The sequence below is a fragment of the Rattus norvegicus genome, chromosome 4 (genome assembly GCF_036323735.1).
Source record: "Rattus norvegicus strain BN/NHsdMcwi chromosome 4, GRCr8, whole genome shotgun sequence".
Taxonomy (NCBI): Eukaryota; Metazoa; Chordata; class Mammalia; order Rodentia; family Muridae; genus Rattus; species Rattus norvegicus.
In genome coordinates this window covers 29,428,760-29,500,848 of record NC_086022.1, presented here as the reverse complement: position 1 = coordinate 29,500,848, position 72,089 = coordinate 29,428,760, and the positions used below count along the sequence as shown (strand labels likewise).

General features: G+C 41.5%; 2 protein-coding genes across 4 annotated transcripts; both read right to left on the bottom strand.

Moving 5' to 3' along the window:
- Positions 1 to 12,383: 12,383 nt before the first annotated feature.
- Positions 12,384 to 23,381, bottom strand: Cldn12 (claudin 12). 3 transcript variants are annotated; one of them, XM_006236052.5, is made up of 4 exons: positions 23,216 to 23,381; positions 21,816 to 21,892; positions 18,487 to 18,539; positions 12,384 to 15,809 (listed from the first exon to the last, which is right to left on the bottom strand). In XM_006236052.5, exon 4 carries the CDS (start codon positions 15,778 to 15,780, stop codon positions 15,046 to 15,048), a length of 735 nt encoding a protein of 244 aa, XP_006236114.1. In that variant the 5' UTR covers positions 15,781 to 15,809; positions 18,487 to 18,539; positions 21,816 to 21,892; positions 23,216 to 23,381; the 3' UTR covers positions 12,384 to 15,045. The 3 variants fall into 3 exon arrangements, with proteins under 3 accessions (XP_006236114.1, XP_006236115.1, NP_001094283.1); XM_006236053.5 differs by having other exon boundaries at positions 23,080 to 23,338; NM_001100813.1 differs by lacking the exons at positions 21,816 to 21,892; positions 23,216 to 23,381.
- Positions 23,382 to 51,647: 28,266 nt separating this feature from the next.
- On the bottom strand, positions 51,648 to 69,166 carry Gtpbp10 (GTP binding protein 10). Its single transcript, NM_001100815.1, has 10 exons — positions 69,058 to 69,166; positions 67,004 to 67,197; positions 65,958 to 66,049; positions 65,173 to 65,317; positions 60,768 to 60,841; positions 59,204 to 59,256; positions 56,944 to 57,051; positions 56,183 to 56,260; positions 55,154 to 55,277; positions 51,648 to 52,323 (listed from the first exon to the last, which is right to left on the bottom strand). The coding sequence occupies exons 1-10, from the start codon at positions 69,088 to 69,090 to the stop codon at positions 52,115 to 52,117; spliced, it is 1,110 nt and encodes a 369-aa protein (NP_001094285.1). The 5' UTR covers positions 69,091 to 69,166; the 3' UTR covers positions 51,648 to 52,114.
- Between the last annotated feature and the right edge of the window lie 2,923 nt (positions 69,167 to 72,089).

Here is a 72,089-nt window from a genome sequence, read left to right as displayed (position 1 = left end):
CCTTCTTGGAGGAGGCGTAGGCTTATCAAGTCTGGCCAGTGAGATCCAGACCCTCTTCCTGGCTGCCTGTGGAAGACGTTTCTACTCCTAGTTGCCTTCAGATGAAGATGTAGAAGTCTCAGCCCTTCCAGCGCCATGCCTGCCTGGGTGCTGCCATGCTTCCTACCATGATGGCTAAGGACTGAACCTCTGAAACTGTAAGCCAGCCCCAATTAAATGTTTGCCTTTTCTGAGAGTTGCCTTGATCATGGTGTCTCTTTACAGCAATGAAACCCTAACTAAGACAATGGTCATGTCATAAAGACACTTCGTGAACTGAGCTGCAAGGCATGCTTTATTTTTATGACAATTCACTCTTTAGCTCTGGCTGGCCTGGAACTCACTCTGTAGACCAGGCTGCCCCAGAACTCACAGAGACCTATCTGCCTCTGTCTTCTGAAATCTGAGATTAAAGGCCTATAGTGTGCCAGGCTCAGTTTCAAGGTATGTCAGTTCCCTTTGTGTGTGTCTTCCTTGACTGCATTGATGCAAGAAAGGGCATCTTGATGGTCAGAAACACGTTTTGCAGACAGCCCCTCAGTTTAGTTTTAAGCCAAGGACAACATCAGATCACAGTAATGAACGGAACCAAGACAATCTTATTTTGGCAAAACCCAAGTAGAAGAACAGGCCTGGAGCCCAGCGGCTTTTCAGACACCTTAGGTTGTGCTTAGCTATAAATGGCAGTCAATTCTCAGTGCCTTCTAAATATATCCTTTTTGTCTGTTCTTTGCGAAGTTCACATCATACACCCCAATCCCACTCATCACCTCCTTTCAGACCTGCCCCCTACCCCTGCAACCTCCTTCTCAACACAGAAGAATAAATCTCCTTCTAGAAGCTATAGCGTGTCACAGGGTGTCCACAGTACATATTTGCTCATATTTCTCTGCTGGTGAATGTTCACTGCAATGACTGTTTGGTCTGGTACGAGGCCGCTGGCTTCTGCTACTCTATCAATCCTGGAACCTCATTGCTATGCCTCTCAGGTATCCTGCTGTTGTCCTGTGTCATGGACATCCTGCGGTTTTGGGTCTGTAGGACCGGCTCCTTTATGCACAGCAGAAGTTCATCCACTGGGTAGAGGGTGGGTCAATTCCAAGGCCAGAATCTGGGCATGAGCAGTATCTGAGCCTGCCGCTTCTCCTGCCCTCAAGGCTGGCTCACCAGAAACCCCTGCAAGCAGGGCCAGTTCTACCCTGCTGTCCAAGTGAGGTGCAGGCCCAGCCGGTGAAGAAAATGACTAGTTCTCCAGTTCTCGTGACCCAGGGGCCAGCTCTCCTGCCAGCCATAAATAGTGAGGGATGAAGGAGGGAGGGCAGGGCTGACCCTCCCGTTCTTATGACCTTTGTGGGGTCGGGGGGATGGGATTCTCCTGCCTGCCACCAGTGGCAAGGGCAAAAGGGAGGAGAGGGATCTCTTCCTCACTGGTACTACCACATAGCAAACAAGAGGTAGAGTGGGCTCTCCTACACCCATACCCTCAGGGCTGGCTTACTTGCAACCTCCAAATCAAGGATAAGCTCTACTGTGCTGTCCAAGTGAGGCACAGGGCCTGCTCTCCCAAGAGCTGCCACAGGGAGGGGCAGGGCCAGCTCTTCTTCTCTGATGACCTCAGGGCCAGCTCTCCTGCCTGCTGTAGGTGGTGGCAGAAGGGGTACGCCTTTCTTGCCCATGTCACCACGCACAGCAGAGAAGTGGCAGAGCCATCTCTCTCAGCTCACTGCCTCAGGCCAGCTCACCTGAGCCACTGCCCCAGGGTCAGCTCTACTGTGCTGCCCAGGAGAACTGCAGGGCCCACTCTCCTGAGTGTTACACCAGTGCTGCAGTTGGTAAGGGGTAGGAACAGTTTTCCTGCTCACACGACTCCAGAGCCACCTCTTCCGCAATGCCCACGTGAGAGGTGTGACCAGTTATGCACCGCCCTCAGATAGTGGTAAGAGACCCCCGTCGCTGCAGGGCCATGGACCCAGACGTGACCCCTGGTGGCAGCACAGGCCAAGACCCCACCCACCATGGTCCCAGATGGATTCACTGGCTAGTCACATCAGGCTGTCCCTTACTACCTCAGAGTCTCCAGTTCTGCCTCTCTTCACTGTACCCACTTCCTTCTGTTTATCTCTTCATTTCTCCACCACTTACGTGTTCCTCTTAGTAACACCCATCGACTCTGAGTGTATGAGGTCGTCTCAGCAGGACTATACCCAACCCACGTATTACGGCACCAGCCAGGGGTTATCTCAGGCATGGTCTGCCTCCTCCCAGGCCTCCTTGGTGTGGACTGTTAGCAGTATCAGACCAGCTCCCTGTCTGGTCCCCATGGCTCCAGTTTGGTGGTCAACTCAAGCTTGCTCCTCTCTAGGCCTGCCTGACAACCCATGTGAGGGTTGCCTGTTCAGGGTTCACACCCACCCATTGCCCATGGTCTCGGGTGTTCTAGTCTCAGGCCTGTTTCCGGTCCTGGGAGCCCACCTGGGCCTGCCTAGAACCGAACTGATGGTCATCTCAGGCTATGTTGTTTTTTTCAGGGGACAGTAGGCCACTAATCATCCGGATGTTTGTAAGTCATACACAGCCTCCTTCCTCTCTCTCACCTACATGTGACACAACAGACATACCCACAATGCCTCTAGGGGAAGAGCTTTTTTTTTTTTTAATTCAGATTTTTTTTTCTAGGTGTGTGGAAGTCAAAGGACGCTTCTCAGGGATCAGTTTGCTCTTTCCACAGTGAATTCTGGGGATCAAGCTCATGCTGTCGGGCTTGGTTGCAAGCACCTTTACCACCGAAGCCATCTTATTGGCCGAATGCCTTCTGTCAATAGACCATTATACAAACTTTCTAGTCAAGTTGTCATAACACAATTTTATTTTATCCTGGTGAATTAGTTTCCCGTCTTGGTACAAAATGTGGTAACAGCCTGTTATCCAATTTCTCTATGCATGGGTTCACTGAGCTAAATATTCTTTAGTGGTAGATACATAATAGAGACAACTGGAGGAAAAAAAATAACAAATGTCTACCTAGACAGAGAGCAACTGAGTCAGTACCCGGTCTCCCCTACTCCTTTTGGATCCAGAGTAGAACATTTATCCTTAGGATGTGCATGACCAGCAACCATGCTTCCTCTAGGACCATGGCTAACGTGTACATGGTGGACATTTCCTCCCTGAGAACTAGAATGGCTTGTCGGCTGTCTGAGGGTCTTTCTAAGGAGTCTCTGCTACTTACTGGGACCCCTCCATTACAGCGGCTTACTCTTCACTGCCCTTCCCCCTTAAACTGGGGCATCAGCATGCTAAGTGTTAGATCTCATTTCTCGATTTCCCTTTTAAAATTCTAGCTGACACTGGGTGTGGTAACTCCTATCTGTAATCCCAGGGATAAAGTGGCTGAGGCAGGAGGATTGAAAGTAGGGTCTATCTTGGCCTGTAGGGCAAGACTCTGCCTCAAAGATATTATAAAAGACTTAGTATGAATGGAGTTAGACCCTAAAGCCCACTGACTGGATTACTTTACATTCTTTAGGACAGCAAGTTTGGCTAGAAAATTCTTCAGTTGTGTTGTTCCATTAGATACATTTCGAGTAACTCATACTCATTTTTCAAATATATAATATAACATACAACACATATGTTATATTAGCATGGATTTCGTGTGCTCTCTCTGGGAGGAGCGGACTAGGTACAAAGGGAAATTTTAATGCTTTTACCCTTTAAATCCCAAGCCCAACATGAAATAACAATGAGAATTTCCAAATATCCATAGCCCTCCAGGAAGTGCATTAATTAGCAGAAGGAAGACAACTATTATTTGGTATTCCCAGGACACACGGACAGAGGTCAATCCAAAGCCACCCTGCCAGCAGGATGAAGGCTGGCACGAGAGGGCTCCCGACTCCATCTTCATATGCTCCCGGCTGGGTTTTCCTCAAAATACGAGAGATACGGTTCAGTGCTGTATACTCGTGCATTTATCTTTGAGATAAAATGTTCCTATATATCCCAAATTGGGCTCCAACTAGTAATCCTTTTGCCTCAGGCTCTCAAGTGTTGGGCTTACAGAAATAAGTTAATGTGTTACTATATTCAATTTAGATGTATCTTAAATGACACTGGGTTTTTTTTTTTTTTTTTTTTTTTTTTTTTTTTTTTTGGTTTGAGTCCACCAAAGGCCTAAAAAACATTGCCTCTTAACTTCTGTTCACACTTGATCATGGATGCAATATTTATGAATTAGCCTTCTTACAAAAATCTGTTTGTGGGGATTGGGGATTTAGCTCAGTGGTAAAGTGCTTGCCTAGCAAGTGCCTAGCCCTGGGTTCGGTCCCCAGCTCCAAAAAAAAAAAAAAAGAAAAAAAAATCTGTTTGTGACCTGAGTCATTACTCACTTTGCTTTAATGGCCACGCTAAGACATCTGCAGAGCTGAGAAACATTTGCGTGGGTGGAAACAATTGTTCCTAGTCAGTGAGTATGAAGGAATCTGCTCTCAACTGAGAACAAGCATCCTTTCTGTGGCCTGCTTACTGCTGTATTTCCATTCTCTCTCTCTCTCTCTCTCTCTCTCTCTCTCTCTCTCTCTCTCTCTGTGTGTGTGTGTGTGTGTGTGTGTGTGTGTGTGTGTGTGTGTGTGTCCCTGTCTCTGAGGATAATTTGGGATTGCTAAGCAGTGTTCACAAGCAGAAGAGCATGACGTGTCTATGGGGAAAATGACTGCAATAGATAACATTTCTCTCTTTCTTTCTCTCTTCCTTTCTTTCTTCCTTCCTTTCTTTCTTTCTTTCTTTCTTTCTTTCTTTCTTTCTTTATCTTTATTAACTTGGGTATTTCTTATTTACATTTTGATTGTTATTCCCTTTCTCGGTTTCCGGGCCAACATCCCCCTAACCCCTCCCCTCCCCCTTCTCTATGTGTGTTCCCCTCCCCATTCTCCCCCCATTACCGCCCTTCCCCCCCAACAATCACGTTCACTGGGGGTTCAGTCTTGGCATGACAAAGGGCTTCCCCTTCCACTGGTGCTCTTACTAGGATACTCATTGCTACCTATGAGGTTGGAGCCCAGGGTCAGTCCATGTATAGCCTTTGAGTAGTGGCTTTGTCCCTGGAAGCTCTGGTTGGTTGACATTGTTGTACATATGGGGTCTCGAGCCCCTTCAAGCTCTTTCAGTCCTTTCTCTGATTCCTTCAATGAGGGTCCTATTCTCAGTTCAGTGGTTTGCTGCTGGCATTCGCCTCTGTGTTTGCTGTATTCTGGGTGTGTCTCTCAGGAGAGATCTGCTTCTGGTTCCTGTCAGCCTGCACTTCTTTGCTTCATCCATCTTACCTAGTTTGGTGGCTGTATATGTATGGGCCACATGTTGGGGAGGCTCTGAATGGGTGTTCCTTCTGCCTCTGTTCTAAACTTTGCCTCCCTATTCCCTCCCAAGGGTATTCTTGTTCCCCTTTTAAAGAAGGAGTGAGGCATTCGCATTTTGGTCATCCTTCTTGAGTTTCATGTGTTCTGTGCATCTAGGGTAATTTGAGCATTTGGGTAATATCCACTTATGAATGAGTGCATACCATGTGTGTTTTTCTGTGATTGGGTTACCTCACTCAGGATGATATTTTCCAGTTCCATCCATTTGCCTATGAATTTCATAAAGTCATTGTTTTTGATAGCTGAGTAGTATTCCATTGTGTAGATGTACCACATTTTCTGTATCCATTCCTCTGTTGAAGGACATCTGGGTTCTTTCCAGCTTCTGGCTATTATAAATAAGGCTGCTATGAACATAGTGGAGCATTTGTCTTTGTTATATGTTGGGGCATCTTTTGGGTATATGCCCAAGAGAGGTATAGCTGGGTACTCAGGTAGTGGAATGTCCAGTTTTCTGAGGAACCTCCAGACTGATTTCCAGAATGGTTGTACCAGTCTGCAATCCCACCAACAATGGAGGAGTGTTCCTCTTTCTCCACATCCTCGCCAGCATCTGCTGTCACCTGAGTTTTTGATCTTAGCCATTCTCACTGGTGTGGATAACATTTCTTTCTTATTGAATCATACTGTTGTCGGACATGAGTTGTTAGTAAGACAACTGTGCTCATAAACATTTCCTTAAACAGAAGCGTACACAAAATAGTTATGAACTGACCAATTGATTGAAATGAAACCAGAGGTTCAGGATTTGCTAATTCAGTATCTGTGGTGAACACATTGACTGCCACAAAATAATGAAAATGGGCTATTTAGGCACAATCTTATGTATTGGCTTGCGGTACATGATCTCAGTCCTATGAAATGGTAGGGTCTGTACTCGTTCCTTGCCCTCTTCTCCTGTGGGAACTGCACAGCTGATCGGGGTAGTACTGAAGATCTGGTTTCTGTACTGGCTAGTTTGATGTCATCTTTAACTTAGCTAAAGACAACAGAACAGAAGGAACCTCAATTAAGATAATACCTTCATAAGATAGGGGCACATATTCTTAATTAGTGATTGATGAGGGACGGTCCAGTCCATTGTTGGTGGCACCATCTCTGGGCTGGTGTCCTATGATCTGTAAGAAAGCAGGCTGAGTGAGCCATGAGGAGCAAGCCAGAAAGCAGCACCCCTCCATGCCCTCCACACCTGCTTCTGTCTCCAGGCTCCTGCCCTGCTTGAGTTCCTGTCCTGACTTCTTTTGATGATGAGCTGTGCTGTGGAAGCACAAGTCGAATGAATCTTTCCTTCCCCAACTTGCTTTTTGGTCATGACCCTTCATTGCAGCAATAAAAACCCCAAGACAGTTTCTCTTTGTTAAGTTGGTGCTTCAATATCATCCTTTGAAAGTGGTGGGCAATAAGCTATATTTCTTTGGCTGCCAACATCTGGGGCGCGGCTGTGTGTGTGTGTGTGTGTGTGTGTGTGTGTGTGTGTGTGTGTGTGTCAGGTTTAAAATGAGAGGCTGCAACTTTGATAATGGGAACAGTGGGGAAATCTTCCATTGCAGACAACCAGAAAAGGGACGTGCACATAAAAGATACATCAACTCCCATGTTCTTTCTATTCACTTTATTTCCACGATTCACTTTATTTCCACACTTGTCTAATCGAATCATTAACAGTATGACTGCATCACAAGAAGTAGCTAACATCAAAAGGACTGTTAATTTTCTTCATCTCCGTTACAGCTGATACTGTGGTCATTAGAGGTTATGGAGATCCTGGAGTTAGTACTGACAATGTAAGTCCACTGCTCCCTGTAAAAGAAGAGATCTGTTCTCCTAAAGGCAAGCATTTTCTGTGAGCATCACTAACATCAATGGGGCTTAATATACAGACTTGCTTTTATTAGTAATAGCCATCGTTAAGGCTAACTCTCCCACATGTCTTTCCTGCATCCCCAGGATGTCTGATCTTCAGAATTACACCAGGAGGATCTGGGATTGTACTGGCTGCAGATGAGAGCAGCCTTTGCATTGCATGGTATGTATGGGAGGAAGTTTGAACAGAATCCCAAGTCTGCCTGTTCATAAGCTTCTATGTTGCCTTCCCCAGAATCTATTTACACGAACAGTCCGCCATAATGTGTGCATCCCTGGTCAAAATAAAAATTCATGACCTCTTCAGAAATAAAATTTTAAGTCAGTAATCATAGACAACTGCAACAAGAGCCTTTAGAATGGCTGGGGTCTGTGAATATATGGTTTTTTTTTAACTTTCTAAAGCTTTTTGATAACTTCATACATGTCTACTGTATATACACTCCTACTATCCTCCCTCTCTTCCCTGTTTGTTCCCTCCCCTCTCTCTCATTACCTCTTTTTTTATAGATAATAATAAAATAAAAGATAGAACAAAACCAATACATCAGAACTGGACAAGAAAAATAACATTAGAAAAAAGAGCCCAAGAGATGACACAAGAAAGGAGAACCTCTCATTTGAACACTCAGGAATCCAATAACATATATTCAAAGGACCTGCAGGGTAAACAGAGAGAATCTAAAATTATATGACAAATAAAGGAAAAACCTTCAACTGACATTGTGAGACAAGGATCCTCCAAAGATGTGATTGAGTTCATTTTCCATTGGCCATGTACAGCAGGGCACAATGCCTACCTGTAAGAGTAGTTCGTTTCCCTGGTGAGACTCCCTTGAAAGAAATGAGTTTTCACTTGCAAGATGTTATTAGTTGAAGACAGCTTCTGGGTTAGGGATGGGGGGATGTGTCCACTTCTTTCGGCTCTAGGACCCCAGCTGTGCAGATCCATGCAAGCCACTGGCATACGGTCTCAGTCTCCATGGGTTCAAGGGCGCATTGATCCTGCTGATTTAGAGGCCTTATTCCTTGGTGTCCTACATGCCTCTGGCTCTCACAGTCTCCCTGCCTCCTCTTCCAGGAGGTTCCCTGATCCCTGAGGGGGGTGATTTGAATAATCTTCTCTAATGATTACTGAGCGAGGTATTCATTTATCAGGAGTCAGTGAATTGCTATTCTTTTAAACAGTAGTGTTTGGGTTTACCTTAGGTCCCTGGGACATTTGGTCTCAGGTGTTCGGTCTCCCAAGCAATATTGTGCTTGAGTTCCATCTCATGGAGTAGACCTTAATTCAAGTCAGATTTTGGGTGACAAGTTTGTGACACCAGAATACTAGGATATCTTGCAGATACGACAGCACTGTAGATCAAAGTGTTTGTGGCTGGGCTGGCCTTTTATGTTTCTTTTTTGGTAGAGTGCAGAGTTCCTTCTTATAGCACAGATGTGTAGGAGTGAAGGTTCTGGTATACAAAAGGTGGACTTCTCCATGATCAAAGAGTTGTGTGCTATACCGATTACCACAGCGGCTGTACAAACTTGCACTCCCACTAACAAGGGAGGAGTGTTTCCCCTTATCCTTGGCAAAATGACTTGTCCCTGAACCCAGTCATTCTGATGGGTATTAAGATCAAATCTCCAAGTAGTTATGATTTGTAGGCATAATGTTTTTGTGTACTATGTAAAGATTATGCTTGTTTATTCTCTGCCCTCTTGTCTTGTTTCAATCCAGACACGGCATTGAAATACTTGTGTCAAGAACATCCTGTCTCAAGTTTGTGTAAACGATGCTTACCATTTATTCTCTGCCTTGTCAAAAAAGGTGATCACCCAATGGCTGGGCAGAAGAGAGAACAAGGCAGTACTTCCAACCCCCCCACCAGGGGAGGGAAAGAGAGAGAAGAGATTGAGCCACAAGGAGGAAGGAGGAGACAGGAGACATCATGGGAGTTCTGGAGCAAGGAAGACCCTAAATTCAAGTGTTATGGGGATTTTGACTGGAAGGTAGCCAGATTCACGTGGAGGATTGAGGTGAACCAATGACTATCAATGATTACAATAAAGCTTGACTAAATTCTTGGTTTAGTCTTTGTTGTTATTGGAGAATTAGCTAGGAAAAGTAAAAACAGCCACTGAATACCTTTCTACTAGAAATTTCTGTTCCAATGATTTGCATTTCCTTGATGACTAAGGATGTTGAACATTTAAGTGTTTCTCAGAGATACGTGCTTGGCAACGTTCATAGCTGATCTATTCACAACAGCTAGGAAATATAGACAACCTAAGCGTTCTTAAACTGTGACCACATAACAGCTCAGGAAGCTGGTCTGTCCTGGTGTCACAGAGACTGTGAAGACAGTTCCGGCAGTTAGGAAGTGTGCAGTAAGTAGTACTTGTATTTGGCATTGCTATTATTCACGCTGTGTCATTCATTGCTAATTTCTTTGGCAGTCTGGGTGCCTTTGCTTCGAAAATAGATTTCAGAGGCATCTGTCAAAACCAAAACAAATATTTCAGTGTAGAAACACAGGCTGCCAGGCTCTTGACACGTAACCCACAGGAGTGGAGCTTTCGCAAAAGCAAACAACAAAAACAAAAAACAAACAAAAAAAACCCAACAAAACAAAAGACAAAGGCAAGACAACTTTGTTCCTCGACATTTAAATTTTGATTCCTTAACATTTACTTGCTTTTTGTTCTCAGAATAAATCCATTTTTTTTTTTTTTTTTTTTTTTTTTTTTTTGGTGATACAGATCTCCTTTGAGCTGAGCTATACAGATAATCTCCCTTCCCACTGAGTGTTAAGATTTCCTTGATTTCTGGTCTGTTCTTTGTCTGAGCCAGCTTAATACCATGGGCACTGTGGTTCTTCCACTGCCTTACTCTCCCATCAAGGGGCTCTGTGTCCTCTCTGGACATGTGAAACTGTCTGATTTGGTGTTACGAAAACAACCAGATTAAATGTCCCATACTAAATCACAATGTGTTGGCTTCCTCCTCTATCTAAATCCTTTGCTCACTACTGGCACCACGAGCTTTTATGGTATTTCTTTTACCAGAGGAAAGCTTGCTACCTCTGTCTTAGAAAAAGTCATTTCCCTCTTCTGGATGTGGAAACAGCCATACTTACTTTCTTAAATGAGGGGCCCCCAGATACAGGTGATTATATTAGAAATAGGTGTTTTAAAGATAGAAATTGCTTTCTGCTCCTGTAACTGAATAGCGTACTTGACTGTAAACATGGCCTCAAGGGGATAGCTGCTTCAATGCTGACCAGCAGGGGCTGGTTACATTTTCTTAGATCATTCTGTTCCTTGTGTACATGAGGAGTCAGTTCCTAGTACAGATGGAGCTAGAGCAGTGGTGAGACGGGGACTCTTCAGGTGGTCCCTTCATCTGTTAACAAAGCTTTACAATTCCCAACTCGGGCTCTGATTCCTATTTCCTTACTAATCTGAAACTCAGCAATTTAATGTCCTCTGGGCAGCAGTATGTTGGCAAACGTGCAGTAACCAGCTGTCAGCAGAAAGAGGAGCACGGACTTGCAGCATTTGGCAACTTTGGAGGCACAAATGCTCCTACCACAGCCAATTTGAAGCTACCAATATGTCACTCCTCAGAGTGTTGGGAAGCAATGCTTACAGTCGGTTCTCAGGGACCACCACCTGGCCACTGCTACCTTTGAGCTCTTAAAGCAGCAGCCAGAAGTCTGGTGTCCTGATACCCCTCAATCACACCTAGGAGGACAGGGAGAGGCAGGTCTCTGTGAGTTTGGGGTCAACCTGGCTTGCACAGTCACGGCCAATAATGGACAAAGTGAGCCTTCCAGACGTCTGCTCACCTGAGAGGAAGGCTGCCAGGTCTGTGGCCGGCTTCTGGTCTTTCCACTTCACAAAATTAATTACTATAAATGCAGACAAGAGAAAGAGTAGGGTGGGCTCGGGACTGGTGGCTCAGCAGTTAAGAACAACGGATTGTTTTTCCAGAGGACCCTAGCTGGATTCCCAACACCCATGTGTCAGCTCAAAACCAACGGTAACTCCAGTTCCAAAGGATCTGATGCCTTCTTCAGGTCTCTGAAGTTTCTGCCAGGCACGAGAGTGGTAACAGGGAAGACACGAACATACATAAAAATAAAAAATAAAAAATAGCAGCACATGGGAAGAGAGAACCCCATTTTAAGATGTTAGTGGCCAATCTTGTCTGATCATTTTTTTTTAAATGTAAGTGACTTGCTGCTATTCTTACCAGTATGGTCACCCAGCTTACTTTACTCAATGAACTGCAAGCCCATTACTGTTACTCATTGTGAAGTTCAGCGTCTCAGGTTTGCCCAGTGGGCGTTCCTTGAGTCGGCTGCTGTGTAATCCACCTTCCATGGCTCTCACAGCATTTCCTTTCTCACGGCAAGTGTGCTTTCTTGCCCCAACCCTGAAATAACCTTATCCACACTTTAGATAACAAATGCAAATGATGTGTATTTTCATTTCTGGCTAAAGCCCAGAATTTTGTGGTTTGGTTAGCATAAAATGTCTCTCTAGCACTTGATTGCCAACAAAGTTGCCGAGTCTGGATTAGGACACTCTAGTTGGGATGCTTATATTGAAGCGGTTTCTGATTTTTGGTGCAACATATGGTTCTGCCACCTATCGGTTCGTAATAAACCTATGAGTTTCAGTGGGGGAGTTTAAGTCTGGAATGGTTGTGGATCCCAAAATAAAGGTTCATCACAGGCTTAAAAAGTGTTGACAGCACTCTCCTGCAAACCTTAAGCTTTGAATAAGGAGAGTTGCTGCCACTGACATATTTCCGATTCCCAATCACCAGCCTAACCACAAAAGTTCACTGATGAAGAAAGTTCGGCCAAGCGTATTGAGTGCTCTTGCATGGACTGGTAAAAAGCCCACTGAACAGAGGGCGTGATGCAACTAGAGGAATGGCTTCTTGTTCTCCAGGGGCCCTAGCTCCCCATCCATGGTCTCGAAAGTGCCTCATTTCCATGACATGCACATGATGAACGTTTTCCAAGACATTTTACCTTAAAGCTGAGAAAAGAAACAGAGACGAGCTTGTAAAAATACATCTTTTAATAAACGTGAGGCAGCAGCACAGCACACCCACTGAGGTCTCTACCTTGTGGTTTACAGCACACGCTATCCATCACAGGGCGTATGTACACGCAGAGTGAACTTGGGATCTTAGGCTTACTCTTCTCCCAAAGGTGGGTGACACAGACTTGCTGCGCCATCTCACATTCAAGGTTGTCTGACACACTGGCTCCATGGAAGGCCTTCAAAACCAACAGCTTTTTAGCAACAAAAGACGTTACCCACCCCATCTGAAGAACAGCCCCGGCAGTGACTCAGAAGGATTGTAAATACATGCTTTCCTTTGATGGCTCTAAAAAGCACTATTTATGCCCAATCTGGAACACTAAAAAGATAATACTGAAACAGCTGTTTCTCTTCCTGAGCGAATTTGTAATAAGCAGTAATTGGAGGCTATGGATGGTAATGCCAAAAAATTCTCATAAGAAAGCTTAATGCCTGTAGTTACAATCCTGTGAGCTGAAAACTGTCTAGTGTCCTCATGGCTGAGTCCACTTTTTTTTTTCTTTCCCTAATTTTGTTTTTAAGACAGGGTCTTTCTGTGTGGCTCTGACTGGCTTGGAACTTGCCATGGAGACCGGAATTTCCAGAGATGCACCTGTCTCGGCCTCCTCAGTGCTGGTGGTAAAGTCAAAAGCCACTACACCTGGCCCTGCTTTTATCTCTTTATACTAACGCCAAGGCATGGCGGGATTTTTAATCTTTCTGAAAACAGTTTAGTGAGAGAAGAACTAAGATTAGTTAATAAAAGGGAAGAAAACTAGTATTAATCTCAAAACTTCAACAGGACCAACACTCAGCTTTACTTATGAATGAGAAAAGGCGGAGGTGGAAAAGACTAGAAGCCATAATTTAAACAAAAAACACATAGAAATGCATGCTTTGTACTGACGGTTTTTAAAAATTATACAATTGGATTTACTTGCCTACATAAAGTAGTAGTGTTGGACTTAGGGAAAAGTACTACATATTCTACAGAAATACTCAGATTTGGAAAGGTGGCATCATAGACTGTTACCGTAAAATCAGCTGCTTGTAAAAAACTCTTGACTGTAATATTCCACAATCCTTACAAAACACAACGCTAGTAAGTGGACATCATACCAATTAGTGACCAGCTCAAATTCCTAATAGTTAAGACCCAACATCTCTCAATGTCAAAGTGGGAGGTTAGTACTAAATGGTTTTATCCATTTGACGTCACATCGGAAGAGATATTTTTAAAACTTATCCCTCTTTAATATCTCATCTTAGTTTCAGAGGTAGAACAGGTATAATTTAATCTCTCTCCTATCTCGCCCATTCTCATGATCTGAGGCCGTTATTACAGCTTGTGAGCTACGGGAGGAGACATACTAAAGTGAATTCCCAGAGTCCAGGCTACCGCTGGTGGTGTACGTAGGTTGGCTGTGTCAGAAAGACATGTTTCAGGTGAAACACATTCCTCAGTCAATGCCTGAAGTTTACCAGCTACCGTAAAGTCAGACTTCCCACTGGTTATCAGGTGTGTTAGAGCAAAACTCCTACATGGCTACTTCTCCTGTTTGTGTATCCTCTAAAGCACTTGCTCAAGTGTGAAGCAGTGTTAGAAGCAGAAACTGAACAGAGCAAAGCCACAACTCAAATAGGAGCCACCAAATGAATCTTTGGCGCTGACACTGACCGACAGCCTCCTGTGCCCTAGCATTTGTGTCTAAAAGACAACCATTTGGCTTCAACAACCTTTTATTCATTTGTCTTAGGCACTAAGAGCTTGCCCAGGGCATGAGCACTACCTGAAGGAAGGGTATCTGGAAAGGGATTCTTGCTTTGAATGAAGCGACATGCTGTCTCCTGACAGCCTTTTAACTCCGGCGATATAATCAGTAACTAAAACTTACGGGGTGTTACACAAGAGTGGGGCATGCCGGTAGTTAGTGCTCAGGAGGCAAGCTGGAGAACGGTCACGTGTGAGTCCAGACTGGTCTACAGAGTGAGTTCTAGGCCAGCCAGGGCTACACAGCAAGACCCTACGTGAAACCAACAAAGAAGTCAAACGTTAACTGTGTTTAAATGTTAGCCTTACTCTGTCATCATTTAAGCCACGTTCTGCTTTTCACTGAAATGAGGTAGAAGATACTAATCTTCAGTATACAGATGCCCTACTCGATTAGTCCCAAGAGAGAACGAAATTATACCTTCAGGCTGGTAGAGTGTGAAGACAAGCACTAGCCGTATCTGACCGAGACTCCTGAAATCTGAAACTGCCCCTTTCACTTTTAAGTCATCGGAGACGATGCACAATCTGAAATATCGGTAAGGATCAAACAGCATTGCTCAGTATGCCGTCTTCATTGCCTCAGTCGTTATCACAGGCCCTCTCACCTAAGTGACTGATCACAGACATCAACAAGGAGGCCAAAGACCCTTGGTCTTAGAAGCAAGATAAAAGGAATGTTTCACATTTAGAAGAATGAACCATGTACCTCATAAAGTCTAGCAGCCTTCCTTTCTACCAAGATATACAAATGCGGCTCCACTGATGGGTAAGGAACAAAGGAAAAATGTACACAGGTCCAAAAAGGCTCGTTATGCAGGGGGCTGTGAGGCTACCAGACACACTTTGAGCAGTTAATTATAACTGTTAAGTGCTATGTGAAACTACCGGAATGTCAATTTCAATGGCAGAGAGGCGGGACCGTGATGAATAGGGCTGTGAGTAAGTGTGCATCCCAGGAGGATGGGAGTACAGTGGCTGCCAGAAAGGAGAGGACAAAGACTTGCATGCACAGTACCAAACAAACAGCAGAAGAGCAGTCATGAACAGACCCCCTGAGCTAGCGATCGTGACAAACACTGCATAGTCAAAGGTAAAGACCGGCTCGAACTTCTTGTTGAGATGGCTGTTATAGAAGATGGCCCAGATGGATGGAGAGAGGCTCACGGTACCTGCCAGGAAAAACAGGAGTCCAGCCACCAGGTGGCAGCCTGCACTATTGACCAGACACTTGGCCAGTTTGATGTTAGGCACCGAAGACTTGAAGGCCGTGTTGCACATCCCAATCAGGCAGAGCAGCAAGGCACCCATTGCGATCAGGATGCTGAGGGGCAGGGCGAACTGGAGGACGCGCAGGTCCAGCTGGTCGACCGACAGGTACCAAGTGCGGTCGTACATCAGGCAGTCACTGCTTCCGTCATACCGGGCGCACTTCACCCACAGGCCCGTGTAGATCGTCAGGTTCTTCTCATTTCTGTTGAATGTGATGAGTCGCAGCTTCCTCCAGTTGGGAAGCAGAGTCCCCGCGAAGAGGCCTGCTACAGAGGCAATGCCGCACAGGAAGGAGAGGACCGTGGCTGCATGGACATCTCGGCAGCCCATGGCAGGAGGGCTTGGGCAGTGTGTTTCGTCTGGGGGATGACACACAGAGGGCAAATCAGGAACAGTGGAGAGCACGGCTAGAGCTGCCACCCACTGGCAGCACATTTACAGGAAAATGCCAGTGCACAGAGGGAGCTAGCCAGTGTGACCAAGCACTTCTGAGGCAGGAGGACTGCAGTATGTCTCAGGCCAGCCTGGTCTCTAAATTGAGTTCTAGACCAGACCCTGCCACCACCCACGCATCCCAATAGAAAGGCAGGCAGGCAGGAAGGAAGGAAGGAAGATGGAAACTCCTGCTTCCTCCCTGTACAGTATGAATGAACATTAGCATATATGTCCCAGATCAAGTGCACACACGTGCTTTGTTGTTGTCACTTTGTCACACAAAGCCAAAAATCTTTAGCCATCATTATTTTTCTTCATAATTAAAGAGAGTAACATCGCACCCAAAATATAAAATTAGTCATCAATATTCACTCAACATACGTATATGGGCCACTCTGCATATCAGGTATTCAATGAAAAAAAATCACAAATTATTCAAATTACAGTAAGGGCTAGGACACTCGCTAACAGCTACAGGCTCTACAACTCTGCTTAAGTAATGTAAGGTGAGACCCAAGCAGTGGGTGAGGGGTCTGCCAAAGGCAAAGGTGTGGAGGAGTGGGGCAGGACAGCAGGATTTAAAGAGCTGCCTCTTGACCTGGCTGACAGACAGACATTCCGTGTGCCCGTACTCCTCGTCTGCAAACTGGCTCAGAAAGTAGTACCTACTTTTTAAATCATGGATCCAATGAGTTAATGCAATGTCATGTACTTAGAACACCTATGAAGCACTGTGGAAAGCAAATGCTGGGTATTCATGATCAACTGCTTTTTCTGCTTGACCAGTGCAGTGCTTGGCACACTAGAGTGGTTTAAGCAACTTTTACTGAGTGACTACTACATGAGAAAAAGCCAGCTCATCTCACTGCTGTAATTCTGGCACACCAGAAAATTCTTACATGTGAAATGGGCCCATCTCCAGTCAACCAGTCAAACAGGAGAGGAGAACAAAAGGCCCTGGGCTGAAATTTCTGTCTACCTACCTTCTGGATGATTTCATTTGACAAAAGTGCTTTTCGGGGACCTCTCTAGAACTTGGTAGTTATAAAGCTATTAATGTTAGTGTGAGATAAATGCAGATTCTGAGGTAGAACACTTTCGGAGCACCTTGGCACTGTAACCGAAACGACAGCATAGCCTTTCTCTCTTCTCTAATTACACGGCTGTATTCTCCTCCCATCTATGATTAACTGTAATAAAGCAGCATCTGATTCAGATTTGATTTTTCTCCAGAGTTTATAATGCACCTCGAAGCACTACTTGAACATAGTTTCCACCATGAGGCAGCAGAGCAGACAAATTTTAGGGGTATGTTTACTTTGCTGTTGTTCAAAGCAAGACGAAGGGGTGAAGTTGACAGTGACCTTTTTGTTTAAACAAAGGAACATTTAGTCTTAGTCTTTCTCCTTCTCCTTCTTCTTTCCTGGAGCTGAGGACCGAACCCAGGGCCTTGTGCTTGCTAGGCAAGCGCTCTACCACTGAGCTAAATCCTCAGCCCCCGACAGTGACTTCTATACCTGATATAATATCATGAGGTTCACAGAATCCACCATCTTTTCCTGGATCAAATATTCTCTACTGAGATAGTATAAGAATATTCCCGGGAGGTCAGGATAGGAAAGATGATCACAGGGAAATGCTAAGAAACTAGGTCAGCACATGCTTCAGTAAGCAGACACAATGCTCTGTAGAAAACAACATCACGTTATACGGCCATATAAAGGAGGAGTAGTTGTACTATCAAAAATTCTATGCCTGTGTATTCAAATAATAATGCACCATTAAGTGTATAATATAAATGTAGAGCTTGGGCATAAATGGCCTTAAATTTTCGAATTAAACAAGGGTAGTTCTACGTTTTCCCACAGTATTAACTAGTGCTTGATATGTCAGTATCACAAGTCAGAAAATTTTCAGAATTAAATTGCAAAAATATAGGTTAATTTTCATGCAAATTAGAAAAAAAAATCTACCTTTCTTGCTTAATTTCAGCAACAAAGACTTTGGCTCGGCACTAAGCCCTTGGTGCAGGTTCGAGAATACTCGCCTTAGAAATACTTAATGACGCCAGGCTCCACCATCCAGTTCTTTGTCGATCTGTTTCCCCCCATATGATGAGCAATTTCCATAGTGCCTGGTATACGAACCATTTTAGGATTCTATGAATGAGGAGTGGGCCTTGTAGCAGGGCCATACGATGTATTCACAAATGTGGACTGGACAAAGAAATAGCTATGACTAAGAAGTCAGTCATGCAACAAGTATTTACAGCATGCGATGCATACGCAAAATGCCCCGAAAGGACACTGGTCTAGTATGTTAATATAGGTATGTTGTTTCATGCAGATTCAAAAATACCAATGGTTAATCAACTGTATAATTACCATGTATTAAGTCATCACCGTTACTTTATTAAGCAACGTAAGCCAGTGCACCATTTAGGAAAAAGTTATTGCCCTGGGTCAGGTAAAGAGGGAGCAGTAAGTAAAAGGTTATCCCTGTTTCTTTTACAGCTTCAAGACTCCTGCAGCAAATACGTTCAAACTCTTAACGCGATTACAACTTCATTCTTGTTTCCAGAGATGGCGAACAGATACTCACAATTTCAAAATAATCAGTGTTTCTCCAAACAGCCTGTCCTATGCCACTGATTCCTGTAACCCAAAGGCAGTGAGGAACAAGATCAGAATATATAGCCTTTATCAGCACATATAGATTTATCATTAATATTTTCCAGCAATCCTTAACCTACAGATAATCAAACAATGTTAATGAACATGGGCAGACCAGCATTTATTTCAGTGCTGCGTGTTTATGGCTTCCTTCAAGTTGATGTTAAATTTTTGCCTCAGTTCTCTGAACTTGCTATGTTGACACATGCTTAGCTAAACTCTCAAGGACTAACAGTTTTATAGAGTCAAGAGAAATACCATAAAATGTGTTTCAGAAAAAGAACATTAGTGATCTCAAATCTTCAGGTTCAAATGCTAAAATTAATGTTTATAGGTTGATGTCATTATGTGGGTGAAGGCAGGTACAGGACACAGGCCTGTCACTGGACAAGAGGGAAGGGCGGGAGAAAAGTTTTAGAGAGGAGAGGAGACTGGAGGGAGGGAGGGGAGAAAGCAGCTGAGACAACAAGGCAGCAGCTGTTAAACGTTGTGGTTTGCCCAGAAGTTATCTGTATTTTGATGCTAATTCCACTGCCCCAAGGACAGCTACCTAGTACACAGAAGTCAGATGACTTCACCAGAACCACCTCCCCATTGAATTTGTAAAATACAGGTGAGGGGCAGGTACCGGATAGAAGGAAGCCTGTCATTGGAGGAGAAGGAAGGATGGGTGGAAGAGAAGTTTGAAGGAGGAGGAGGAGACTAGGAGAGAGAGGAAGAGACAGGACAGAGAGAGAGAGAGAGAGAGAGAGAGAGAGGAGAGAGAGAGAGAGAGAGAGAGAGAGAGAGAGAGAGAGAGAGGAGAAGCCATGGCAGGTGATGTTAAGATTCTGTTCTGTGGATTTACAGGTTGTTATCAATGTTCCTAAGGGATGGATGGTACCGGACTTTGTATGTTTAAGTGGGCAATTATATCTTACCAATTGGGTCAAAGATTATTGTGTTGTGTGTTCTTTTATGTGAGGGTTTGAGTATAGGAAAGTGTGTGATGACAAGAGACACTGGGTCGCTGAGGAGTGGGGATGTGTTTCTACCAAGATATTGAGCAGATATCTTAGACACCGCTGTGCGGACCAAGCGGTGAAATAGACAACTATACTTTTTATTTTTATATTTTTACAGGAACAGTTAAGGTTTCTCTCTGCATATTTATAGGTTGTTATGACTATTCTTAAGGGATAGATGTGTACAGGATTCTGTATGTCTAGATGAACTTACATCCTTATCAATTGGTTTTAAGCTAATTGTATTATTCATTGAGCATTTAACATATAAATCTGGTTTTTGGGTTCCAGTTTGTTGAGTCATGACTTAACTGGGTATTGGGCCTGTGAGCAGAGTCTGGGACAGGAAGCCCTGCTAGGTTATAGAATGCTTGGGGCTAGCACGGCCTGCAGAACTCGATGTGTGCGTCAGGTGTAAAGACCCACCAAGAGGACAGTATGTGAAAGTGGCTGACAGAGAATTAGCTAGAGCGCGGAGTGGGAACTCCCAGGAGCCAGTCCAGTGCTTTTTAAATTATACCGCAACAAATGTAGCATCTTATAACTTCTTTGGTCATTTCACCTCTTACCCTGTTTTTAACTCTACCTATCTATAATTTGGTAGTAAGTCTCACCCTACTGGTGAGATAATGTCTCACAGGGTGACAGAGGAATGATATGAAATGATATATTTTGTGTTAAAACCAAAAGAATATCGCTGACTTCCAGATTAAGACTTAATCAAATTTGAGACTTCTTGCGCTAGGTCAATGAATTATGTATCCAGAATAATTTGTTTGAGATGCAGATCTGTCTTCCCTTCTTTACACTCGATAGCTTCCCACTTCCTGAATAACGAAAGCCTCTCTGAAATTCTCTGGAAGCCTCAAGCCTCCCCACAGCGTACACACTCTGGCTTTCCCCCCAGTCTCAGCCTCTTCTCATGCCTCTTTTACCTTATACAGCTGTCTGTGTAACTACTGTTTAACTATCCAGGGTTTCCAGCTTTTAATTTAATTAAGGGCTAGGCCACACGGCATTCTTCCAAACTATTACTTTTAAAGATTTATTTTTATTTTATGTGTGTGGATGTTTTGCATGCATGTGCGTCTATGTATCACATCACGCAGTGTCTGAGGCCGGAAGAGGATGTCAGATTCTCTGAAACTGGACTGAGAAACGGTTGTGAGCTACCGTGTGGGTGCTGGGAACCAAACCAGGTCCTCTGAAAGAGCATCAAGTGCTCTAAACTGCTAAGCCAGCTCTCCAACCCTTTAAGAACTTCCTCAGTCCCACCATATTCTTTAACTGACATCCAGTCCTATGGCTGGGGAGACATACCTGACCCTCTCCCTCTCTGCAGCCTTCCTCCATCCCCGGCTACATGATGTAAATAGCTCTGTTTTACTTTTTCTTTGGTGTCAGTGATAATGTGTACAATTCCTTGTTTACAAACTGTTCCTTCCCAACAGATTGTGAATTTCAGGAGAGAGATCCCTGTTTTGTTTGCTGTACTCGCGACTGACACACAGAGACAGTATTCCATTACTTACCGACCAAAGGAATCAATACATAGCTGGTCCCTATGAATCTGGCTAGGATATTGAGAAAATTATAAATTTGGTTTACCGTAAGTCGAATTCATTTCATTGGGACAGGTCACCACACCTGTCTCTGAAACATGTAGGCTGTTTCTAGATTATTTGTCTGTTTCTGCTCCTTACTGGCCAAAAGTCTCTCCAATTTTTTAAAATGAAAGAAACATTTATCCAGGAATAATGACAGCGCTTTCATGCTTTCATTTTGGCAAAGTTCCTGATCAAATCAAATACTCTGTCCCAAAACAGTGACTCCATGTTTGTCATCTGTCCCAGAGCGACTTTTCAGAGAAGAAAATTTGGTCCATCAATGCTATCGCCGGTAACATTCTGAATAAAAATACTCTCAAAAGATTATTTTCTCTGGCTTTGAAGAGAGTTCAAAGAAAGCTGACGCAGAAATAGTGGCTAAGTGCTTTTGGATTTCTCGAAACCATTATAATTTTTTTTCCGGGACAATTCCAAGGAGTCACTACAAAAGAATGTATGTTTCATGGCCACTAAATTAATTTTTGATGCTAACTCTGGCCATCCCTTCTACCTATAATTTGCTGTCCTTGGAAACTGTAACCATCTATCACCGAACCCACAAAGGTCCTGCACTGTTATTTTGCTGGAGAAGAAAAGCATCGTCCCTGATGCAGACAGAAGAAACATTATATAACCCTTTAGTGTACCTGATCCTTCGAAATCAGCTTAGCGAGCTCAGACGAAACAGGAGCACATCTGCACACAAAGCAGAGATAATCTGGACCTACCAAAGTAGAAAAAAATTGCGCCAAATTACTATAGTCCTCTCAAAACTCTATTTTAATTCACACATAATTAGGGGAAAAAAGTAATCGTCTAGACTTAATAAAACGCTGCAACAAAACAGGCATACAGTAAGTTTTTCAAAAAGACAGTTTAAGGTTGGGGGTGTAGCTCAGTGCTAGAATGCTTGCCCATCTTGTAGAAGGCCCTAGGTTCAAACACCACCACCATGAAAAAGCAAAAACACAACAAAAATAACACAGGCAATCTATTCTTATTCACTCTTAGATGTGAGCCTCAAAAGAAAAATAAGTCTTATTTTGTGATTTGAAAGTTCAGAATAATTAAGGCTAAAATTAAAAAAAAAATCACTTTACTGGGTTACATTGTACAACCTAAAATTTGCAATCAGTGCATCCTTTTTAGTTTATGCTGTATGGTATCGTCCTTAGCTCAAACTGCTATTTGGTATGTTTTCTCATCTCTAACGAGGAGCGACTTCCTCTTTAAATACTATTTAACTCAAACAGGTAGGATGAGTGAAAACTCATAAACGCCTGGAAGCTTCCTGGATCCAGGCGTTTATCACTGGCCCTATTACAGTAATTATGCAGGATGTGGCCTGGGTGCTGATTTAGATTGAGGCTCCCCACCTCCCGTCCACGATTCTTGAGTTGTTATCAAGCACGATTGCTTCAAAGTCAGAAAGGTTCGTTTTACAACCAAAGACACCAATCGGACCCCTGGGCAACCTTTTCCAGTGAGGTCACCTAACGCAGCAGTTCTCAGACGTGGAGACGGGCCCCTTTGCAGGCCAGGGCAATGTTGGGGAACAGCAACGCCAGCTCCGTGTGCTCGCCCCCGCCTCTGCTTGCCCCAGTGGGAGCCGCGTCCTCAGGAGACCCCGAGCGGCCGAGCAGGGAAAGGGGGGCGGCTTGCGCACAGCCAATGGCGTGAGTGCCCCGCACGCTCGCCGCGAGCCCACCCCTGCCCGGTGCGTGGGGAGCTCAAGCAGGTCAGCGTTACACAACCATCTCCGTCAGCCGCGGGGTCGAAAATAGCAACTCGCAGCTCGCGCCTCACACCCACGCCAACCCGCCCCCAGCCCTCAGCTGCCCCGGCAACGCGGCTCCACATTTCCACACTCCTCTGAAGGCACGAAAACGTTTTCAACGCTGTACCAAATACCTCCTCAGCCACTTTCCACATCCACCCGTGTGGGCAACATTTAAAATGCCGACTCGCCGCCACTTCGCCGTTTCATGCAACACCTTCAACTACTTGCAAAATACTCCGAAATGGGAGCGTTCCTGACCACACCTACCGATTCCTCACGGCCCGGGCATCCCGATCGCCCACTCGGAGCAGCGTCTCCTGGTCTCCCTCCGCTGCCGCGGAAGTGCGTTCTGGCGAAGCCGCCCCGGAGGCTTCAGGGAGCCAGTCAGGCTCTGCCCCGGCCCTGCTCTGGAATACCTTGGCTGCCTGGAACTACAGTTCCCAGCATCCATCGGGCCGCTGGCCGCCGGCCATATCCTAAGACCACCTCCTCCTTCCGGGTCCCGCCTCCCTGATTCCTCTTGCACCTTGTTAGAGCTGGGTTTAGGGCTTGGTGTAGAATGCTCTTCTGCTCACGCATAAGGGACACATTTAAGATTCGTTTGGCCACTCTATCAAATGTTCATTAAGTGAAAAAAAAGGTCTAACTCCAAAGCCACACAGTTTTACAAGGGGCGCTTTCCGTGTTACTTCTGTGGTTATCTTAATTATAGGCAAAGATAAAAGCAAAATTCCGTACCTAAAACTAGTCATTATTTAATCTAATTTGACTTTTCTACGCATCAATTATTCTCTCTCGTATTCTCTTATATGTGCATCCTGTGCGGATAAATATGTCAAAGGATTCATATAAAGTATTTATTAGATTAAGAAAGAAAAAAAATTAATTCCTATGGTTTCCAAATGTGTGTGTGTGTGTGTGTGTGAGAGAGAGAGAGAGAGAGAGAGAGAGAGAGAGAGAGAGAGAGAGAGAGAAATGGTCGATGTTGACAACTTTTTTCTTTGATTTATTTTTATCTCTTTTTAAACTTACTTTACATCCTGATCACTGCCCCCCTCCCCGTCACCCCCTTCTAGAGTCCTTCCCTCATCCCCTCCCCTTTCTCCTGAGTGGGTAAGCTCCCATGCCACCCCCCAACCTTGGCACTTCAAAGTCTCTGTGAGGATAGGCGCTTCCTCTTCCACTGAGGCCAGAAGGCAGCCCAGCTAGAACATATCCCAGGTACTAGCAACAGCTTTTGGGATAGCTCCTACTCCAGTCGTTCGGAACCCACTTGAAGACCAAACTGCACATCTGTTACATATGAGCGGGAAGGCCTAGGTCCAGTCTATGTTTGTTCTTTGGTTGGTGGTTCAGACTCTGAGATCCTCAAGGGTCCAGGTTAGTTGACTCTTGACTCTGTTGGTCTTCCTGTGGAGTTCCTATCCCTTCAGGGCTGTCAATCCTTCCTCCTATTTTTCCATCAGAGTCCCCAAGCTCCATCTGCTGTTTGGCTGTGGGTATCTGCATCTGTCTTGAGTTAGCTGCTTGGTGGAGCCTCAAAGAGGACAGTCATGCTAGACTCCTGTCTACAAGCATAACAGTGTATCATTAATAGTGTTAGGGATTGATGCTTGCCCATTGGATGAGTCTCAAGTTGGGCTCGTTATTGGTTGGCCATTCCTTCAGTCTTTGCTCCATCTCCTATGTCTGCATTCCCTGTAGGCAGGATACATTTGGGGTTGAAAGTTTTGTGGGTGGGTTGATATCCCAGGGTTCCTGCCTGGCTATGGGAGGTGGGCTCTTCAGATTCCAAATCCCTAATGCTGTGAGTCACAGCTAAGGTCGCCCCCATTGATTCTCAAGGGCCTCCCTTATCCCAGGTCTCTGTGGTGACAAGTTTTTCATTATTTTATTTTTCATATAAATTTTTGATTATATCCCCCCTCCTCAACCCCTTTCAGATCCTACCCACCTTCCTACCCACCTAACTTCATGTTATTTATCAAAACAGAATAAAGCTCATGAGAGTCAAACAAGCAAAACTCAATAAAACAAAAAGTCCCAAACCAAACCAAAACAAAAAGTACACAAAAAGTGTGGAGTCTTGTTTTGCAGCAGTCAACTGTTCCTGTGGTTGATGTCATTTTAGATAAAACTGATCTCTTTCTGAGTAGGTATCAATTGCCAAGAGCCTCTGGTTCGGGGACAACTTTTGAATCTAAGCAAGTACACATTTTTTTGAATACCATTCATCTAAATGTTCTGGAACTTCTCAATTGCAATTTCTCAAAAAGGCTAGACAGTTCTTGTAGTTGACATGATGGTAAGAGATACCACCCATTCTTGTTCAACTCTGCCCTGGTGTTACCTTGGGCAGTCTTCATCTGTAGAACAGTGTGTTTGCACCAGAAAACCATGAGAATTAGATTAATCTAAACCTTATAAGAAGGAGAACATAGAAAAGTACAACAGTATTTCTCACACAAGGACTTGGCTGTTAATGCTTCCCATTCTGTGTTGCTATAGTTACTCAAAGGGGAGGGTCTATTATCTGTCCACTGCTGTCCCCTTCTCATGATGGCCATATTGCTTCAGATGGCAAACAAGACTATCTAAGGCCAGAAACAGTCAGCCCCCAAGCAGAACTGGAGAAAGTGGGTCTCTAGCACACAGGTCTTGTCACCCCAATCCTGCTTCTGACCCCACCTTCTCTGCCTCCTGAGTGTGGACAAGGTGTTTCTCTCCTCCCATGCTGCCACCATGATGGGCTGTACTCTCAAATGTAAGCCAGAATAAACCTTTCTTTCTATATTCTTCTTGTTGAGTACTTTGTTACGGGGATGAGAAATGCAATGTAGTCCTCTCTTTCCTCCATTGCTCTTCCACCCTAAGAACACTTTGACCGTGAGGGGACACCCGGACAATACAGGATGTCATAGTTTTATGGACCTGGTTAGCAATCTTAAATTTACCCAAAACCTTACCTCACCCCTTGCCATGTAACGTGACATGTTTGGATTCAGAAAAGTCTGTGATTGGCTTTAGAAAGTCTCCTCCTGCCTATCATATTCCAAGAACCTCTTCCAGGCTGAGTCCAAAAATCTAGATTTTTGAGTCACCTTTTTTTTCTTTAACTTTTCCAAAAACCTTCTTTTCTTTGGATTTGAAAGCGCTGCCATTTCTATTTCTAATCTCTCTGGTTAGTTCCATGCCAACCTTTCCTTCCCTTTTAAAAAGGAACTTGTGTCTTCAACTTTTGTAGGACTACATTACAGATTTGGAAATATCACACGTCTCGTTCTTTGAAACAGATTAGCTTTTATGGTCTCATGTTTTATAGGAAAATCCATCTGTATTCATCGTACTGTTCTTACTATTGTTCTTGATGCCAAACGGTACCGCTTCTGGGAAAGATTGTTTGTGAAACTAAGGTTCAGTTATTATACAGCATTCTTGTTTTCCTCGTCATGGTGCAGCTGACTAGGGACTTTTGCTGTTTTATTTAATCATGTTTCAAACCTAGTCAGAAGCTTTTACTCAACATCTGTCCTTGACTTAAAACAGCCTTCACATCCTGTAATTTTTATAAAACCATATACAAATAAAAGTAAAGGTATATTTTAGCTGTACAATTTTTTGCTCAATAGAGTGAAATTATACTGAAGTCTTCTTAAGGCTTTTTATATAGAAATAATACCAAAATAATGTTTGATAACCAATAAAAAATGAAGGCATTAGTTAGAAACTACTGGCAATTTCAGAAAAACACACTGAAATCTGATGTCATGAACAAAGGAAGCTTTTGTCCTTTGCTTTCAACTTTGAACACACGCAGAGTTTAGAAAACAAATAGGAAAAAATACTTTGCCATATATTGCTCCCAAATTAATTTCAATATAAACCACATATCCTGTTCTTCAAATTCCAAGTATTTCGAAGGTCATGTTTCAGACAGTAGCTATGCCTCACATAGCTTGGTACCTGGGTATTCCAAAGGCTTAATTTCTAGACATTTTAATGCTATACACAAAGGGGATAACTTCCTCTATAGTCTTCCAAGTACCTGATAACTTAACTAATAAACTGTCACATGGTGAAAAACATTTAAAAATTATAATTTCCCCCAAATGAATGGGCGGGTACAGTCAGAAATCGTCTTTAAAATCACCCTGTCCTGATCAGAGCCAACAGAGGCAATGGCCCTGATTGTTTCTCTTAAGTATCCATAGGGAAACTGCAATATCCAAAGTTATCTTTCTTCTACCCCCTTCCCATTTATATTGCCTGCTTTTTATTCTCCTTCAACTAGTTAACAACACGCATGCAAAGATAAAAATGGAACCTCTGGTAGATGTGTTCCCACTGCCTGCTGAGCTCTAATCAGAAAACAAGGCACCTCTTTAAGGGGAGAAACAACACCACCAACCCCACCAACAACACTGCTTTTCCTTTCATTGATTTTAAAATTTTATGGTCTTAACTGCCCAACTTGTAATGTCAACTACCAACTCACTGGCTTAATCCCAAGTAATAAAATTTTGTAAAGCAGACTGTTTTCTCCAAATCTCTTTAAAAATTGGCTAAGAGAATCTCCATGGAGATTCAAGGCATTTGTTTATTCTATAGGAAAAGTCAGATCGAAATCAAATTTGTGGTGCTCAAGAGATAAAAATACACACTGAATTTATTATGCTCTTTAAACAAAAAGTTGACACACTTTTAAAATAGGTATCTTATGTGTATTTGTAATTTTTTTTAATCTTTCATTTCTTTAAACTACAGGGAGGATGTTTATGCTCTTGCCTTGGAACATTTTCATCATTTTAATCGAGCGTCTGTGATGTTGGGAATCAAACTCAGGGCACTGCACGTGTTAGGCAAGTGTTACCATTAACCAACATTTCCCACCTGCTGGAACATGTTTAATGTATCTTCATGGTAGGAACTGGTATTGGCTCAGGACCCTCCAAGATCAGTTCTTAGCACAAAGGAGATTTATTTTCCCCAGTGGGACAGGGCAGGAAATTGAGACAAAGACAGGAAACAAAGGACGAGGGAGGAGGGGAAGGGAACAAGGGGAAAGGAAAGGGGTAATTGTCTGCCCTGTCCCTGGAGCGGGGGAGATGGGGCAGCACACATGGACAAAAGTAGACTGCTTCTGGATAGAGAGGAGTCAGATGTGGTATACAGTCCAATGGTGGCTTATAAAGGTAAAATGGGAAACCCTGTGTTAGCATGAGGCATTTAACTTTAATTGGGTGTGTTAATTAGGTGAACCAACAGGGGCTTTTGACTGCTAGATGCTGGATTTCAGTACTTTGATAGCTGGACCTTGGTAGCCAACCTCAGGAAGTGGCCAAATAAGGGAACAGACCTTAGTGGCTAGCTTTAGGAACGCAATCTAATAGTTTTTAGCAAGGCAAAGGGAACTGGGGAGAAGGACAAGGCCTGTCAGAACTGAGTTTGCCTTTCTGTGGCTGACTACAGTCCCTTCATTCATACCATAAAAATTGGCACAAGATGTACCCTTGTTAACCGGCTTTTCAATCTTTCCTTACACAGTAGAAAATAGTCCATGTATTTGTGTACTTTTTATTCGTCAAGAGATTGATTTTTTTTAGCTTCCATTTCCTGCCTCAAAGAATCTGACTCCTATCATTGCAAAGCATCTGAGCTGTATGGAAGAATAACTGTACTGGAGAGGTGGATATGACCTGAAGTAGTGTACCCTGACGTAACTTGTCTCCTTACAAAAGCAGGCTCAGGCCACCGAGATGACCAGTGTGTAAAAGCACTCCCTGCACATGTGTGGGGACCTGAGCCTGATCCTTGCAGCACACCTTAAGGCTGAAGACAAAAACCGACTCCGCAGAATTGTCCTCTGACCTCCACTTGCCTGTGGTACACACGGCCCCCACCCCCTACAGTCACAAGTATTTTAAAAGCAGACTTTTCTCTTTACACAGCCAATACACATTTATCATTTAGAAGAAAAGAAATTTCATCTCGATAAATAACGAGATGTTATACACTGAAACAACATGTTACGGTTACGGCTGGGTCACATACTCAGTGGTGGGACCAGAGATCATACGGCCTGGTGAAATTGTGGATGCCTTACCTCGTACAAGCATACTCTGTGATGTTCTAAATTATGAGATTGACTGACTAACGTTGTGGCGACTTAGTTAAACCACTTTGGCTCCCAGTGGGTTCCGCTCCTGCTACACCCATCCAAGAGCTCTCTGGATTCACAAATGAAAGGCAGGCAGGTGGGCAGGCATGCACACATGCATGCACGCACACCAGCTAATTTTGATATACCTTGACTAGTTCAAGGTATGAGCATTTCTAAAAGTCCCTGAGGCTCGCATACATTTCCCTCTGGTATTCCTGGCTTAACACCTAAATCTATGTTTTATCTTTGCTACCCTGTGAAGCCCCCAGCCCCATCCCCACCCCCATAGGGCTGCTTCCCCCCAACACACACACACACATTGCTGGATATTTCTTCTGCAGCTCTGAAATCTGTTCCTTCTTGGTTATAGTGATTCTCCTCTTCTTTCTCCTTCTCTCCATCCCTTGCCCGAGCAATCTAAAAGTCCCACCTTTGTCTTTTTGCCTAGCCATTGGCTGTCTGGCAATTCTTTATTGTCAGTTGAAGCCAGCTGGGGGCAGGTAAGTAAGACAAAGCATTAGACAATTCCTAACAGCCTAAAGTGTGATGGTTTGTATATGCTTGGCCCAGGGAGTGGCACTGTTGGGAGGTGTGACCTTGTTGGAATAGGTGTGGCCATGTGGGTGTGGGCTTTAATACCCTTGTCCTAGCTACCTGGGAGCCAGTATTCTGCTAGCAGCCTTCAGATGAAGATGTAGAATAGAACTCTCAGCTCCTCTCAGTGCCTTGCCTGCCTGAATGCTGCCAAGTTCCTGCCTTGATGATAATGGACTGAACCTCTGAACCTGTAATCCAGACCCAATTAAACGTTGTCATTTATGAGTTACCTTGGTCATGGTGTCTGTTCACAGCAGTAAATCCTAACTAAGACACTAAGGGCGCATTTCTCAGCTCACATTCCTCCTGGCAAACAAGGCACAACCATATACAACAACAAGAAGAACAAAGAACACAATTCACTCTGGAATATTTTTATGTGAAATTTTCAGAACACCGATTCAACTTCAGACTGTAATACACTGTTTGCAATGTCTGTTAGAATAATCTTTTATTTCTTACTAGTAAATCCAGAAAGACATCTAGAATTTATTGAAAGTTTGCTGTACATAGTATATTGGTAGATTGGCTGTGTGCTGTAAAAGGAATTACAAATTCTAGCTAGCCAGTATAAAAGACACATAATCCAGGTATTTTGTTTACAAGATGTAAGCCTAGACTGGGCAGATTTTGGAGATATTCTAATTTACATACAGCAATGTGTGCCCTGTTCCTTGCTGTTTCTCCTAGCCACATGCTCATAGCCTACTCATGGCCTCTTCCTTCTCTCTCTCTCCTTCTCTTTTCTTCTTGCCTCCTGTTTCTACCTGTAGCCAGGTAACTGAAAACCCCTCTATCTCTATCTACTGCCCAACTATAGGCTTTAGCCTTTTATTGACTAATAAACTTGGGAGAAAGGTTTATAAAACAAAAGCTGGCATAGGCGAGAATTCACACATCTTGGGGCAACCAGGTCTTAGGGTAGAGAATTTAGCATTTGAATACATAGCAGCATCAGACTAATCCCCAACATCTCCCCACTTTTGTCTAAATAAAAAGGCTCTTTGTCTTATAGTAACAAATCACATAGAGTAAGAACAATTGTGGAATCTATGGTATAGTAATTGCATTAATAATGTGCAGTCCATTTAAATTTGGCAACTGAGGAGAAAGTATTCTATTATCTATGCTAATTGGTGAGTTTAGAGTTCTATACTTAAATCGTTTTCTCATTACCACCTCCCCCCCCCACCCCAGCTGGGGACCGAACCCAGGGCCTTGCGCTTCCTAGGCAAGCGCTCTACCACTGAGCTAAATCCCCAACCCCTACCAATCTTTTTTTTTTAATGTGATTTTTATTAATTTATTCATTTTCAATAAGATGAGCTTCCTTTCTTCCATGATTGAATTTTTTTTTTTATTAACTTGAGTATTTCTTATATACATTTCGAGTGTTATTCCCTTTCCCGGTTTCCGGGCAAAAATCCCCCTCCCCCCTCCCCCCTCCCCTTCCTTATGGGTATTCCCCTCCCAACCCTCCCCCCATTGCCGCCCTCCCCCCAACAGTCTAGTTCACTGAACCCCTACCAATCTTAAAACACCTATTCACAACTTCCTCCAACCTTCCTAGAACACCTTCTAGGTGTTCTAGATTCTCTAACCTTTACTTACCAATTTAAAAATACCCTCCTACAACTTAAAACGTTCGTGTCCTCCAACCTTCATAACTTGCATTTACCATCTGTAAAATACCTCCTTAGACCCTAAAACACTTTCTTAGATCCTTTATAATTGTGAGACTACGAGGGTCTAGTTTTCAACCCCGCCAGAGATTTGAAAAGGAATAAATGTTAGGAAAGAATGTAAGAAGTGCAAGCAGCATCCAAGGCTACAAAGTGACAAAGAATTGGCTGGCTGAACATTTCCCCAGAACTGTCTCTATAACCTTGCAGCGTTCACCTTCAGCCTGCTGGCTCAGTACATCAGTCCCTTTTGTGAAGCAGGGATTATGAAGGATTTGTTTACCCTGTCTTGGCAAGGCTTTGCAGTAGCCTTCCCTGTGTCTGTTCGTCCTGTCTGGACAGCATTTGGTCTGTAGTTGAAGATGGGACACTCTCTGCCAGGGGCAGCTCGCCACACTGAGGCGAGCTCCGTGGGTAGGTTCTTGATGCTCATCATCTTCCTTGAGGTGGAATGGGGTGCTGCCAGGTGCTGATGTGTCTACATCAAAAAGGGCTTAAATAAAACTGTTAGTGCTTTGTCTTAATTTGGCTCCCAAAAGCTACAATTCCAGATGCTAAGGTTCCCTGCCTCTAGCTGGCTTTGATTAGTAATAAAAAACAAAACAAAACAAAAACAAAAACAAAAAAACAACAACAAAAAAAAACAAAAAAAACCTTCTATACAGAAAATAACTGGGCAGGGAATTTTAGAGGTGGGACTTTTAGATTGTGTAGGCAAGGGACCGAGGGGAAAGAAGAACAGACAAAATCACCACAGGGGCCACTCCCCTGACTAGGTCTGTGGTAGCAAAGATAAAATATAGATTTAGAAAGTGTTAATTAAGGGATACCAGAGGGCAGTGTGTGGTAACTAGTTCAGAAGTGGCTCAGCCATTGAGCTAGTAAGGTATATTAAAAATATCACTCTGGGCTGGAGAGATGGCTCAGTAGTTAAAGGCTAGGCTCACAACCAAAATATAAAAATATTGTTTTCTGTGATGTGTTGTGGTGTGTGTGTGTGTGTGTGTGTGTGTGTGTGTGTGTGTGTGTCTTTCATTCATGAATCTAGAGCTCTTGGGTGGGTGCAGAGTATACACAATGCCCAGAGCTCAGTGCAGATTAACAATTCACTGCTGCAGATGGCACACAACGCACTAGGCAAGAACTCACTTTTAAACATTAACCGGAGACTCCCGAATGGAGTCCACATAGGCTGTGAGCTTAGGAGGAGGGAAGAGTTGGGTTCTCAGAGAGAAGAGCTGAGTCACATGGTTCTTTCCCAGGCCAGGGAACTAGAACAAAGGAACACAGCTGCTGGTGGGATTTACCTGGGGCCCCTCTAAAAGGCTTCTGGCTGCCTCAGAAAGCTTGAGATCAGTGGTGCTGGGAGCACCTGCTGTGCAAAGAGACAGGCTACTCAGAGGAAGGCAGAGAGAGGCAGACAGTAGAGGCTGCTGGCCCCTCTACAAGCAGATAATCAAAGGATAGAGATAAATGACATTTGATTTAATCGCTTTTAAGGATAGAAAGGAGTACAATGGTAATTGTTTAAGTGGTTTTAAGTATACATGGAGTATACATGGAATAAAGAAATCGAGGACTTTTATCTCAAATGCAGGAAACAGGCACAGAGAGAGAAGGGAGAATGAATGAGAAAAAAGTGCATTAAAACATATTTTTAAGAGTCTATGCTAGGGCAGCTCTAGGGATCTTCGAACATGGTCTAAATGGAATTTCTGGGATTGCCTATCCTGGTATGACAAATTCAAAGCCTGGAAATAGGCTTACACAGTGAGTAGAATGGAATTTAATTAAAGTTAAATAGATGAGTAATACATTGAGGCTTTTGACCTTAAATTATAGATCAAAGAGCAGGGGGATAAGTAGACATACCTTATCTCAGACAGATAATAGAAACCTATATTAATTCAAGTTATATAAAGAGAAAGGGGACATATTTACCCACAGAGATATTGATCTCCACAGAAGGGACAATTTAAGTAGACAGATGAATCAGTAACTCATGTAGGTTAGGGCAGGAAATGTTAGCAGAGCACCGACACAACAGATAATATTTGTTTAGATGGTTTTAATTGCTTTGAATTGTTTTAATTATCAAAATGAAGATGACTATGTGTTTGGTGGTTATATTAAAATTCCTCTGGGAGACAGGTCAAGCTATTAAAACAATTCAATCTATACCTTTAATGATTTCTGGTTACTGGACCAAAGACATACTATTTTTGGAAAGAGCCTCTGTACTTGTGTTGACAGGAAATGAGAAAAGGCTTCGGACCCCTTTCAGAGTGATGTGGATCAGATATGACATTTGAAGGACCCCCGAAGTTCGTGGCTACAGAAAAAGTAAAATACAAAAAAATCAAACAGGGCAGGTAACCTGATCTGCTGATTCCTACACATGGAAACAGCCCATAGACACAAAAATGTCTCTAGTCAAGACTTCAGCTAATATTGGACAATAAATCCTGTTGGTTATGGAATCCTTAAGATTCTTTGTGCCATCCTTCATGTGGCATGAGTGAAGATTTATCGTAATTGGTTACTGATAAAATTAACTCATTAAGGGGTTGGGGATTTAGCTCAGTGGTAGAGCGCTTGCTTAGCAAGCACAAGGCCCTGGGTTCGGTCCCCAACTCTGAAAAGAAAAAAGAAAAAAAGAAAAAGAAATAACTCATTAAAAAAGACAGTTGTCGGTTTACCTACTCAAACAAGGAGCAAAAATTTATCCTTAATTTACCTGTATACCTTGCATAATCCTACAGATATATTAATAGTATTAAACATTTGATTGTGAGATCCATATATTGCAGGATATACAGCTCTGGATCATCCTTGGGGACACTGAAGTGACCTGCTGTTCCAGCTCTCTGCCTCCGGAAGCGGTTTCCATTGACTTGCTTCCAGAACAGCTTCAGGAATTGCTGCTGATCCCCGATGGACTTGGCACATCCGGTCTTTCAGATAGATTCAGTTAAAACTTCAGTCAAGCCCTGAGCCTTCTAAGCACACAGAGACAGGAGAACAGAGGCTTAACCTAGCTTTCTTAAGTCTAACCAAAATTTCTAATTTTCCTATCCATGCCCAGCCCTTTAGAAGTTCTCAAGAGTCATCATCCTGATCCCTTGGGTTTGGATGTCTGGTTATAGTTATTTTATAAATTATACATAGGGTGTCATTGAACAAGGAGGAAATAAATGGGGGTGGATTACTAAATTTATTCTAAAGCAAAACATTATATAGCCACAATCTTACATTGGTAGAAATCTTTATAGTCAATACAAATTTTATATCAATTTATAGATTGATGCAGATGTAAGGTTTTCATTAATATAAATTTCTTATATTGATACAAAAATTTGAAATTAATATTGTTACTTTTAGATAGGCATTGTGCCCATGCAACTCATTTAAAAATACAAGGCTTCGACCCAGTCCCTCTAATAACTGCTATTACAAACTGTTTAGGATGATTAAATAAGGCAAGTTAAAGACCAAATAGACTCATCGTCATAGATTCTGATCTAATTATATTAAGGCGCGTTCTACAATATACTAATAGAAATAGCTAAAAGTAGCCAAGATCCAACAGTTCAAATACATTTTATATATGCAGTTTTCAAAGACATCACCAATCCACAGATCATGACTTTTGATATTAATTCATTATTAAACATCATTTGAGTAGACACATGTCTGCCCCTAACAGTATCCCCTTCATGGTTGAAAGAAGAAATTGAACATCAAAACCTCCATACGGAGTTGCTCCAGTTATGGCAAGATAGCCGATGGAAAAAATCGCTCTAATTCATCTACAGACAAAAAAATACTGTCCAGCAAAGGACACACAGTGCAAGGTAGTCGATAACTTAGGTATGCCAAGACAGAATAAGCTAGTTCTGCATAGTTCCTGCCTTATTCAAGGTCTGTCAGATGGTTCTGGGCCAGAAGGCTGAAGGTAGATGCTTTGACACTTTGAGGAATAGTGGACTGACTGTCCAAGGAGTCAGATGTCTCTACAATTTGTTTAAGTTTTGGAAACTATGTTTTGTAGTGCTATATATTCAGGTACTAGTTAATTCATTCTCTATTTCTGACAGGGTTGAAAACTAGTTACAGTCTCATAATCAAACTTAAGTTGTTTAACATTAAGGATGATGATGCTGATTTAAAAGGATGGTTTCCACATGGTAGTAAAAGTTAAAATCAGAACCTATTTCAGTTATAGAATTGTTAACTCTTTAACTTAGGGTAGATGGTAGAGTACTTTATCTAATTGACAAATATGATGGACTGCATATTAATTATATATCATACTTTATAATTTACATAATTTTTTTGGTTGTGCTCAATTTATATCTGAAAAAAAGGAGCCTTTTTAAAGGACAAGGAGGCTGAGATGTTGGGGATTGGTTCTAATGCTTTGTGTTAATTCGGCTCCCAAAAGCCACACTTCAGACAATGAGAGTCCCTGCTCCCAGCTGGCTTTAATTGGTAATAAAGAATTGCATACAGCCAGTAGCTGGGCAGGGAGACAGACGCAGGACTTTTAGATTGTGCAGGCAAGGGACTGAAGCAGAAGAAGAACAGACAGAATCGCCATGATAAGAGAGCACAAAGATCAGAGTTAAGATCCCACCAACATGTAAGAATCAGGGTAAGTGGCCATAGGGGTCACTCCCCTGACTGGATCTGGGGCAGCAAAGATAAAATACAGATTTAGAAAGGTGCTAACTAAGGAATATCGAGGGGGTGTGTGTGCTAGCTGAGGGGAGGTTCAGGAGTAGCTCAGCCCTTGAGCTAGTAAGGCATATTAAGAATATCTCTGTGTATGTGTGTCTTTCATTAATGAATCCCGAACTCTTAGGTGGTACAGAGCACACACGAGCCCAAAGCTCAGTGCAGATTAATAATTCACCACTACAAAAAACATCTTTAATACCGTATTCCGCGAGTCTCTGAGGTTTGTGAAGACCATCTATCTATTTATAGCATATCTGAACAAGCAAATGTTGCTTGTTTCTAGCTATTTATTATCTGTTTGACCCACAGCATATATTTCTGTGATAATCTAGACAAGTATCTGACCTGGCTATGAGTTTGACTATTAACTTGTATTTCTTAATCTCCTACACAGATTATAATAGCAGCTTTAAAAGGACTGGAACTAAAAATTCATTCTTTTTTTTTTTTTTTGGTTCTTTTTTTCGGAGCTGGGGACCGAACCCAGGGCCTTGCGCTTCCTAGGTAAGCGCTCTACCACTGAGCTAAATCCCCAGCCCCCTAAAAATTCATTCTTAAACAAGTTATACAGGCCCAATACTTTACATGAGAGTTGAAAACATGTAGACACAGCATGTTGTAACAAAAGTAACCTTAAATTTTGTATCAATATACAAAGATTTTTATCAATGAAAGCCTTAAACCTGTATCACTATTCAGTAGTCGATGTAAACAAAATAATCTTTGAGAATAACAATAGTTCTAAGTTGAAGAGTATATTCAATAATTTAGCCTTTTACCCTATTATTCCTATATGATATTTATACATTATTCCCTTTTCTTTCCAACCCTAATAAAGAAGGGTAGAGATTAAAAAAAAGTGAAAGAGCAATTCCTGAGTCTAAGCTCCTAAACCTTGTTTTGTTTGGTTTTTGTTTTTGTTTTTTTTTTATAATCAGGATCATTAACAACTTATAAACACCCACCTAAATAACAACAAACACCCATAAGTCATAAAATGTCCAAACCATTTATCTCATCTTAAGAGAATGGGATGACAATGTTCTTGAAATTGTTCCCTGGTGATTTGGGTGTCTCAGTATCCCCAAGGTAATTCTCGTCAGGGCTGTCTTTTTGGTTTTTATTTTCTGCAAACATACAAATGATATACAGGCTTGCATTGGCATATGTATGGAATGTACAAGTTGCCCAGATCAGTTAATGGGGATGCCTTGCTCTTTGTTTGAGCAGGTTTGAAGGATGTCTTTCTTAAGCTAGCATGGATTGTAACCAATTCTCTTGCGCGATAGGAATTTTTATGTATGCCATTAAAAGAATGATACAATCACTCCTGGGGACTTTGTAGCCACGATTTATTGACTACATATGGATATTTAAGTCCCAGTCAGTCTTAGAGCTGTTCCCATGAAGAGGAATCAGCATATACATTAGCTGTCTTGGTCCTTCCTGATTTCCTTCTTCTTGTCTGTACTGACATCTTCAGGACATTGATCCTGTCATATCTGATTTTTGTCAATTTGGAAGGAATCCATAGTTTTCTTTCCTGTGGAAACATAGACATAACCTCTCCTTCAGCTCAACACATTTTCTGTCTTTCATTTTGAGGTTAGGACATCTTTAAAATAAACCGGATAGTTTAGTTCAGCAGGTTTTTTCCCATAACCCAATGTCTCTCAGTAGCTACAGTGTTTTGTTTGCTAGCATTTAAAACAATCAAAGTTAATAAAGCACTATCTATCTCTGGGTAGTCCTTGTTACCTCTTTCTGTTTTTTAACATCTCTTTTAAAGTATGATTGGGTCACCCCACAATTGCTTGTCCTGTAGGATTGTGTGGTATACCTGTAATGTATTTCATATATGTAAAAATATAAGTTTATATGTATGTAATATGTAATACACAGAAATAATTTATATTTATATATTATACCACTCCTGGGAATATACCCAAAAGATGCCCCACCATACCACAATGACACGTGCTCCACTGTTTTCAGAGCAGCCTTATTTGTAATAGCCAGAATCTAGAAACAACCCAGATGTCCCTCAACTGAAGAATGGATACAGAAAATGTGGTTCATTTACACAATGGAATAGTGTTCAGATAATAGAAACAAGGACATCTTGAGTTTTGTAGGCAAATGAATGGAACTAGAAAATATCATCCTGAGCAAGGTAACCCAGACCCAAAAGGACTTGCATGGTACATACTCAACTGATAAGTGGATATTAGCCAAAAAGTACAGAATACCCATGATACAACTCACAGACCATATGAAGCTTAACAAGAAGGAAGGCCCAAGTGTGGATACTTCAATCCCACTTAGAGAGGGAAAACGGGGGGAGAGGGAGGGGAAACAGGAGGCAGGATCAGGTATGGGGGTTGGGGGGACAGGAGAGAAGCCCAGAGGACCAGGAGAATGAATGGAAATATGCAGCAGTGTGGGGTGGGGCAGGGAGAACCTCTAGAAAGTTCCAGAGCCCTGGGATGTGAGAGGCTCCCAGGACTCAACTGGGACGACCTTAGCCGAAATGCCCAATAGTGGGGACAAGGAACTTGTAGATACACAGGGCCTATCTCAGTTGAGGCATGGGGACACCCACCCATCTTCAAAATTTTTAACCCTGAATCGTTCCTGTCTAAAGGAAATACAGGGAGTAAAATGGGGCAGAGACTGAAGGACAGGCCATCCAGTGACTGGGCCAACTTGGGGCCCATCTTTTGCGCAGGCACCAAATCCTGACACAATTATTGATGCCACGTTGTGCTTGCATACAGGGGTTTAGCGTGGTTGTCCTCTGAGAGGCTCTACTAGCAGCTGACTGAGACAGAGGCAGATACTTATAGCCAACCATTGGACTGAGGTTGATGAACCCTATGGGAGAGTTAAGGGAAGGATTGAAGGAGTCAAAAGGAATTGTAATCTCATAGGAAGAATAATAGTATCAACTAACCCGGACACCCTGAAACTGAGCCACTAACCAAAGAGCATTCATGGGCTGGTTCATGCCCCCCCAGTACATATGTAGCAGAGAACTGCCTTGTCTGGCCTCAGTGGAAGAGGATGTGTCTAATCTTGTAGAGACTTGATGCCCCAGGGACAGAGGATGTTGGCTGGGGTGAGGTGTAGGTGAGTGGATGGGGGAGTACCCTGTCAAAAGCAAAGGAGAGGGAATGGGGTGAAGAACTCGAGGAGGGGACTGGGAAGGGGAGCAATACCTGGAATGTAAATAATTTAATAAAATACATATTTATACATAAATATATAAATAAATGCTTATACATATGTGTGTAAAAATCACATCATTTTATGGGAGATGTGCTGGAGCATTGTTGGTTTTATTCATACAGGTATCCCCATAGTGGCCATAACTTCTAATAAATGCATAATTGCAGAATGAGCCTTTTCAGAAGGTAAAGCTGGTGCCCACCGAAATCCTGAATATGTCTATAGCATGGTGCACATTTGTAGTTTACCAAATTCTGAGAAATGAAACACATCTGTTTGTCTAATTTAATTTCTTTGGGTATCTTTAGGGTTACTCACTGCAGGTAATGATTTGGTTATATAAAGAACAGAAATAATATTTCCTTAGAACTTTGTTAGACTGTTGCTAAGTGATAGATGATTCTTTCTTTAAACCTTTGCTGTTAACATGGTGGGTTGTTTTTTTTAACGAAATTTGGAACCCTCTAGCACAATTCCTATCAGTAGTCGATCAGTTTCATCATTACTTGTGCTAGAGGGTCTGGAAGCCCCATTCAGGATCTGGTATGTGTTATATCCAATAGATGATTTCTATTTCTGATCACTTGTTGTAATTGAATACATGGTGAAATCAATCTGGAATCATCCTGAGTAAGTTCAGCTGTTTCTATATGCAAAACAACTCTTTCTGCATATTGAGAGTCAGTAACTATATTAAGAGACTCTGGAAAACCTAATAATACCATAAGAATGGCATGTAACTCTCATTTTTGAACTGTCTCTTAGGGCTCTGAGCTATCTTATTTTTTTCTCATAACCTGCCTTTCCTAATATATTATTGCATTAGTAATTATATTCTAAATGCAGCTAATTTGAAAATATATTTTGAAAGAAAAGATGAGGGGCTGGGGATTTAGCTCAGTGGTAGAGCGCTTACCTAGGAAGCGCAAGGCCCTGGGTTCGATCCCCAGCTCCGAAAAAAAGAACAAAAAAAAAAAAAAAAAAAAAAAGAAAGAAAAGATGAATATCCTTGGGGAAAAAACAAACTTTATCTCAGAAAATGTTAAAATATGCACTTCCATGCAAATTAACAACAATGCTGGCGGTAAACCCAGTATCTTGAATATGCACTTCTTTAATTTTTTTTTTAATAAAGTAGAACATGAATCTGGGACTGTGGAGATAGCTCAGCCATTAAATGTTTGGCTCAGAACCAAAAAGTGTTGCTACTCAATCATGAAGATCAAAGTTCAGATTCCAGCACTCATGTAAACAAGACTGGTATCTTGTAATGTCTGCCAACTGCAGCTCAGGGGAATCTAGCCTAAGGCCTCATTGTTGCACATCTACACATACGGACATACATACTAAATTGTCTTTATAAGTCTAGGTTTTCTCCTTTTGTTTAGTAAAATAACCAACAGTTTTGAAAGAAGTAAATAGGCTACAGCTTCAATATCATTTTAATAATTACACACTAAACCATGAATTTCTTTAGTAGTAGCTTAGGCATCACTCACAAACCTATTCCTATTCATCTTCAAACCCTGCAGTAGCTTTAATTTACTTGGCCCAGTGAATGACACTATTAGGATGAGTGGTCTTTTGAGTAGTTGTGGCCTTGGAGGAAGTATGTCATTGTGGGGTTGGCCTTTAAGGCTCCAGTGCTCAAGTTCCACCCAGTGCAGAAGAGACCCACCTCCTGGCTGCTTGCAGAGGAGAGTCCATCTGGCTGCCTTTGGGTCAAGATGTTGAACTTTCAGCTCCTCTAGTCATGCCTACCTGCACTCTTCCCACCATGATAATGGATTGAACCTCTGAAACTGTAACCAGCCCCAATCAAATGTTTGCCTTAATTGTTCATGTTGTCCCTTCACATTGATGAAACCCTAAGACAGATTTGGTCCCAAGGATTGGGGCATTGTTGTGATAGGACTGAGCATGGTTTTGTTTGGAGGAAAGTAGATTTGGGGACTTGGGGTTTGGAAAGCAATGGAATGCTCTAAGTAAGGCTTAATAGGCTAGCCCAGTAGGAATGATGAAAGACATTGGCCCTGAGTGTGATTTCAACTGTGGGGGCCTGGCTTCAGAGGTTTCAGGGGAAAGGAGATTTAGTATGTTGCATGGAGATCATTCTTATATTTTGGTGAAGAATATGGCTGCTTTTTGTTCTTTTCTGGGGAGTCTGCTTGAGGCTAAGGTGACGAAATTCAGATTAATTGCATTGACAAAGGGAGTCTCAAATCAACCAAATTTAGACTGTCCTATGGTTCATTCTTACGAAGGGCATTTTGATCAAGCATAGAATGCTTAAAAAGGAAAAGTATAAAATATATGGCTCAAGTATTAAAGGGGCACCAGGAAATGCAATGGAACTAAATCCTATGTTAGGGATATTAAATGGAACTAAGGGACTGGTGACCTCAAGGTAAGATTCCACCCAGTTAAGCTTACTGTTTATGCATTTGCAGTTGAACAGGGGAGAGTTATATCATGTTAGGCATTATGATGGCCTGCTTATTGTTTTCATTTGGACATAAGGAGATATTATTAGGTATCGAAATGACAAGCGATGGGTTATGATGGCTATTCTCGGTTTTCAACTTGACTACCTCTGGAATGAACTACAATCCAGAACTTATAAAGATCTTGTGAAAAGGTAAAGACAGGCTTATGCTCAGGTGTGGTGGTATACATGTTTAATTCCAGCATTTAGGAGACAGACGCATATAGATATCTGAGTTCAAGGTCAGTTTACAGAGCAGGCACCAGGACAGCCAATCCTAGGCAGTGAAAGGTGTAGTGGACCTAGGGAGGCTCCGGCCTGAAGAAGCAGCAGAACTTGGCAGCTGTGGCCATGTGGCTCTGGCTTTAGAGTCAAGAATAAAGGGGGTTACTAAACAATTACTGCTAGTTAGCTGAAACTAAGAAATTAGTGGTGATTAAGAAGAGACAGGCATCACTGTGGTGAAATCTTCTGAAAAGTGTTATCTAAGAGCACAAAGATGCTGTGTTCCAGAGGTGGCCAAGGTTGTGCCACCTGCTGGTAGTTGACCTTAGTATTGTGTAAGAGTCACCCAGGTGGTACTGGTTTTGAAGGCATAAAGGGGCAGGGAGAGCAGTTGAGGCATGGCACTCTGATAGGCCAGGAAAGGCCACTGGTGAAGGTTCATCCTCAGTTTCAATTGATGGCCCAGGACTGAAAGGGTCATACAAAGAAGTTGAGACTTGGCACTGTGAAGGGAATCCTATTGGTGAAGCCTAGTTGCAGCATAAGACCCTAGAGTATTGGAGATGCCACTACCATGGGATGCCCACCATGAACACCACCAGCAGTAGGGTGGAGTTAATCAGAGACTAGAGTGCTATAAGAGGGCAGAGCTGGAAGTGACCCAAGTCATTTGGAGGAACTCAGAAGAGGTGTAGATCTCACATATTGGAACAAGAGGTTATAATGTTGAGTTGCCTTAGAGACTCCAAGATGTTAGAGATGTAAGAGCTGTGGGCTACCTGCAGAGAAAAGCTGCTAAGAGGTAGTAGAGCCAGCCCAGGAGAAAGAGCTGTGTTGCAGTCATCAAAGCTGAAAGGAGTTGGACATTAGACATAGAGAGTTTGGAGTTTGCCCAGCTGGTTTTTGGTCTTGTTTTGGTTCAGTATTTCTTCACGATGATGGGAAAGGTAATGTATATATTGTATGATTTTGGAAGTACGTGATCTGCTTTCTGATTTTTTTTTCTTTTTTTTTTTTCGGAGCTGGGGACTGAACCCAGGGGCTTGCGATTGCTAGCTGCTTTTTGATTTTATAGGGAACTACAGTTAAGGAATTGCATGAAAGTCAGAAGAGACTTTGCACTTTTAAACACTGCTAAGACTGTGATAAACTATTAGACTTTGGAAGTTGGACTAAATGCATTTTGCATTATGCTATGATTAGGTATGACTCATATGTTTGAACAAGCCTATGGCCAGGGAGTAGAATGTGGTGGTTTGAATATGTGTGGCCCAGAAAATGGCACTATTAGGAGGTGTGGCCTTGTTGGAAGAAGTGTGTCACCATGGTGGTGGCTTTTGAGTCTCCAGTACTCAAGTTCCACCCAGTGCAGAAGAGACACCCCGCCACCTGGCTGCCCACAGAAGAGTCTCCATCTGGCTGCCTTCCAATGAAGAGTAGAACGCTCTCTGTAGCCAGATCCTGTGGGGGAGAGAGCTGGACTCTCAGAAGTGCGGACAATCCTGAGAGCACAGGAAAAACCACCACTTCTGCTCACATCCCGGGTCCAAGAGGAACCCGTCTAGAGAGCCTCAGGACATAGGAACAAAGGAGCAGTCTGGGACAGGATCCTTCTGGTTTCCTCCTGTGCCCTGAGCTGACCTGGTCCTACAGTTCTCTGTACCCAGATCCTGTGGGGGAGACAAATGGACTATCAGAAATGCATACAATACTGAGAGCACATGGGGAGACCACCACTTTTGCTCACATTCCTGGCCCAAGAGGAACCCTGAACCAAGGAGAAGTCTGGGACAGAATCTTTCAATTTCTGCCTGTGCCCGGGACTTAACCCATGACACAGCTCTCTGTACCCAGATCCTGATAAGAGAAATCCAGTCTCTAGGAGTGCTAATACACAGGCTTACAGGAGGGTCAAGTCACTGTCAGAGACAGCAAGACAAGCTAACACCAGAGACAACCTGATGGTGAGAGGCAAGTGCAGGAACCTAAGCAACAGAAAACAAGACTACTTAGCATCATCAGAGCCCAGTTCTCCCATCAAAGCAAATACTGGATATCCCAACACACCAGAAAAGCATGTGTCTTAGTTCAGGTTTTATTGCTGTGAACAGACACCATGATCAATGTAAGGTTTATAAAGGACATTTAATTGAGGCTGGCTTACAGGTTCAGAGGTTTGGTCCATTATCATCAAGGCAGGGGCATGGCAACATCTAGGCATGCATGGTGCAAGAGGAGCTGAGTTCTATATCTTCACCCGAAGGAAGTCAGGAACAGACTGTGCATCTTCAGGCAGTTAGAGGAGGGTCTCCAAGCCCACCCTCACAGTGACACACTTCCTCCAACAAGGCTACACTTTCTAATAGCTACTCCATGGGCCAAGCATATGCAAACCATCACAGCAAGATCTGTATTTAAAATCACATCTCATGATGCTGATAGTGAACTTTAAGAAGGGCATAAATAACTCCCTTAAAGAAATACAGGACAAAACAGGTAAACAGGTAGAAGCCTTAAAGAGGAAACACATGAGTCTCTTAAAGAAATACCAGAAAATACTAACCAAACAGGTGAAGGAATTGAATACAGGATCTAAAAATGTAAACAGAAACAATAAAGACAAAGGGAGACAAACCTAGAAATAAAAACCTAGGGAAGAGATCAGGAGTCATAGACACAAGCATCACCAACAGAATATAAGACTTAGAAGAAAGAATCTCATGGGCAGAAGATAATATAGAAAACACTGCCACATTCACCAAAGAAAATGTAAAATGTAAAAGCTTCTAACCCAAAACATACAGGAAATCCCAGACACGATGAGGAGATCAAACCTAAGAATAATCAGTATGGAAGAAAGCAAAGATTCCCAACTTAAAGGGCCAGTAAATATCTTCAACAAAATTATAGAAGAAAGCTTCCCTAACCTAAAGAAAGAGATGCCCATAAACATAAAAGAAGCCTACAGAACCCCAAATAGATTGGATGAGAAAAAAAATTCCTCCTTTCACATAATATTCAAAACACCAAATGCACAAAACAAAGGAAGAATATTAAAAGCAGTAAGAGTTTTCTTTTTAGGTCAAATAAAATATAAAGGCAGACCTGTCACAATTACACCAGACTTCTCACCAGAGACTGTGAAAGCCAGAGAGCCTGGGGAGAGAGATATCATACAGATCCTAAGAGAACACAAATGCCAGCTCAGGCTATTATATCCAGCAAAACTCTCAATTAACATAGATGGAGAAACCAAGATATTCCATGACAAAACCAAATTTATACAATATCTTTTCACAAATCCAGCCTCACAAAGGATAATAGATGAAAAATCCCAACACAAGGAGGGAAAATAACCCCAGGAAAAGCAAGAAAGTAATCTTCTTGCAATAAACCAAAAATAAGAGAGCCATACAAACATAATTCCATCTCTAACAACAAAAATAACAGGAAACACCAATGACTATTCCTTAATATGTCTTAACATCAATGGACTCAATTTCACAATAAAAAGACAAAGACTAACAGATTGGATAGATAAAGAGGACCCAGCATTTTACTGCATAGAGGAAACACACCTTAGAGACAAAGACAGATACTACCTCAGAGTAAAAGGCTGGAAAACAATTTTCCAAGCAAATGGTCCGAAGAAACAAGCCAGAGTAGCCATTCTAATATCGAATAAAATCGACGTTTAACCAAGAGTTATAAAAAAAGCTAAGGAAGACACTTCAAATTCATCAAAGGAAAAATCCACCAAGATGAACTCTCAATCCTGAATATCTATGCTCTAAATGCAAGGACACCTACATTGATAGAAGAAACCAAACTAAAGCTCAAAGCACATATGGCACCTTACACAAGAGTAGTGGGAAACTTCAACACCCCACTCTCATGAAAGGAGAGATCATGGAAACAGAAACTAAACAGAGACACAGAGAAATTAACAGAAGTTATGAACCAAAGGGATTTAACAGATCTCTGTAGAACACTTCATCCTAAAACAAAAGAATATACCTTCTTTTCAGAACCTCATGGTACCTTCTCCAAAACTGACCATATAATCGGTCACAAAACAGTTTTCAACAGATACAAGAAGACTGAAATAATATCATCCATCCCATCAGATCACCATGGACTAAGGCTGGTCTTCAATAACAAAACAAAACAAAACAAAACAAAACAACGACAGGGAGCCCACATACACATGGAAGTTGAACAACTCTCTACTCAATGATAACCTGGTCAAGGAAGAAATAAAGAAATTAGAGACTTTTTAGAATTTAATGAAAATAAAGGCACAACATACCCAAACTTATGGGACACAATGAAAGCAGTGCTAAGAGGAAAACTCATAGCTCTGAGTGCCTCCAAAAAGAAACAGGAGAGAGCACACATCAGCAGCTTGACAGCACACCTAAAAGCTCTAGAACAACAACAACAACAAAAAAAAAAAAAGCAAATACACACAGGAGGAGTAGAAGGCAGGGAATACTCAAACTCAGGGCTGAAATCAGCCAAGTAGAAACAAACAAACAAACAAAAAACTATACAAAGAATCAACAAAACCAGGAGCTGCTTCTTTGAGAAAATCAACATGATAGTTAACCCCTTAGCCACACTAACCAGAGGTCACAGAGAGTGTGTCCAAATTAACAAAATCAGAAATGAAAAGGGAGATATAACAACAGAATCTGAGAAAATAAAAAAAATCACCAGATCCTACTACAAAAGCCTATATTCAATAAAACTGGAAAATCTGAAGGAAATGGACAATTTTCTAGACAGATACCAGGTACCATAGTTAAATCCGGATCAGATAAATCATCTAAATAATCCCATAACTCCTAGAGAAATAGAAGCAGTCACTAAAAGTCTCCCAACCAAAAAAAGTCCAGGACCAGATGGGTTTACGGCAGAATTTTATCAGACCTTCATAGAAGATATAATACTAATATTCTTCAAACTATTCCACAAAATAGAAACAGAAGAAACACTACTCAATTACTTCTATGTAGCCACAATTATGATTATACCTAAATCACACAATGATCCAACAAAGAAAGAGAACTTCAGACCAATTTCCATTATGAATATTGATGCAAAAATACTCAATAAAATTCTCACAGATTGAATCCAAGAACACAATCAAAACGATCTTCCATTATCATCAAGTAGGCTTCATTCCATGGATGCATGGATGCAGGGATGGTTCAATATACAGAAATCCATCAACCTAATAAACTATATAGACAAAGTCAAAGGAAAAAAAAACCCACATGATCATCTCATTAGATACTGAGAAATCATTTGACAAAATTCAACACACCTTCATGTTAAAAGTCTTGGAAAGATCAGGAACTCAAGGCCCATACCTAAACATAGTAAAAGCAATATATAGCAAACCAGTAACCAACATCAAACTAAATGAAAAGAAACTTGAAGTAATCCCACTAAAATCAGGGACTAGACAAGGCTGCCTACTCTCTCCCTACGTATTCAATATAGTTCTTTAAGTCCTAGACAGAGCAATCAGACAACAAGAGGAGGACAAAGGGATACAAATTGGAAAGGAAGAAGTCAAAATATCACTATTTGCAGATGATATGATAGTATACTGAAGTGACCCAAAAAGTTCCACCAGAAAACTACTAAACCTGAAAAACAACATCAGCAAAGTGGGTGGGGATGAAATTACCTCAAATAAATCAGTAGACTTCCTCTACTGAAAGGGTAAACAGGCTGAGAAAGAAATTAGGGAAATGGCATCCTTCAGAATAGTCCCAAATAATATAAAATACCTCTGTGTGACTTTAACCAAGCAAGTGAAAGATCTATATGACATAAACTTCAAGTCTCTGAAGAAAGAAATTGAAGATCTCAGAAGATGGAAAGATCTCCCATGCTCATGCATTGGCAGGATTAATATTGTAAAAATGGCCATCTTGCCAAAAGCAATCTATAGATGCAATGCAGTCCCCATCAAAATTCCAACTCAATTCTCTGTAGAGGTAGAAAGAGCAATTTGCAAATTCATTTGGAATAACAATATTCTGGGATAGCAAAACTATCCTCAACAATAAAAGAATTTGTGGGGGAATCACCATCCCTGACCTCAAACTGTATAACAGAGCAATAGTGATTTAAAAAAACCCAAAAAACAAAAACAAACAAACAAAAAACACTGTATGGTATTAATACAGAGACAGTCAGGTCTGGTACTGGTTCAAATGGAAGTTACCATGTAGAAGAATGCAAATTGATCCATTTGTATGGCTCTGTACAAAGCTCAAGTTCAAGTGATCAAGGACCTCCACATAAAACCAGATACACTCAAACTAATAGAAGAAAAAGTGGGGAAGAATCTTGAACACATGGGCATTGGGGAAAATTTCCCAATGCTTATGCTCTAAGATCAAGTATTGACAAATGGGACCTCATAAAATTGCAAAGCCTCTGTAAGTCAAAGGACACCGTTATTAGAACAAAACAGCAACCAACAGATTGGGAAAATATCTTTACCAATCCTACATCTGATAGAGGGCTAATGTCCAATATATAGAAAGAACTCAAGACGTTAGATTACATAGTATCAAATAACCCTATTAAAAATGGGGTACATGGGGCTGGAGAGATGGCTCACTCGATTAAGGGCACTGACTGCTCTTCCAGAGGTCCTGAGTTCAAATCCCAGCAACCACATGGTGGCTCACAACCAATGCCCTCTTCTGGTGTGTCTGAAGAGAGTGATGGTGTACATAAACAAAATTAAAAAACAAACCAAAGAAACAAAAATGGGGTACAGAGCTAAAGAAAGAATTCTCAGCTCATGAATATGGAATGGCTGAGAAGTACCTAAAGAAATGTTCAACATCCTTAGTCATCAGGGAAATGCAAATCAAAATAATTCTAAGATTCCACCTCACACCAGTCAGAATGGCTAAGATCAAAAACTCAGGTGAGGATGTGAAGAAAGAGGGACACTCCTCCATTGTTGGTATTGTAAGCTGGTACAAGCACTCTGGAAATCAGTCTGGAGGTTCCTTAGAAAACTGGACATAGTACTACCTGAGGACCCAGATATTCCACTCCTGGGCATATAGCCAAAAGATGCTCCAACGTATAATAAGTACACGTGCTCCACTATGTTCATTGCAGCCTTATTTATAATAGCCAGAAGCTGGAAAGAACACAGATGTCCCTCAACAGAGGAATGGATACAGAAAATGTGGTACATCTACACAATAAAGTACTATTCCACTATCAAAAACAATGACTTCACGAAATACATAGGCAAATAGATGGAACTAGAAAATATCATCCTGTGAGGTAATCCAGACACAGAAAACAAAACAAAACAAAACAAAAAACCAAAAAAAACCCACACACGGTATGCACTCACTGATAAGTGGATATTAGCCCCAAAGCTCGGAATACCCAAAATACAATCCACAGACCATATGAAGCTCAAGAAGAACAACCAAAGTATGGAAGTTCAGTCCTTCTTAGAAGTGGGAAAAAAATATTCATAGGAGGGGATATTGAGACAAAGTTTGGAGCAGAGACTGAAGGAATGGCCGTTCAGAGCCTGTTCCACCTGGGGATCAAGTCCATGTACATACGGCCACCAAAGCCAGACAATAATACTGATGCCAAGAACTGCATTCTGATAGGGCCTGATATAGCTGTCTCCTGAGAGACTCTGCTAGACAAATACAGAGGCGAATGCTAGCAGCAGTCCACTGAACTGAGAACAGGACCCCTGTTGGAGGAATTAGAGAAAGGATTGAAAGAGCTTAAGGGGCTTGCAACCCCATAAGAACAACCATACCAACCAACCAGAGCTCCCAGGGACTAAACCACTACCCAAAGACTATACATGGACTGACTGATGGCCTTATTGGGCACCAATGGGAGGAGAAGCCCTTGGTCCTGCTAAGGCTGGACCCCCCAGTATAAGGGAATGTCAGGGTGGGGAGGCGGGAAGGGGTGGGTGTATGGGTTGGGGAACACCCTCATAGAGGAATGGGAGGGGGAATGAGGTAGGGAGTTTACAGACTGGAAACCAGGAAAGGGGATAACACTTGAAATGTAAATTAAAAAAAAACAATTTAAAAAAAAAAGGGGAAAAATCCTCATGTGAGAAAACAAAGATGTTCTTTCAGCACCATATCTGTCTGCACACTGCTTCTCTTCCCACCGTGACAATAATAGACTGAACCTCTGAATTTGTAAGCCAGCTCCAATTAAATGCTGTCCTTTATAAGAGTTGCCTTAGTCATGGTGTCTCTTCACAGCAATGGAACCCTAACTGAGACACCCATCTAAGACCCCTCACTTAACTAAGTCATAATCAGATCAAAGTGTGCAGTCTTGAGTCCACCTCATGAAGCTGTCCTCACTGCTGATGGGTAGAAAGCATTTGCAGAGGGCACTGGTGGATAAACAGTCTTACAAGTCCAGCTTCAATCATGTCGGCTGAGTGGTATAGGCTCGCCGTGGCTTTCCTCAGCCCCACTGCTCTGTCATGAAGTAGGCCATGCCAGCTCTCTGCAGCTTCTGCTACACAGTACGGGCTGGATAAAGCTTCTACCTGTTCTGTGTAGCAGTGCATGTGCAGCAGCCTGCAGTGCTTAGGAAATTCCTCTGTGAGGAAGGACGGGAGATACAAGTAAACGAGTCCATGCACTAGAGTGAGAGAGGGGTGGGCCTGGGGCCTGGGAACAGAAACTACATTAAAGTTAAAGTAGTATTTTATCAAACTATACACATTATCAAGTCAGAGGAAATTTAAGTCCAAACAACATACAATTAAAAAGGGATTTTTTAAAAAGGGGGTCAATGACCACAACTGTTTCTTAACAATAAATTATTAAATAATATTGAACAAATAAGAAAGTATTGATAAAGAAAGGGTCTGGAGGGATGGCCCAGCAGTTAAGAACATGGGCTGCTCTTGCAGAGGGCCTGGGTCTGATTTCCCGCACCTGCATGGTGGCTCACAACTGTAGAGAAGTTTGTAGAGAACTGCATTCCACGATATTTGACACCCTCTTTGGGCTGCTAAGGCACCTCATCTGCACGGTCACATGGTACACAGACTTACTTGAAGACAAAACAGCACGCCACGCGCAGTAATAAAATTAAACATGCTATTAAAAAGCACTATTTTTGAAACTTGGTCCCACTATGAAATCCAGAGCAACCTAGACCCTGCTATGTCACCCAGGAGGGGCTTTTTACTCAAAATCCCCTGCTATTCCTTCCCAAGAGGCCCACACCACCATGCTTGGGTAAGGAATTCCGCATCAGGAATAAGACACAGGAGCCCTGCTGGTCTCAGTGTGCTTGCTATTCTTGCTAGCCTGGGTCTTCTGTACACTTTATGCAGAAAAGGAATCGCCTTGCTGAACTAAAACTAGAAGAAAAGGAGGAAAAAATTTATCTTCCTGAATGAGACATATATGAGGAAACATATTGATAAATACTATCTTTAAAATGTAGAAAAGCTTTCAAATTAATGTAATTTCAATACTATTTTTAACAGATACAAAATTATACACGTATCTTTATCATACAAAGCACGTTGTGAAATAGAGTCAATTTATTTTAAAAGATTTATTTTTCTCAAATTTTTTTTTGTGGTCAGAACACTTAAAACCTATTTTTCTTACAATTTTTCAAAATATGATACATTACTCTATAAACAAAAAAGATACACAACAGGTCTGAAAGGCTTAACTGAAACTTTGTATCCTTTGACCAACATCTCTTAATCGTCTAGCTCCTATTTATACTATAAACAATTACCATTTTTCAGTATTCCTATCTGTTCAATTTACCTTTTAAGACTCAGCATGTGAGAGCATTGACATTTGTCTTGCTGTGCTTGCCTGGCTTCCTTGAACATAATGCACTGCAGGCTCACCCGTGTTTTAAACATGATTTTCCTATTCCTTAGGACCAAGCAGTATTCTGTCAATATGCTGGACTAGGTTTAAATGCTGCCTTTTCTAGAATAGTAGCAGCGCACTTTGATGTGGCTCAGTCTAAGACGCTGACCCGGAACGCTGCAAACTAAGCAGCTGCTTGTTATGAAATGCATCATTTTCCTTGTCATCCTGCTCATCCAGTGATTCCCTTATACAGTTCTTCAACTCTTCAATCCCTTCACCAGTAACTGCTGAGATGGGAATGATATGCTGGAATTCTATAGCCTTCTCTGGAATCATCTTTGCTTCAAATAAATGCAGAAAGTCTGAAACAAGAACAGGTGATTTCATTGCCTTTTAAAAAATTAATTCAAAACTGTGAAACTGACGACTCAGCATCTGGAGCTCTTTCCCTGTTCTGCCCTGTCTCATAAGCTCTCGGGATTTGTGCTTCATTACTGATAAAGGTGGTTCTCAGCACATGGTAAGTACTTAGGAAATAACTGTTAGACAAATGTGGTTTAAACAAAATGAAGGATAAATACTAGTAAATCATGACAATACTTAAAGGAATAATAAAAATTGCTTGAGGAAGCCAAATAAAATGAGGCCAAGTTTTTATAAAAATAATGACATCACTTAGAACATTCTGGCTTACCTTAGTACACATGTAAGTTCTAACTTCTTTCAGGTACAGGGTTATCACAAATGGAGGCCAGGATCCCATTAAAAATTGTGGCATGAGGCCAAAGAGCTCAAGGGCAGATCATTTTATCTGAGTCTAATCAACCACTTAGGGAATAACAGGGCTGCATAGCTTTACCTTCTCCCTAACACCATGGCAGTGGGGGAGGGGTACAGCATAGTGAATAGGTGGGCCAGATGCCATAGAAATCACCCTGACTTCTGAGAGTTATAAACCTCAAAGAAAGCCCAGAGAGATAAACTCAAGGACTGTGGTAGTCCAGAATACATATATGCTCTTGAGTTACCCTCAGTTCTAGTAGCACCAACTGCAAGATCAATTAGCAAGGTGAACCACGATATTAATGAATGAAGACTTTTAGGGTTTATGACCCAAGACTAACTTACTAACTCAGGGATAGTTCTAATATGTGCATTATGGAGGGGAATGATTTTCAAGAAAAGAACAAATGATCTTAATCTTAGTATATTGGTCTGTTTTCCCCAATTATCATCCCAATAACAATGAAATCAGTATTCTCTAAAAGCAGATGGCCACTTGCCATTTGCACATGAGGTCCTTTCTAGGTGCCAAAACCCATCACCACCACAGGATAAAAGTGTCCTACAACACTCAGTGTGCCACACTGTGAAGAGTCCCTGTGGTGGTTTGAATAAGAAAGGCCCCTGTAGGCCCATACATTTGAATCCTTAGTCAGCAGGAAGTGTCACTATTTGATAGGACTAGAAAGACTGGGAGGTGTTGTTGGAGGAAGTGTGTCACTGGAGGTGGGCTTCCATACTTTGAAAAGCCCATATTGGGCCTGGTTTATGTCTGCCTGTGAACAGAATGTAGCTCTCAGCTACTGCTCCAGTGCCATATAAGAGGCTATGTCCACACCATGATGATAACGCGAGACTCTGAAATGGTAAGCAAGCACCCAGTCAAATGCTTGCTTTTACAAGAGTTGCTTTTGTCAGTGTCTCTTCACAGCAATAGAATAGTGACTAAGTCAGTCCCTCTAGGTTTCTTTATACAGTGGAAGTATTTCCATTTAAGACACTTCAGACGTATCCTTTTAGTCACAGACATTAGTCGCAGACATTACTTTCTGTGTCATATAAACACAGAACTAAATGTCCTTTTCTAAAGACTAATACTCTTCAGAATTACTAAGTTAACAGTGGTAAAACAACAACAACAAAAATTCCTCTTTAAAACTACTAGCTTTAGGGGCTGGAGAGCTGACTCAGATGACTCTTCCGGAGAACAGGTTCAGTTTCAGCAGGGCAGCTAACAGCTGTCTGTAACTCCAGACCCCGAAAATCTGATGCCTTCCATTGGGAATGCAAATGGTACACAGACATACATGTACACAAAATACCCATACATATATAAAGTCTCAAAAAAAAAAAACCAAGAAAAAAATGTAAAACCTTACTCGGTTTGTTAAAGTACAGTGTGCACCACTGAAACAAAGTTCTAGGGCTGATGAAGGTACTGTGACAGAACCAGTTACACTCCACGGGTAGTTACTGACTTCTCCTTTTACACACCCTGGGTGGTTTGGTTTGGTTTTCTTTTTAAAGATTTCTTTTATCTTTAGCTGGTCATGTTGGTACAAGGCTTTAATGCCAGCACTCAAGAGCAGAAGTGGGTGGGTCTCTATGATTTCAAAGCCATCCCGGTCTATATAATGATTTCCAGATAACCAGAACTGTGTTAGGAGGCCATCAAAAAATAAAAATTACCTTGTTCCTTGACTCAGAACTGATCTTATTATTCTGCATGTAATTAAATGGTATAAAAGTAGATTGGACTGACTGGAGTCATGCTAAAAAAATTAAACCAAAAAGTCAAGAAACAAAACTTTTATTTTATCTTTGGTTAAATGTATGAATGGGTGTCTCGGTGGAGAGACGTGTGTGGACACAAGAGGCATCGGACTACCTGGTGTGGGGTTATGAGGCACCTGACACGATGCTGGGAACTCTAGTCCTTACTAGAACAGCATGTGCTCTCGGTGCCTGAGACAACTTTCTAGGCCCTCTCTTACACCCTTTACAGGTCCATATAAATTTTAGGGTTTTTTAAAGACCTTTTTGGACATAAGTAGTCTTTCTTTTCTTTCTCTAACTTAACTTATTTGTTTTGATTAATGACTGGTCAGTGCTATTTCAGTGCTCCGAACATGATGTGCTCTTCCTTTAGAGTTTCTAGATAAGAAACACTAGCTTTCTTTCCCATTGATTTTTACTACCATTGGCCATAGTAGTACATGTCTATAATTCTAGCATCTGGGAGGCAGAGGCAGAAACTCCAGGTGATCCTTAGATAAACAACAAACTTGAGGCTGTCCTAGACTACAGGAAGCCCTGTCTCAAGAACTTAACCCCCACCCTGCCACCAGCAGCAAAACCAATCCCTGCACACAGCTAGCGCTGCCTAACAGACCAGTGAGCGCACTTCACCTTCCGGCTTCTGCAGCTGCTTCATCAGTTCATGAAGCTTAACTTGGGCATCTGGCAAGTCCATCTTATTAACTGCCAAGAGTGCAGGTTTTGTCTGCAGCTCTTCTTTGTACAACTCCAACTCCTTTAAATAAAAAGAAACCACAAATAACAGTATGACGGTAACTTCATCCTTCTTTAATAACCTGGTAACTCTACAGCCCATTCATATCACCACAGAGCTATAAATCATAGTAACTGCAAAACGAACAATGCTTTTTGCTAAACCAGACAATAGGATGTTAGCTCACGTGACTTCCCAGAAACAGCTCATTTTGTGCCTAGAGCGAAATGCAAGTAACTAGAGTTACAGGGATAAGACATATGCTAGTCATAACAATTTAGTATCTGCTGCATGCTTGAAAAAGGCATAATGTACTTAAAAGTAAGTTTCAGCAATGTTGTGGGGATAGCTACAGAATTAAAACAGAAAAGGCTGCAGAGTTTTTCCTTCTCCTTCTTCCTTTAGTGGTTAACATGACATTCAGTCACAAATGCCTAGTAAGCACACCGTCTAAAGCATAAGTGAAAGACGGTTATCAGTTACAGATTGAGCAGTCAAGGGCACATCAGTTGTAAGCGACGGGAAACAATGGCAGTATGGTAAGATTATTCAATAACTCTCAGCAATGTTGCTTACATGGTAAGAAAGTGCTGGAAGCATAGCTCTGCGGGAGAGTGCCAGTGTAGCAGTAATGGTTTGCTAATGAGTATCCTCCAAAAGAGAAAAGAGTATGAGGAGAATTTATTAAGTGAGCATGTTTCAGGAAAGATGCCAGGGCAGAAGCCAGACAAGATGTGAGGGACGTGGAGCAGAGGAGGGCGTTACCAACCTAACAGTTGGAGAAGAGTGAAGTCTGAGGATTTGGAGACAGCGACTTTAACTTTTCAACTGATAGAAAAGTCTTTAAAAAGGCTGTTATTCTGATTACTATGTGACATTCATACTTGGTGGACTAAACCCAGAACACAGTGAACCAGAAAACTTACTTTTGTAAGAAGTATTATAGTTTCAAAGGCAGTTCTATATGGAGTTACAGAAGAAAGCTGAAATCCAGAAATATCAACCTAAAGAGAAGAGGAAACGCAGAACAGTTTTGTGCTTAGAAATGTTTCCTCTCAATAACTTCAACAAGGAATATTTTCTTGATCTATATTTAATTGGTAATTCAGTCACTCAATGAAGTAACAAACTGTGCTGTCATGTTAGGTACAAGCATTACTGTACAAAATGAGTCATTGATGAGAAACTATATAGATATCAATATTGATGATCTCATGCTTGACTCAAGCATACCAACTAGACTGAAAGAGATACTTCATAAGACTGTGCCAAAATCTCAAGGACTTAAAGTCTTGGCAAGTCTGGCCAAGTGCACATACAAAACAATACCAACAGCATTTCCACCCCCAGATTATAAACAGGCATTATCCTGTACTTGTCCCCACCAACACAGACTTATAGGAGTGATATTTACCAGTGCCATCGTGTACTGTTTAATATTAGGACTACATTCTGAAAACACATCCAATGATCTTATCACTACATGAACTCACAGAGTATCATCACACGTCCAAGATGGCTGTGGTGTCACCAGGTTGTAAAATCTTTTGGTACTACCATAAGATATGGAACAGCATTTATCAATGATGACAACATGATTTGTGACACATTATCTTTAATCTTACAAAGTGTTTCGAGGAAGAACAAGTTAATCCATTTGAACTTTACTGATACGCATATGACTTACGACAAAAAGCAGTTGTCTGGTTCTCTCTAAATGCTTGAGGAACTTGTGGCCCATTCCTTTGTTCATATGTGCTCCTTCTATCAAACCTGGGAGATCAGCTACTGAAATCTAGTAAAAAAAAGAAAAAATGAAACCGAGGTCAATTTTTTTTCCAAATTTTCAAACTTCATATAGTTCCTAATCAATCACTCTATGACATCTTTGAAATAAATATGCTAAAATCGTTTGTTATCAGATATCTGCATCCCATTTTAACTCTGTAGTATACCAAATTATAGTTATTGGGAGGTTAGTTTAACAGTTAACAGTTATTAATGTAAATGTGTAAATAATTAATCAGTGTAGATGCATGTCTGAATGTGTATGGGCACACATGAACTACAACATGCATGTGGGCACTGGACAACTCTCAGTAGTCAGTTTTTTCTTGCCACCTGTGGGATCCAGGGATTGAACTCAGGTCATCAGCTCCTCTACCTACCGAGCTGTTAGTCTTTAATTCTAACCCTATATTATACCTATGAATTCTTTTATAAAACAACTTGTATAAGCAGAATTCATTAGTATTCACATGTAGTAAATACACCCGTATTTTCTAAGTTTTACATTCCAATTGTAAATGGCACCATTGATCTTTTTCTGTTCACAATAGGCCAGCAGGGTCGCCTCTTCTTCCACAGTGAGACAATAGCGCCCCATAAGAATCACTTCACACTTCTCAGGCCTTGCTGTGCATCATACATGGCTGTGTCATTGGGATCACCGAGGGGACATCTATTACAAACAAATAGCCAGGCAACCCATAGGACATTAGTTTGAAGTCTCTGGAGACCAGGCATCATTTGTCACTGTAGTCCCTAGCCCACCCAGACGGTTTGAGATGCAGTAAGGAGGGAGAAGCACTGTCGCCCGTGTTGATGAGGAATCTGAGTCTGAAAAGAGGCTACGGCTATGACAGAGGTGTGTGCACAGCAAGGGTCTCACATCCTAAAGTTTCCTTCAGAAATCTCTATTGATCTTCCTTAAACATTAGGTATAAATAATGTTCTTTTCTTCTAAATATTGGTCATTATGTTCAACATATACTATAAGTTTATTTAGCATTTAGTACTCTATAATAGTTGACATTTTATTTTCTATGTCACATCACTACTCAGATCTTTTTATTGTATCTGAGAATTTCATGAACACACACACCACTACCATTTAAGATTCATACTTTACAGAGGGTTCATCCTGGTCGTGTATATTTTGAAGGTTTTGACAAATGAATGATGCATCAGTAGTAATGGTAACATGGAAGAGTTTCTCTTTCCTAAGAATTATCTGGGCTTCCTCTAAACATGCTTCCTTTCTCTTTATCTTGACAAAATTGACCTTTTTGTTTTGCCATAGCTTGCTTTTACTAGATCACCAATAGTTGAAATTAGAAGAAGATAGCCTTTCGGCTTCTTCCCTCAGCAGTATGTACTCAAGATCTTAGCTTTTTATGGCTTCATAATCCATTACTTTTTTAAACTGACTATTCTGTTCTCTAGACTTAACACAGTTAATCCTTCCACATGCAGGCGTGCAGGCCTCTCTGGGTATATAAAGCAACCACAGTTCTTCCCTAAGAATATAAAGCAAACATTGAGGAACCACCCACCTTCCCCCTTTTCAGAATCAGAAGCTTGGAATTAGACAGTTTTCACAGAAGTACTACAGCTTCTATAGAAAGTCACTTTAAGAACCGGAGACTAACAATCCCCTGGGGTACTAAAATAAAGACATATACTGAGAAGATTCAGACTAGGAAAAGCATAACAAACACATAATTCTGTATAGATGAAGTGGGCATAGCATTTGGAGGAGAAGAAATTAAATTCTTGTTTTACTATAATAATGTTGAGCGGAATTACTTTGCCCATAGTTTTTTCCTTCAACCCCTGTTTTTCCTTCAAGACCACCCACACATGTAAATATGAAAGTCCTACTACCAGGCAAGAGAGCTCAGTGGTCAGAAGCGTATGCTTTCTGGCAGAGAATAGAAGAGCAATTCCTAGCACACCATCAGATAGCAACTCCAGCTCCAGCAAACGACACCCATCTGACTTCATACAAAGACACACACACACACACACACACACACACACACACACACACAGACACACAGACACACACACACACACACATTTAAAAATAAATGTTTTTAAAAGTTCTATCAAAGAGAGGAAAACCCAAAACAAAACCAACCATGTTTTAATTTAAAACTACCAACCTGTTTGAAATCATTGTACATAATCTTTCCAAGTTCAGGCCTTAGTGTTGTAACTGAAAGGAGAAATGGCAGTAGATTAAGGAAGGCATAAAAAACTAAAGACTCTAGAAAAATGTCAATATTATATATAGGTTGAATAATATCTATTTGCTGAATATTTAATCCCATTTTAGTTTATTGAAGTGGGTACTAAGTTATCTGTCATTCACATTGTATTTTGAAGACAGACTTCTATGCTTGAGCCTAAAGCCCTGCTGCATGGTCAGGGCAGCCTGAGAATGCTTAGGGACTCAGGTCCTGATCACAACAATCACTGCTTCTCCAGTAACACTTTTCTTTCTTTTTAAGAGTCTGTTACCTTTATGTAGTTATATATTTGGGGGAAGGACTTGCGCATGGCATGGTATGCATATGGAGGTCAGAGAATACCTACAGGACTCAGTTCTCTCCTTCTGCCACATGTCAGACTTGCTGAAAGTCAGACTTAGCAGGAAGTACTGTTAACTGTACCACACAGGGCCTGGGAGAGTTCTCATCTGAGCTGTTCTTACGCCTTCCATTTCTGTACTAGCTCTCTCCTAGGACTTTTGTCTTTCCTTCTACAGGGCTAACCTGGCTGGTCAACTTGACTGCCATTGTGCGGGCTTTTGTTTAATAGTGGAAAATACTGTCTCATATTCATTCAATACCTTTAACCTAATCTTTTCCTGTATCTCATCCAGCTACTGCACTAGCAGACTAACTACTCTTCCAGATTCATTTATGCTTTATACCAACCACTTTCTATAGTATTGCTAAGAGAACGTTGGAAAGTCTATTTTATCCCTTAGATAAAGTCTTCTGAATACTTTTAAGGTGTTTAATACTATGAAAGACAACCTGTGTAGTCTATGGAATTTGATCTGACTTTAATCTCACTTCCCACCTCTGTCTCTTCATGTTTTCTAGACAAACAAATTTCCTGAAACTACTAAGCTGTGTATAGGCTCTTTTCATAGCTTAAAGACCCTTTACCTCTATTCTAAAGCTCTGATTAATCATAATCATTGTGCTTATCTCTGCCCAAGCACAGTCCCTCAGCAGAGTCTACCTACAGCAGTCACTTTTGCTCTTTAACACTGTCCTCCCCTTATATTTATCAGTGATGTGCAAACACACAAACACACACATTCCTTCCTCCCTAGTCTGAGTATAATTAATCTCACAACATTGCTGGTAAGTTCTGCTTACCAGTTTTTCTAGCAGCATAGCCTAATATGGTTCCTAGAAAAAAAATTCTTATAAAATTAGTAAAAATGTTTATCTGTCTTCCCAGTATTTATCACAGTGTACATAACACGAGCTAAGTAGCGTTAAAATCCTATAGTAACCAAGTAAGTGATGTTCAACAGAGGAATAAATGCAGCAATGTTCGTAACAAGGACTGTAGTAGTCTGAAAGATTAAAAAAAAATGCATAGATTCTAACTGCTGAAAGCTTTCAAATTAAAGCTAAACTGAGACTTCTATTAGTCTTACGCAAAGAAAACTTACCTCACACATTAAAATACACCAATTATACTTACATGCATAACTTGCAATCACAGGTGTTGCATGGGAAACCCGACTCAGTAAGGAGGATTTTCCAGCATTTGGGAATCTGAAATACATATGCACATTATAACAAAATCAGAATCAGTTGCATGCTTTTGAATACTCAACATTTCAAGTGTTTACTACTTTAGTTAGTGGTGTGAACCTGGGGAGGTGGGGGCTAAAAATGAGGTGGACTAAAGTCTCAAGCAATAGCCAAGTTTAATCAGAGCATCAGGAAATTTATACTTGGGGGTTAAAAAGAATCACATGAGCAAGTTGTTCAATCACAAGACTAAGTCACAAGTGGAAAATACATGCTTTTCCATAGAGGAACATGAATAACAACAATGGAAGAAAACTCAATCTTATCTGCTACACCTGGAAGGAGCATGAAAATACATTCCAAGAACAGTTTGGAGTTTTGAAGAAACTGGGTCACAAGACGCTTGTTTTCTTGGAGTTTTCTCACAAGCATTCAAGAATTCTCATTCAACTCCACTCTTTAACTCTGTTCTGACAAGAAGTAAATTCCTACCAGGTGGTTATAGCACACACCTTTAATCCCAGCACTTGGGAGGCAGAGGGGAGGTCAAGGCCACCCCAGTCTACAGAGTTCCAGACTACCAGGCTATAGAGAACCAGGCCCCCTTCCTTTTTCCTTCCTTTTTTTTTTTTTTTTTTTTTTTTTTTTTTTGGCTTTTTGAGACAGTGTATTCTGTGTAGTCCTGGCTGGCTGTCCTGGCTGTCCTGGCTGTCACTATGTAGACTAGGTTGGCCTGGAACTCAGCGATCCATCTGCCTCTGACTTCCAAGTGCCGATATGATGAGTATAAGTCTAGCTAGAGACTTTGGGCTCCTGCCAATGTGCATGTGCCACTATTGCACCCTTAGGAGCACGGTGACATGCTGGTTATTGACAGCGTCACAGGTGTCACAGCTGGATAAGACTGGGTTGCCTTCCTCCTTTGGAAGCTTACAGTGTGCTTTCTGTTTCCACGAAAGCTAACCCTCAGGGAGGAAGCATTCTGGTCAGTTTTAGCTCAGGGGTCTCCCATTTTTAAAATCTGGTTGTTTGAGTACAAATTGAAATAAAGTACTGGAATTATAATTATCTGGAGTGCCTCTGAAATCATTTTCACATACCCTTACCTTCCATTTTGCTTCTCTTTTGCAATTTACTTTTAAAGAAACTGGGTCATTTGTCCCACAGAGCTTCTTTTCCACAGTTTAGAATTTTCTGCTGCTGAGTCCATAGATAGCATCATTTATCACAGTCCTTTGCCCTGGATTTTATAAGTTTTGTTCCTCTAGAGAACCATGACTATTAAAATATGCCTTAGTTTTTTTTTTGAAGAAAAAAAGTTTACTGACCCATGCCATCTCCAACTTTCCCATCTAGTCCTATCTACTCCCAATCCCCACCCCTCCCCCCAATCCAGGCACCAAAAGGCACATCTTGTATCCTGCCCCAGTGCACTGTGCTCATCTGACTGACTCTATTCCACTCAAGCCATTTCCAGCCTGCAGGCCCAGCCTATTCATACATCCTCTTTTCTAACCAAACGTGCTCTATCTAAGACTTAGAACCAACAAAGTCCACATGCCCAAACCAACAAAAGTCCATATACATAGACCTCATTGCAAAAATATAAACGATACAAAATGATCAAACCAGTATCTTCATTCTAAAACCTACCAGTCTTTTGAAATGTTTGCCAATGAGAATTATGTAGATGAACTCCAGGACACAGAATTTAAAAGAACCATTCGCTTCATCACAGAATTCAACTGACTTTAGTGAAAATACAAACAGCTCAATAAAATTAAGAAGAAAGAACTTAAGGGGAATAACTGAGTGATGCCCATGGCAACATAAACAAAGCTGATGGAACTGACAAGACAATCCAGGACTTGGAAGAGGATCAAGCTGAAATGATGATGGGACTGAAAAACCCAGCAATTCAACTAGGAAACTAAAAGGAAAGCTTTTAACAAGTAGAATAGATTAAACAGAGGGAAGAATTAGGAATGGAAGATAAAGTTAAGGAACTAAGCAAAATAGGCAAGAAATATGAAAAATTAAAACACACACACACACACACACACACACACACACACACACACAGGAAAGGAACACAGGAAAGGAACAAAGGAAACATGGGGCACCATTAAAAAGGCCAAACTTTTGAATTATAGGGATTGATGAGGGAGGAGAATCCCAAATCAATGGCATAGGCTAGAGCTTTGACAAGATAACAGAAGAAAACTTTGCCAAACTAAGAAAAGGCATAGCCATAGAAATACAAGAAACACACAGATTACAAAACAACCAGACCAGAAAAGAAAATCGCCACAGCATGTCATAGTTACAACATAAGTGCTAAGTATACAGAGCAAAGAAAGCACATTGAAAGCTGCAAGAGAAAAAACACTAGCCACATATAAAGAAAAACTCATCAGAATAACAGTTGGTTTCTCCATGGAAACTCTGAAGGCCAGAATAGCCTGAGGCAGTACATTCCAACTCCTAAAAGACTATGATGGCCAGGCTAGAGTAACATTGGCAGCAAAAACTATGTGTCATAATTGAAGGATAAAGAAACACTTTCCATGATATAAACAGCCCTATAAATTAAATCTAACAAACCAAACCTAAAGAGAACACAGGAAGTTGAGGCTGATGAGAGGAATGAGACAACAGAGAGACTGTGGAAGGAAATATGAAGTCATAAAGCACCACTGAGAACACAAACAACTCTGAAACCAACCACATAATGACTGCCTAACACACACATTTCAGTAATAACTTCTAAAATCACTGCCCTCAGCTCTTCATCAAAACACACAGGCTGACAGACTGAATGATCAAGAAACAATAGCCATCTATCTGTAGCTTATGCGCCTTATCTTTAAAGATATGCACAGCACAGACTGAAAGGATGGACAAAAGTACCCCAATCAAATGGGACCAGGAGGCAAGCAGGAGTCACCATCGTAGAATCTGACAAAACAGACTTCAAACTAAGGCTAGTCAGAAGAGATAAAAAAGGGGCGCTTCATTCTGATCAGGGGAAGAACTAACCAAAACACAGCTCTATCCTAAATATGTATGTACCAGATGCTGGGGAACCCAGTTTCATAAAACATGTACTGGGTTTAAAGACACGGATTAACATCAATCCATTAATAAGAGATGATATGAATATCCCATTTTCTCTACTAGACAGGTCATCTGGACAAAAATTAAACAGAAACATGAGAATTATTCATATCATATATCAAATGGACTTAACGAATATTTACTGAAGTTCCACTCAAGCACCAAGGAATGTACATCTATCCAGCACACATGGCTCTCTAAACCATTCCCTATCCCTTGACAACAGGCTGTTGGTAGTTAAGTTTTCCAGGAATCCAGACCCAGGCATGGGGACTGTGATGTTTACTTTTAATTGTCAACCTGACACAATCTAGAGTCAGCTGAGAAGAGTGTCAGTGAGGGATTATCTACATTAGGTTGGTCTGTAGGTAAGTCTGTGAGGGACTATCGTCATTGTGATGGCTGATATGGAAAGACCTATGCTGTAAGTGGGTGGTGCCATTCCTTGGGTTTGGTCCCTGGACTGTATGAAGTGGGAGAGGTCCAGGTGAGCGCATGTGTGCATCTCCTACCTGTTGTCTTAGTTATTTTTCTATTGCCATGACAAAACATCATGAACGAGACAATTCATTAAAAAAGAGTTTAATTTGGGGCTCTAGAAGATTCCTGCCTATGGCCATCATGGCAGGCAGTATGGCAGCAGACAGACAGACAGCCTGCAGGAGTATCTGAGAGTCTACATGGGGTAAAGAGAACTAAGTAAGAATGGTGGGGTTTTGCAACCTTAAAATCTGGACCTCCCCCCCCCCCGCAATGACACACCTCCCCCAACAAAGCCGTATCTCCTAATCCTTCTTGGACAGTTCCACAAACTGAGGACCAAGTGTTCAAACATATGCACCTACGAGGGCTGAGGGCTGCTCTCCTTAAACCACCTGCACTAAGAGGGGAAGCAGTAGGCTCTTGAGTCTGAGGCTGGCCAGAACTGTATGGTAATTTACAGACCAGCACGTGCAACATAGGGTTCCAGGAAGTAAGCAAGCAAGCAAGCAAGAGGAGAGAGGGAAGAAAGGATGAAGGGAAGGAAGAAAGAAAAATTATATATAGGAATATAGTGATGAAATTTGTGCCTTAAAACTCTTAAAATTTTAAGAGTCAACTGTATTTTTAGCACAAAGTACTAACATACGAATTATATAAACTAGGAATATTTATTGCCCAAAATTATTATTTAATTCATTTTGTAGTCCAGAACTGTCTGATAGACATATGATAAGAATATAAGTGATACTTACCCTACTAGGCCTACATCAGCTATAACTTTTAGGTCAAGGTGAATTATTCGCTTCTGGCCTTTCAAAGGTAGGAAATTTGTATGTAATTTACCACCAAGGCCACCTTTAGCAACCAGAATTCTGTCTTTCTCTTTATTGAGTTCTCCTTTAAGAGGAAAGACAAAAACATTAATAGATTAAAACAATATGTTTTGTTGCATAAATATGTCAAGAAATTCCAATTTAAAAATCTAAAGGGCTAAACTATAAAATTAAATTTCTTAAAAAACACACTTTTAAAAGCAACTCTCTAGGGTTGTCTTGGAGATAAGGTGTTTGTCTATCATGGACACAAGGCAAATAAATACTGACCCCAAAGGAACAGTTTTGTACACAGCTAGAAGGAAGCTGATTATATGTTTTAAAACCAAGTATTCTTACCTCTTTAAAGCCATCTTAAATATAGCAGTAAGCTTTTGAATATATTTTATATACATTTAAAAAAATCTTTAATAAGCCAGTAGGTAAAGTTATAAATGTTAAAACCCTTTCTTCTGTGAGATGGCTGTGTGTGAAGGCCTGAGTCATCCTAGGTATCCCTAGTCTCCACAGGATGGGGGGAGAGAACTGATTCTTGTAAATCATCCTCCAACGTCCACGTGTGTGGACTCCCAATGCACACAATAAACAATGTAATTTTAATATTAAAGAACATTTTCCTCACGAGTTAGGGAGCTCTTACGCTATTTCCTGATTAACTCGGGAAAATGTGCTCGTCTCACACAGGCGTAGAAGCCAGGCCTCACCTAGCACTTCTCCGTTTTCATCAGTTACTGAGACACCCACGGGAGCGGGCACTTCACAGTCCTTTCCCTTAGAGCCCTTCAGTGCACTAACCCTACAAAACAAGACAGAACACCACTGAATGAAATCATTTACAACGTTGACTAACAGTCAGCCTTTCTCACTAAAACAAATATTAAAAGGTTAAATTCGAAAAGAACAGTTATTCCTATGTTTTTACATTTTATACTAACATGACCTATAAAAATGGAAATAAGTTGTTACTGAGTTAAGCACTAAGTCATTTAAACCTGAAATGGACTGATATATATCCGACATCCAAAGATGACTGCTATGATACAAATCAAGTACAAAGACCCAGCAAATCTAATGATGTCACTTTTCTAAAAAGCTGACCACAACTGGAGTACTAAGCTGGGAAAGGCTAATTGGCTACTTAAACGTGTAAAGAGTGTCTACACAGGATATTATTAAAACATTGTGGCTATGGCAATATAAAAAGGACAGCACCAACATTAGCCTAAACTGGCAATGATAAAATGCTAACTCTGATACTGTGATACACAGCTTTCTGAATAATTTTAGGCATGAAAAGGTTAAGTAAAGAAGAGGGCATTGTAAAATACTGTGCTCTGTTATCTTATTTCTTTATGCTGGACTTTATACACAAACACATGATTACATTTGTAAAACCACAGAAATGTATTAGAAAAGTCAAGTCCAACTGGCTAGTGGTTATATCTGGGTGGAAGAACTATAAATGAAAGCCTCTCCACGGTAGGGAGCCGCTGGGGCACTACTGAAATTTTGCCCAAGGTAAGTTTGGAACAAAGTACGGATTCAGATAACATCTATTCCCAGGAGGAAATAGAAAAGGGACACTGGGAGAGTAAATGGACAAAGGTCAAACCCACCAAAATAGTCATGTTAGACTTATGCTTGATGAGAATACAGAAGGTAATTTGAGTTATTAGTAAAGCTCTATATTCTGGTTTCCCCAGAAGAGTTTGACTTTCATGAAGCTGAGAACCACCCCATAAGCACTTACCGACTGTTTGCTCCTCCTCCGGCCACAAACCGTTTCTGAGGGTATTTGTTTTTAAGTTGTTTTAAGGTCATATTTTTATGGGCCACAACCCAGACGTCACCACCTCTTCCACCTTCTCCACCTAAACGAGGGTAGCCCATTCCACCACTTCCTCCCTTGGTGAAGATTCTTAGATTATCAATGAAATTTCCATACTTAAGAAAATGAGAGAGAAAGAGAGGATATTTATATATCAAATATTCTATTAACTTAAAAGGTTCTGGTTTCATTCTACTGAGGCTTCTTTGAGGAAAGAATCAAAGCTGTCTGTATAGCACCTGTATGTATAGCCCTTTCTTGCACTACCTCCTTTCCCACTCTCTCTCCCTTAATGATCAAATGCTTCACCTAGCCTCAAGGAGTCTGCCCTTTCCCGTTTTCATTCTAAACCTTCTCTTCAGGGTGACCTCAGTAGGTACTAGTAATGCTCCCCTGTGAAAAGGTTAAGCTTTTAAGTGTTTAAAACAACTGAAAGCAGAACTGCCTTCTGTTTACATGAAAAACCCTTTAAATGAGTAACCTGTTGGTGGGTAGCCACTGGATGGATCCCTCCAAACAAAATGTTCTAAAAGCAGCAGCAACAGCAACAAAAAGCTGTTCCCTCAGTTAATTATCTGCTCATCTAGATTGAACAAACGGATATCTTTTTACTGTAATTTTTGCTTTCCAAGAAGCCTAACTCCTTTCCAGAATCACTGTTCCCTTAGAACCTTGACTGTTAACTCCAAATGGTCTCTCAGGGTCTCGTCATTCCTTCTTAATGCACACACCACCAGGAGCCAAGAGCATCTTTATTTCCCCTTAAGTGAACCTGACGTCTATGTTTCTCTTTACTCAGAAACAATCGTGACTTTGGGGTTTTACTGCTTATGAAATAATAAAGTTCACAGTGCTGTATTCAAAACCCTCAGCAGATCTCACCAGGGTGACCATCACTTGTTGGAGCTTTACTGTTCTTTTCTGAGCTGCCCACTCTCTCTGCCACTCTAGTCATGGTTTCTCCTCTACACAGATTATCATTTGTTCTATCATAAACCCATTTTCTGGTGTCAGAGTTTCAATGTATCCTCAAATACAACTAAACTGTGGTTTATGGTTTTGTGGTCTGAGCCATCCTTGAAATATCGCTCTCATTGACTCTCTGGCTTTGCAGGCTTTCACAGACATTGTATTATACCTTCTGGTTCTTAATCAACATTTAGTTAGCCTCACTACATAAGTAACTTCTTATAAAGCTCTTGTGTCTTAATCCCAGGCTTTCAAATTACAGAGTAAATTAATATTCACATTTTTGTCAACTTGCAATATTTTTGGGTATCAAAAATATCTGTGGGTTTAAAAAAACTGAAGATTGACCACCCTGAGATATTCTTGGTAAGGGCTTTTAAAGCTGTACTCAATGTGTGACTTTTCCTTTATTCTTTAGATTTGTCATATTTCTTGGGGAAGCTCATTTATAAGAGCTGCAATCTTAAATGGCTGTTAATAACAACAGTTTATGTAATAAGGTGACTTCTAACTTTCACAAACTGTTGCTAGTTAGCTCACTGTGATTTTTTTTTAATCGAAGCAGTTGGTTGCAGATTGTTATAAAAATGGATTCTAAATCAGGCATTACATAAAAACTGACGTAAAATTTCTGTACGCAGTACAGCAATTACACACTTTGGCTTCCAGAAAAAGTCTTCAGAAAAATATTAAAAGCAGTGCCAAGGAGGGGAAACGTATAAAAGAAGGTTATGGACAGTCTTTTAAACAACGAGAACCAAAACTAACACAGAAAAAAGCCTCTGCACGGCTCGTACACCGTAATGCCGAGTCTAAACCGCAGTCAGGTAGCCCAACTATCCTCCCACGTGCTTTGGGGAACATTATAGGAATTCCCTATAGCTGGACCCCAAACAGGGGTAAGCATGTTACAGAGACAGTCTTCTCCCAGGACAGCGGGAATTAAGGAACCCAGGAGAAGAGCGGCGAGAGACAGCAAAGCTGGGGGATGAGCCCCTGACACGGACCTTTCTCAACAACGCGCAACCACAGCGCACCATGAGCTCCAAGGGGCAGGACTCCCGCCCGCAGAATCCGGACAGGTTTCGGCCAGGCGCGCCTTCTGACGTCACTACTAGTCGCCGAGGTGACGTCTCAGCGGATCCGCGCGTGCGTAGTCCAGTGCCCTCGCGGAAGGTGGGCGTGTGCTTTGGAAGTTCTCGGAGTCTCCCAGTGTAGAAAGGGGAGTGCAAAGGGAAGTGAGATTCTTCTAAGTTGTGTGCAAAGAACAGCAGAGCTCAGGGTAGGAGTCTCTTTAGTTAAACGCTGTGCGTAGGAGACTGGCCTGCTTCACAAACATTTTTATGGTAGCTGAAGAACCTGAGGTGCCAGGATTTTCTCGAGGTGAAGAACCCTCCAACAGGAGTAAACAAAAACGTGTGTAAGACACGGAGAGCCTTAAAAGACTGCTGGATGACGACCTGAGTAATTTTTCTAGCTAAGGTTTTAACTTCAAGGAACCAATCACTTAAAACTTGTAGCACAGGCGTATTAAAAGAAACGCAACGATCTAGATCTGCACAAAGAATCATGTTTGCAGTGGAAATAAACAAAAACCCCAATCTGGACTCAGCCAAGAGTTTTCACCTATCATTTGAAGGCTGCCCTTGTGAGAACACGAGAGATTACATTGCAGCTTGGGGAGGAAGCATCAGAAAAAGACCCTCGAATAGTAAAGGAATCTAGACAGAGCAGTAGTTTCCACCCAGTGTACTTCCAAATGGTGTTTTAATAAGAGGCGAAGAAGCTGTCCTGTTAAGGTGTGAAAATGTGGGAACAAGATAACAGTTAGGAAACTAATAAAAAGTGAAATTGTTTTAATATACCATTCAGAAGAAAGGGACACCTGCATAGAAAAGGAGCAAAATTGGCTGACTTGGTGATTTGGCACAAGAAGATCGTTTTGTAAAATCCCCTGGTCTGGTGAAATTACTTTCCTTTCTTCCCATATGCGAGGACTCGCCCCTTTCACAAATTCCTCATCTTATTGTATAGGATGCAGAACCTTATCTACACGAATAAACCAGAGCCCTGTTTTCTAGTCTAGCACGCAGGCATGTAGCAGACTGCCCGTAACTTTGCAATTTTCAGAGTTCCAAGACTAGCCTTTGCCAGGTTCCAGCTAGGGAAAAGTCCTCGATCAACATACTTAACCTTTTGAAGAACCAGAATATCAAGTTGCTGTCATCATACTTTTCCTGTTAAATCTAGAAAAGTGCTGCCATTTGAATTATGCCAGAATGTTTAGCCTAATGCGTACACCTCCTAATGTTTATTTCTGATTATTGAATGCAAGCCCATTCTCTTTACCATAACATACACAGAAAATAATAACAATAAATAAAATATAAATGAGAAATTGATATCTAAAATGCTAGGATCATTGATGATGAGTACAAAGGAAAAAATACATATACCTTAAACAAAACATTATCAGAGCAAGAGTATTTTATTATAATTCTGATAATAAGATAGTAGAAGAAACCTTTTAAATCTCTAAACCTGCTCCCCTAAAAACATGCTGTCAAAATTGACATGAGATGGAGCTGGAAAGATGACTCATTGGTTAAGAGCATTTCCTGCCCTTCTAGAAGACCTGAAACCAAGACCTAGTCCCCAGGTTAATTGTCCACAGGCTCATGTAATAACAGCTCCAGGGCATCTGACACCCCCTTTTGGCTGCTGAAGGCATCCACACTCATATGCACATAACCTCACATAGATATGAGTGTGCGTTTCTGTGTGTGTGTGTGTGTGTGTGTGTGTGTGCATTTGCACACGTGCACAACCCCACCTAATCCCACACATGCACACATAACTTAAATACTTTAAAAACTGGCATTAGGTGACCAGGGGATCATCATGACTCAGATTTCATGCAGAGTTTTCAGTATTGCATGAAAATACCGGCATTTCTGTTAGGAGAAGAGCATACTTTCCCAGGAACGTGGCTTCTCCAAAGATGAACGTAGGCAAACCACTAACCCCGCCACACCGGAGAGTTGTTCACGTTATTCCTCAGAGTCACACATGACTCACTACATAACTCATAGTTTGATTTAAAAAATATTTCAGAGCAGAGTTGTTTTAATCAGAATTTTAAGCATTTCCTTTGGAAATGTTTTTCCTTTTCTTTGATTCTTTTGTTTTGGAAAATTCACACACATATAAAGCACATTTTGATTACTATAACCCTTCATTTTCTCTTATCTACTTCCCACCCCCAGTTTCCCCTCTTCCCCACAAAATCTCTTTTCCACAATCATCTCTCTTCCTTCTCCTCACCCTTTGAGACCCATTGAGTTTAATCAGGAGTGTCTGTGACAACGGCTTTGAAGCTATACATTGAGCCTGATGGACTTCTCAGTGGACACACAGTTGAAGACAGTGACAGAATTCATCATCAGTAGCCACAGTAGTTCAAGGAGGCGTGGAGCCATGATGCCCCTGCTTCTGATCCATGATGGCCTACTAATAGGTCCCATCTTGTACAGGCCATGCAAACACTCAGCCCAGCTTGAGGTCATGTGTGTAATAGTCCTGCCCAGAAGACAGCAACTCAGAGCTTTCCCTGTCTTTCAGTGCTTACATTCTTTCTGCCCCCTCCTCTGCTATGATCCCTGAGCCTTGGTAGTTTATGTTCTGTTCTAGTTCAGCATTCAACAACCACCGATTCTCAGCACCTCAAGTGGTCACGAATCATGAAGATTCACCACAGTTCACTGCAAAGAGAAGCTTCTCCGATTAAGCCTGGGAGTAGCACTTACCACTGGGAATAAACTTAAATCTAGAAGGCAGCTAGAACCCATAACAGTTCAGCTAAAGACCAGCAGCAAGGTTACCTCTAAGACGTCCACGTTTACGGATTTTGACCAACTTTACACTACCACTTTGTGACATTTTATTCTTCACAAGAAAATTGAAAAGATAGTATAAATTTGCCTACCATGTCCTAATGGGGACATATTAGGTCACCATCAAAATGAAAAACATTTAGACT

Excerpts from the sequence above, each read along its gene's own strand:
- Cldn12 (XM_006236052.5), bottom strand. The coding sequence starts at position 15,780 with ATGGGCTGCCGAGATGTCCATGCAGCCACGGTCCTCTCCTTCCTGTGC.
- Gtpbp10 (NM_001100815.1), bottom strand. The coding sequence starts at position 69,090 with ATGGTGCGCTGTGGTTGCGCGTTGTTGAGAAAG. Across the intron at positions 60,842-65,172 it reads GCTGATGTAGGCCTAGTAGG|ATTCCCAAATGCTGGAAAAT; the intron begins GTAAGTATCACT and ends TATGTATTTCAG. Across the intron at positions 57,052-59,203 it reads TGTACAATGATTTCAAACAG|ATTTCAGTAGCTGATCTCCC; the intron begins GTTGGTAGTTTT and ends TTTTTTTACTAG.